Here is a 60,948-nt window from a genome sequence, read left to right as displayed (position 1 = left end):
CGGAGGATACTTTTCCAATCCCCGCCCCAAGGTGTTATCGGGGGAACTTTTCCCTCCAACCCCATCCCCACGGGGAAAAAAATCCCCAACTTCGGATCTCCGCACAGGGATCCCCCGATGCAATTGACATCCCTATAGATAAGAAATGTCCAAAATTTTAAAAAAATTGAAATGTGAGAGGCAATATTTGATGGGGGGATTTGTGATAAGTTGGTACTTTAAAAATCTCAATATTTGAAATTTATGCTAATATATTCGACTAAAAGTTAATGAATTTGCGAATCAACATTATTAATTTAAGTTTGATTTTATGATAATTGAAATATTTGTTCTCCAACAAATCAAAAACCAGTTTTTTATCCATGAATAAATTCATTAAAAGACAATAATACTATGTATGTTTAATGAATTGTGAGTGATAGTTTTATTTACTAAAAAAAATAATTAGCACTAATAACAATTAAATGATGGATTGCAATCAGCCAGTTATGAGAATCAAACATAGATTTAAGTTTCTGAACTATATTGTTGATCACCCTGAGTATTTGCAAATTCTGAGGACTAATTGGAATCATCATGCTGTTGGATCTCAAATGTCTCATTTTTGACAGAACTTACAAGGCCTGCAATACAAGTTAAAGGGGCTAACTTGGCAAATGACTGAGGGTGTCAGAAACCTCAAGGATAGTAGGTTGTAGCTGGATAAGGCTTAAACCTTGTTGGATAAGGATCAGCTTAATCAGACAGTGCCAAAATGTGAAATACTGGACAGATAAAGTTATAAAGAATATTGAATTGGAAGAAAGAATTTTGCAGCAGAAAGTAAAGGGTGATTGGATTGCTTTGGGAGATGGTAACAATGCATATTTTTATACCAATCTCAAAGCCAAAAATAAACATGTCCAAATCAAGGTTCTCTCTTTTACACTAAGTTGATTGGACAAACCTCTTATAGGAGGAGCCGTGTGGACATATGTGTGTTGAGAAGTGGAGCTCAATTGAACAGAGATCATCATGAGAGCCTCACCAAGCTTGTGACAGAGGAGGAAATTTGGCAGGCCATTCAAAGTATGGGAGATAGTAAAGCCCCGAGTGTGGATGGCTATAATGCTAAATTTTTCAAATCTAACTGAAAGGTAATTAAAAATGATGTGATTAATACTATGCAAGATTTCTTTGTGAATAATAGAATGTACAAGGCAGTGAACTGTGCTTTAGTGATACTTATCCCAAAAACCAAAGAAGCAAAAACTACGAAGAATATGCGAGTTATAGCTTGTTGTACAGCCCTCTATAAAATCATTTCCAAGGTCCTCATAAAATGGTTAAACATAGTAATAAACCAAGTTATAGGTGACAGCCAGACAACATTCTTACAAGGCAAAACAATTCACAATAATATTATCTTAGCCTTTGAACTGTTGAGAGGCTATAATAGGAAGAATATTTCCCCTAGGTGTGCTTTGAAGATTGACCTCCAAAAGGCATATGATACAGTGGAATGGGATGCCTTGGAGCAAATCATGCATGAGATGAGTTTTCCTGCTCAATTTATTAGATGGATTATGATTATGGTTACAGGTGTCTCATACAAATACTTGATTAATGGGAAAATGAGTAAAATCCTGCAAGCAACAAGGGGTTTGAGACAAAGAGACCCCATCTCCCCCTTATTGTTTATTCTAGTCATGGAATATCTCCACAAGAGCCTTGGAACTTTGAAGGAGATCCCTGATTTTAACTTCCATCCTAAATGTGCTAAGTTAGGAATAACAAATGTGTGTTTTGCAGATGACCTCTTGCTCTTTTCCAGAGGTGATGAGGTATCTATCAGGTTGATGATGCATAAATTTGGGCAATTCTCTGATGCTACTGGGCTTAAGGCTAATCCAGCAAAGTGTAAGATCTACTTTGGTGGAACAACTGAGCATATTCAGAAGACAATTGCTACTAAGATCAGATATGGAATTGGCACTCTTCCCTTCAAATATCTAGGGGTCCCTTTGTCTACTAGGAAGCTTATTATCAACCAATGTCATCCAATTATTGTTAGAATGTTAGAAAATATTCGGCATTGGACAACAATTTCCTGAGCTATGCAGGAAGGCGACAGCTTGTAAAAAGCACTCTAATGACCATTGTAGAATATTGGATGCAGGCTTTCCCTTTGCCTAAAGGGATTATTAGGAGGATTGACACTATCTGTAAGAATTTTATCTGGTCGGGTAAAGCAGTTGGCAGAAAAAATCTTGTAGCCTGAGAAAGTGTTTGTGAACCAAAGAATGTTGGGGGATTAAACCTTACTTATCTTACAGATTGGAACAAAGCCATGATCCTCAAAATGCTTTGGAATCTTCATATGAAGTCTGGTAAACTCTGGATTCGTTGGATTGGTGTTAACATCATGCAGTGACAAGTTAAAGGCTCGAGTTCTTGGATGATTAAAAGCATCATCAAGACTAAGGGGCTTATTCAGGATAGTGTCTATTGGGATAGTAGCATTCAACAACAAAAGTTTAGTACTAGTGCCATGTATAAAGATCTAAGAGGCAGCAGTACCATCATGAATTGGAGGAAGATCTTCTTCCAGAATTATGCAAGGCCACAAGCCTGTTTCATTTTGTGGCTTGCATTTCTGGGCCTCTCCCCACCAAAGATAGGCTGAGAAATATTAGCATCCATACGGATGGCTTATATGTATTCTGCAATCAAACTGAAACTCCTTAATTGGATAGGATACAACAAACATAACAAAGGTTGGGAAGAAGAAAAGACGTGGCTTATCATGGAGGCATCTAAAAAAGGTTGGAGAAGGAACCTCCTCAAATTGGTTGCTGCAAAAACTATATACCAATTGTGGAAAACACGAAATGAGAGGATTTCTAGGAACATACATCCGCCTAGTGATCTCCTAAAGAGGATTTAATATACTGTTAGCGTGCGAGCTAGGTCCAGGAAACTTCTAAGGAACCATGTGAATATGGTCACCATGGAGGTTAGTTGAGCTTAGTTTTATGAGTTTTCTTTTTGGTTTTTTTGATGTATTTTGCAGCCTGGATCATTTGTGATCGGTTTTGCTTTAACTGTTTTGGTAATAAAATTTTATTTTACTCCAAAACAATTAAATATTATTTCACCAAATGGTGTCGACTACATAGATCAAATTCTCTTATAATGTTCAATCTAAAATTATATTTTTACTCAATTAACTAATTTTGATATCTTTCTTAATTTCTCTTATACTTTTTTTTATATCTTTATCTACCTCTAGTAGTTTGGTTCATCTTTATCTTATATATTATTCTTACAACATAATCTACATATCTTCTCGCTCTATATATAATCAAACCGATGTAAATTTATTTTTTACAATATTTTCTACTATAGATATAGGAGCTACCTCAACACTATAATATTGTCATTTTTAATTTTATTTTGTCTAATCTTACAACACATTCAATACAACGTCTTTATATCCATTACACTGACTTTATTCTCATGTTGATAAATAACCACTAAATATTTTGTCATGTACAACATTGCATGTCTTATCATTGTCCAATAAAATTTTCCTTTCAACTTGAACGATACTTTTGTGTCACATAAATTTCCTGAGACCCTCCTTAGACCAACTAACTTCAAACACAATAAAGTGAATTTTGACATTTGAAAATTAAAACTGATTTGTTAAAATGCTTGATTTTAAAAATCATTTATGTTAGAATAAATAATTAAGCAGAGAAACAACAAAAAAAAATAGAAAGGATAAGAGGAAGAGAGATAAACAATGGAATAAAAAAATTGAAAATAAAATAGAAAGGGGGTAGAATGATCATATTAGAGAATGATATTGGTCAGACTTAAATAGGCATTGCAACAAAATCCAAACTCGCGGAGGGTACCCATTTGAACATTCCGAATTTAATGGGGGAAACTCCTCTTTGATTGAGTTTGGGTTTGAGTTTTCTCCAATTATAAAATATAAGGACGAGTCGGGTAATGGTGACACTAGTACCTACCTTCGAACCCACCCCAATTGTTTTATTATGTATTTTGTTATTTTGGATATTGGTTTGTTATATTTTGTTAGTAATTAATTGGTTTGTTATATTTTGTTAGTAATTATTTGGTTTGTGCGGACGCACTGATTTTTAAATAGTAATAAAATAAAATAACTTTAAAAAAGTTTATTAATATTTAAAAATCAGTGCGTCCGCACAAACCAATTAATTACTAACAAAATGTAACAAACCAATTAATTACTAACCAAATACAACGAATCAATATCCAAAATAACATTTTATACATGCATTATAAAAAATAATCATAATTAGTAATATAAAAACAAAATTTCTAATGAGTTAAATGAATCATAATTAATAGAATTGTAAGCATCAACTTCAGGTTGAGAATTGAATGTCATCAAACCAGAAAAAGAATAAATGGATGTTGAGACATTTGCATGCACATCAACCTCTTAGCAAAATTTGCAATATAGTATAACTAGTAAGAGACCCGTGCGGGCACGGGTCTATTAATTATAATATTGTATAAATTACTAAAAAAGATGTAATAATTTAGATTCTTCAAATAATAATCACGAAATATAAAAAATAACAAAATATTTGTTAATGTGATAACACGTAAATGAGTTTTAATGTCATAACACTTAGATAATATCAAATAAAAATGTAAAATTTTAGATATAAATTCAAAATTTTAAATGATTTATTTTTTTAAAATGAACAATAATCATATAGATTTTATGATAATAAATAATCATACACAAAGAAGAAGAAAATATAATTATAAGATGGAGAAAAAATTAATATTTAAAAATAAAGATTTTGTCTCTTAAATTAAAATAATTTAAAAATAAAGATTTTGTCTCTTAAATTAAAATAATGTGATTGATTAAAATAAATATTGTCTTGTTAGTGACCCGTAAGGTAAATTCTATTTTTAATATTATTTTATTTTTAATGTTATTAAAATTAAAAATAGAATTTTAATACATATAAAAATAGAATCCACAAGTATCTCTAGCAGATTACTTACAAAGAATTAAGCATAAAAATATAATTTTAAAATATTAGTATTAAGTTTTTGTGATTCATTAGTAAATGAATTTTGTTAGTGAATTGATTAAATGTAGTAGTTATTTTGCGAAAGTATGCAAAAGAATGTGTTACAGTAATTATGTTATCCGCATACATTTTGTAGTAAGTTTTTGCAACCATAGCACCAAGTCAAATTTGAATTGGTTTGGTTTTACCAAGGCAACACATTACTTTTGTGCAGCAGTAGGTTATTTCATGATGGTCAAACATGAAAGAAGTATGGAAAATGTGTCTGTTTATTTTCATGTTGTTGTAGCAGTTGTTTCTTTTTTATGTTTAACTAAAGTTTACACGTAAATGGAACAGTTAGATGTGGCAAAAGTTTTGAGAGCAAGGTTTGAAGCCCTTTATAAAGTAACCATATTCTTGGTAGTTGTAAAAATAAGAAGCTTGCATTTAAGTAGGAGCTGACCTTTGCCAGCCAATAATTTCTGATTTCACCACTTCATCTTCTTATTGTAACATATTATAATAAGATCTCATGTTTTACAAATTAAAGAGTATATGCTATTTAATTATCTATCATGTTTTACAAATTAAAGAGTACATGTTGTTTTACAAATCAAATATTAATAACAAATGATATTTAAAACATGATATTTGAAATAGGGTAGAAACCATAGAAAAAGGACACAGAGATGGAAATATCCTATGAACACTAATGATAATAGCATATGATATTTGAAATATCCTAGAAAAAATAGCAGAAAATACAGAGTTTGCTTGGGACACATGTACTCTCTGGAAATGATTAAATAATTCTCCTGCAAAACAGAATCATATACGTTTCCCTCCTTGCCTTCGAAACAGAAAAATATATGCCCCTCTCCCTTCCCTGTATATAAACAGCAAAAGCATTACAATATTATTATGCGAGCTTGAACTGATCAACTAAATTGAAAATAAACTAAATATTAAGCAAATGATAGTAAGAAGACTCACTATCTTCTAGAAGGGTACACAACAGCAGTTGGCCTATTTGAAGAAAAATTTAAGTATGATTTGCTTATTCATGTAAACTATAATCATCATAAGATCATAAAATAGCCAATGTCAAACCGAGTTTGCTTTTGAAGAAATAAAGTGTTAAATTAACCTCCCATTTGTTGGGCCTGAATTTTGGGCACTGATCATACTTGGTTTGTCAAGGCTTCCCCCGTTTCCAACAGATAATTGTGCAGAAGGCTGAACTGTGCTATTTGCAGAAGTCTTCCACCATTTCTTTAGAAATTCTTGTTCCAAAATGAACTACGGCACTGAGTCAGATAACATTAAGAGGTCCGTCCAGTTAGAAATCTAATATGCATCACAAAAAATGAGCTTTTGTTACAGCCATTGAACATATGACAAAGAAAGGACTTTAAAGAATGTACATTATCTCTTGAATAAAGCCTAAAGATGGTTTAATGCATGATGGATCTCCATGAAGTTATCTACAACATGAGGAGTTGCGGGATGAACAGAAATCGAAATAATGGATATATTTATTATTGCTCACATTTGTCAACTGCAACTTTAGAATGTTTTAAAAACTTAACAATATTTTTTGCAACAAGTAGTAAAAGTAACAAAGTATATATCATTTTCATAATAACCAAAAGGATCATACCATAGTTTGATCTAAACATTATGGTTCATAATAAAATTGAGAAGCAAACCTATGCCTACATTGAAAAACGTAAACACTCATAGCTAGCTTGCTGAAGTTGATAGGTGCTGAAAGTAGCCATCCCCTGCTGTACTTAAAAGAGATGAAAGATGTTTTTCTTGCTATAAAATAGAAATCCAGGACAAGTGAAATCTGTTGATGTGAGAGTGAACAGTAATAGTATTATCTGCAGAAGCAAAATTTATAAAACTCAATAAACTTAAGCAAGCAATAGATGTATGATAGGGTTAGAATTCTGCAGCTAAACCTATTAGGGTTTCACCATTGAACACACACAAGGAAAAGTAACGTAAAAACAAGAAAGAGAAATAAAAGTCTGATTTCATATATCTTTTCATAAGCCACTCTTACAATATAAATGCTAGGGTTAGAAGAAGACTAGACTAATGGGCCTAAGCCACTTGGAGGAATATAAAACTTAATGGGCCTAAGCCACTTGAAGAATAAAACTTAATTTAACTAACTAATGAATGTAGTCTTTTAGCCATGCTGACTTCTTCATGATTCGTTTGGGCCTAACACTACTTTCCGGCCCAGCAAAAACCTTGTCCACAAGGTTGTCTTCACGGTTAGGCCCATGTGTCTTCTCAAGATTAGGGTTTGATGGGGAATGTGAAGGAGCAGAGTTAATAGTGGGACCACGCGGTATTGGGAAACTGTTGGCTGGTAAAACAGGTGGGATACAGCTGGTGCGTGACGTGTTGGATGAGTAGGCAGAGAAAGGTGTCCGTTGCAAATCCAACGGTGTACAAGATGCATTGGGTTGCATGTACTTGTCTCGAGCCATGTGTACTTGAGTTCCCAAGGTACACGGTTTGTCATTAACCGATGCAGAAAGAGAGTTGTGTTTCATAAGTGTCTCCGTTGGAACTTTTCCTCTTCCTTCCTCAGAGTTCATTGCATTTTCCCCTTCCTTTCCATATACTTCCATTGTTTCTGTAGTATTTTTCTGTAGAACTTCGTCCTCTCTTTCGTCCAAAGCAACTCGGCTAGTTTGGTAAGGTGTTTGCTCTCTCTCTGTTGATGAAACGATTTGTTCCTCCTCAGATCTCTGATTTGTGATCGATTGTGCATGTGTTTCAGGAACTAAGTCAAGTGGAAGAGGAAGAAAATCGAGAGAAGGGTTCGATCCATGGTATCTGCGGAGCTGTGAGACATGGATTACCGGATGGATCTTGGACGACGGTGGGAGATCCAGCTTGTACGATACCATCCCGATTCGGCGCAACACCTTGAAGGGGCCGAAGTAACGAGGTGACAACTTCTGCGACGTGCGTTTCGTTACCGAGGTCTGTCGATACGGTTGTAAACGAAGCAAAACCAGTGTTCCCTCTTCAAAGGTACAGTGTACTCGTTTCTTGTTAGCTTGTTCCGTCATGATGGTTTTGCTTCTGTTTAAGTTAGCCTTCACAGTCTCTAAAATTTCTTGTCGAGTTGTTAACATTGAGTCAACTGAAGAGTGTTCTGACCATCCTTTTGTATAATCTATGAGAGTAGGTGGAGGTCTACCGTAAAGTGCTTCGAAAGGAGTCATGCCGATTGCTGAATGAAGCGATGAATTGTACCAGAACTCAGCAAGGTGAAGAAAGCTGAACCACTTTCGTGGTTGATCACTCGTAAAACAACGTAGGTAAGTCTCTAAGCTTCTATTGACCACTTCTGTTTGTCCATTGGTTTCCGGGTGGTAAGCAGTACTATGTTTCAGGATTGTTCCTTGTAAACGAAATAGTTCCTTCCAAAAAGCACTGAGGAACAGAGGGTCACGATCCGAAATGATTGTTTTTGGAAAACCGTGGAGCCTACAGATCTCAGAACAGAACCTGGATGCGAGATCTTTAGCAGTGAAATGGGTAGGCAACGCAATAAAGTGAACAAACTTGGACAGTCGATCACAAATGACCCAGATGGTCGTGTGACCAAAAGAAGACGGTAAGTGGGTTATAAAATCCATAGTTATGTCTTCCCACACTTGTTCTGGAACTGGAAGTGTTTGTAGTAAGCCTTGTTTTTTTTTTGGTAGGTACTTGTTCTTCTGGCAAATGGAACAACTCTGAACATACGTTTTAACATCCTTGTGCATACCAGGCCAATTGAATGATGATGCAATTCGAGAAAGAGTTGGTTTGAACCCTGAATGTCCAGCGACTGGAGTGGCGTGGAATTCTTGCAGGATTGCTTCTTTGATGTCTGGAATGTGTGGTAAGTAGATTTTATCTTTGTAGAATAGGATGTTGTTCTTAAAGCTGAATAGTGCTTGCATACTCGGATCTGAGTTGTATTTGGCTAATAGGTCGATACCATGTTTCTCTTTGGTGTAGTGCTGTTGAAGTCGTTCGAGTAACAAGGGCATAGGGGACGAGATGGAGAAAAATAAGGCTTCGTCTTCTGTGTGTTTGCGGCTGAGGGCATCGGCAACCTGATTGTGCTTGCCAGGTTTGTAGAAAATATCAAAACTGAAACCTTGTAATTTTGAAGCCCACTTTTGTTGTTCTGGAGTTTGTATTGTCTGGACCAATAAATTTTTCAAACTCTTTTGGTCAGTGAATATATGAAAATGTCGGCCGATTAAGTACTGACGCCATTTTTTAACAGCTTCCGTAATTGCATACATCTCCCGGACATAAACTGAAGAAGCTTGCATTCTGTTACACATTTTCTTACTGAAGAACGCCAAGGGATGGTTGTCTTGAGAAAGGACTGCTCCGATAGCCACTGCTGAAGCATCAGTTTCCAGAATGAAGGTCTTTGAGAAATCAGGAAGGACGAGCACGGGAGTTTCAGTCATTTTTTTCTTTAATGTTGTAAAAGTTGTATCTGCTGTTGTACTCCATGTAAATTTAGTGAAACGTAACAAATCGGTGAGTGGAGCGGCGTGAGAGGCGTAGTGACGAACAAATCGTCTATAAAAGCCGGTGAGGCCTAAAAAACCCCTGAGTGTCGTGAGAGAACGTGGCCTTGGCCAGTCCAAAACCGCTTGAATTTTCGATGGATCTGGGGTTACACCGTTAGCTGAGATAATATGACCTAAATACTCAACCTTTGAAACAGCAAACACACATTTTGACAGTTTAGCAAAAAATTGATTAGTAGAAAGTAAAGTTAAAATCAATGTCAAATGATGAACATGATCAGCTAGGCAGGAACTGTAAATTAGAATGTCGTCGAAAAAAACTAAAACAAACCGACGTAGGTAGGGGCGCAGTAGATCATTCATCGTCGCTTGAAAGGAACTAGGAGCATTAGTCAGCCCAAAGGGCATTACCAAAAACTCATAGTGCCCATCAAAGGTTCTAAATGCTGTCTTGTGTGTGTCTTCTGGTGTTACTCTAATTTGGTGATAGCCTGACCTGAGGTCAATCTTTGTAAACAAAGAAGCAGAACCTAACTCATCAAAGAGTTCATCGATGGTTGGTATGGGAAAACGGTCACGGATAGTTATGGCATTTAGGGCACGGTAATCGACGCAGAACCTCCATGTTCCATCTTTTTTTCTTACGAGTAAGACAGGGGAAGAGTATGGGCTATTGCTGGGTTTAATGATGCCGTCTCGTAACATGTCTGATATAATTGCGGTCATGGCTTCTTTTTGTGAGTGGGGATATCGGTATGGTTTTACATTAACTGGGGCGGAATTTGGTTTGAGTGGTATGTGGTGGTCGTGCATTCTGGAAGGGGGTAGGCCTTTGGGTGTTTGAAAAATAGCTGAATGGTTTTCTAGGACAGTTTGGATTTCATGAGGTAGAGTAGGTTGAGGGAAGTCTAGTGCAGAAGTGTGATTGGTAGTGAAATCGGGGTTGGAAGGGGAAACATTGTTAGGATGGTATAGTAAAAGGTGTATGGAAGCAATAGAGTCTGTATGGAGCAAGTGGCAGAATTGTTGGTAGGATGAGTGGGATGGGGTCGTTTTAGGTTCACCAGTAATGGTGACTTCCTTCTGGTTATATGTAAAAGAGATCTTAGGAATGGAAAAGTCAGCAAGGAGCGGCCCAAGAGTTCGCAGCCATTGCATACCCAAAACAACATCAGCGCCTTCTATAGGTAGTAAGTAGAAGGGGATAAAAAATAAATGTTGTTGCAAAGTAATAGGCACTTCAGGGCATATACCCGAGCAATTAAGTTGAGAACCATTACCCACCATGACCGAAAAGTTAGGAATAGGTTTTGTAGGAATTTTAAGATGTTGAGCAATGCGTGGTTGAAGGATGTTATGGGTGCTCCCCGTATCAATGAGGACAGTGACACTTAACCCATCCAAAATGCCTTTAAATTTCAAAGTCTTTGGGGAAAGTTGACCACTAATGGCTTGTGGGGAGAGCTGGAAGTATGTTTCTTCAGAATGGCTAACATCATCAACTGTTTCGGAACCTTCGTTGTCGTTCTCATTGTTACTAGGACTGTCCTCATCAATCATTAGTAAGAGGAATTTTCCAGCAGCACAGCGATGGCCCGGAATAAACTTCTCATCGCAATTAAAACAAAGTCCCTTAGCTCTACGCTCTTCGCGTTGTGCCGCTGTTATTCTGCGAATTGGGAAGCGATTTGTCGAATTGCTTCCATTTGTACTAGTTGGTGTAGAAGGGACAGGAGGGTTGAGAGGGTTGGTGGTGTTAGGTTTTGGAATTGTTTGTGAGGGTGGGTGGGGAAATGAAGGACCGCTGGGAGGATGTTTAATGAATTTTGTTTTCGAATCTTTGAGTTTGGCTTCTATTAGCTTTGCAAGCCCCACTGCCTGGGAAATGGAATATGGTTGATGTATTGCAATTTCATTCCTAATTTCTGGAATCAGCCCGGATATAAAACAATTCAGCATAGCTTCGGGTGGTAGTCCAATCACCCTGTTACCAATTCTTTCAAAGTTGGTTTGATATTCTGCCACCGAACCATGTTGCCGTAATTTAAAGAGTTGGGCCTGATGATTCTCGTAGGTCGATGGCCCAAAACGCAATTCGAGAGCTCTTGCGAAACTGTTCCAATCTGTTAATTGTTGGTTTTGGAACATGTATTTGTACCAGCCGAGGGCGTCTCCGCGCATATAGAAAGCAGCCATGGGTAGTCTATTTTCAATAGGAATGTTATAAAACCCAAAAAACTGTTCTGATTGGAACAGCCATTCCAAAGCATTAGAACCGTCAAACACGCTGAGTTCAATTTTAGGATGTCTAGCGGAATGTTGGGGTTGAGTAGGTTGTTGCAAAAATGGGGGAAAAAGGTGTGATTGTTGGGTTGGTTGGTTAGGTTGGTTAAGAAAAGGTGAGGTTTGATAGGTTGAAAAAGGAGGGCGTAAGGGTTGGACAGTGGGTTGTGTTTGGGGAAATGAGAGAGATGGCGGTGATGGTGGTGTGGAGAGTTGGTGGTTTGATGAACTGCCGTGATAAAGTGGTTGGCTAACAGGTAGTGGTACATGTAAGAGAGGAAAAGAGGTACTAATAACAACATTTTCAGAGCTGGCTGGTGTTAAAATGCTATTAGAAATACCTGTTGCTGTAGATCTAGGCGGCTGTGCAGCGGATGTAGGCGGCTGTGCAGCGGATGTCATAGTGGCAAAAAGTTGACTCACTTGCTGAGTCATGAGGGAGCTGAGTTCGGCAAAACTCGCTGTCAAACGAGATTCAAGATTGTTGTCCATCTGATCCAGCTGCTCCGTAATGGACTGGTTGTTTGATTCCATGGTTGATTCAAGAAATTTGTTGGAGAGGATGAGGTCATCCAAACGGAGGTTTGTGTGTTAGATAGACTCCTCAAGGTCTTTGGGGGTTGGGTTAGAGGGTTTAGGAGGCATTGAGGAAAGGGATGAAAGCACCAATGATAGGGTTAGAATTCTGCAGCTAAACCTATTAGGGTTTCACCATTGAACACACACAAGGAAAAGTAACGTAAAAACAAGAAAGAGAAATAAAAGTCTGATTTCATATATCTTTTCATAAGCCACTCTTACAATATAAATACTAGGGTTAGAAGAAGACTAGACTAATGGGCCTAAGCCACTTGGAGGAATATAAAACTTAATGGGCCTAAGCCACTTGAAGAATAAAACTTAATTTAACTAACTAATGAATGTAGTCTTTTAGCCATGCTGACTTCTTCATGATTCGTTTGGGCCTAACATGTATTTACATAATTATAATAATTACAAAATTGTGACTAACATTTTGGCTTAACATTTTATACTTTCAAATTATCCACCAATGTTCTTTCTCTTCAATTTGCAAATAAAATACACATAATCTCAGTGTTATGAATTTGCAATAGATAAAGTGTCATAGTGAGATAGTGTTATGAACTATATTGTATTTTTTACCTTAACACGTTGATATGATCTTCAAATATGGAAGTGACATTTGATCCAACCAAAGATGGATTCCTCAAAACACCTACTATCTTTCCTTTAAGCCCTTGTTTATTGAGGAATTGCTTATAACTACCTGAAGGTATAAACTTTCCAAGCACATGAACTGCATCTGAAACTGTCCTGCGCATTGGCCTGTAGTAAAAAATACATACATTTAACTTAATTTATAGTTAGAGCAGGTCATTTTATCTTTTTTTTTTTTTTTGTTTCAAATTAGTCATTTATATTAAAAATGTCTGCAAGGTTGTTGTAAACACACCAAAAGTTGCTGCACTTACCCATCCCTGCTAGTGAGTACAACAGTCGGCTTGATCCCGTCTACTGAGTTGTGATCAGCTAGAAAAATGATAGATCCATCTGTTTCTGTCCCCAAAGAATCTGCAACCATATTAGTTGCCACTGAAATTGCAGATCTAAAGCTACATACAGATGATTTCAAATTCAATATCAGAAGCGAATAGATAAAATTGCATTATGTGATTATTGAAGCATGGCTTAATATTAACGGCAAAAATGTTAAAATTGCAAGCCTAGGGGAGGGTGGTTCGTCAAAAGGAGAATGAGAGATGTTTGGTAGCCATGGAAACATGAAAACAAAGTGAAGAAAGGGGGACGGCGGCGGTCTAGGGTTTGGGGAAAAAGATGAGAGAACACGATAGAGAGAAAGGATAGGGAGAGAAGAGAGAGAAGAGAAAGTAGTACATGTGGCTGCTATGCTTTGGTTTTGTCCATTTTGCAAAATGTGAAGTGACCTTTGCAGAGGAACGGGGTATCAATCTTTTGGGAGGGAAACGAAATTTGCAAAAGAAGTCAAATGGTAGTACATCACTTTTTAGAATAGACCAATGAGAAGCATACAATTGGCATGGATCAATATTTATTTTGTTAATTACTTAGATAGCCTTTTTCCAGTGTAAGAAAATTTGGATGGAAGGGTAAGATAGTAAGTTTGGGCAACATTTTAGTATTGGATAGATAGTAGATTGGATAGATAGTAGATACACAATACCATAAGCAATAAGGGGATGTAGCTCAAATGGTAGAGCGCCCGCTTTGCATGCGGGAGGTACAGGGTTCGATCCCCTTCAGTCTTTCTATTTGCTGTCCTTTCGTCTCGCTTTCTACCATAACAATAACATCTCTTCATGTAACAAATCACGGACCGAAATCTACAATTTTATCAACACTGTATTGATAACTAGGTCTACATCCAAGCTGACATGAAAGAAACATGTCCTCCTGTTCTAATTGTATCTTCATTTTTGTTTTCACAACATGAAGCTTCTTCAAGCCTCCATTAAGTTCAACCTAAATAACCTCACTTACATGTAGTGAGTTAGATTTTCATTAAGTTCAGCCAAAATAACCTCATTTGCTTTTTCAGAGTTGCTATTAGCTTCCTCAAAAATATTAACTTCACTCAAATTTATGGTTTAGACCAAAGACAGTGTTTTCATAAGCTTAATAAACCGCTTTATCATTTTTCAAGTTATTTTTATTAGAAAATTTTCTCACAAAAAAATGTTATAAAATTAAATTTATATTAATTGCAAACTATTTTTTAAATGTCATTAGTTTATTATCATATAACATTCAATATGATGTATACTTCTTTTTTCAACTTTTGCATCATACACAAGTTGGTTTTGATCATTATATCAAATGAAATATGATACAACTTGTTGATTCAATAGTGAAAAACATTCTTGTCTATAGTGCGAAACTATTTTACTACTGCATAATTGACACTAGAGAGAAAGAAGACTTATGGACAAACTTCTCACTTTCTCAACTTTCTTGAGAAGAAATCGTTTAATGCATCAAACTATGTAATCCATTCAAACAAAGCTACCAACATTATTGTAATTTTAGAAAACAAACTTATGTCCTATGGCTTGTTTCCTTTCCTTATTTCCTAAAATGATTCAATAAGTTACACAAACACCAACAAAGTTTCACAATAACCAGCTACTTGACACATAACCAAAGCAAGCATAGAAAAACTAATAAAATGCGAAAATCACTTAGTAGAGTGCTTCCTCCTTGTGAGTGTGAATCACAGTGTCTGATTTCGGGTACGAAACACATGTGAGAAGATAACCCTTCTCGATTTGCTGGTCATCGAGAAAAGACTGATCAGATTGATCCACCGAACCCGAAACCAATTGGCCAGCACAAGTAGAGCATGCACCAGCTCTGCATGAGTAAGGTAGCTCCACTCCAGCCTCCTCAGCTGAATCCAGAATGTAAGCGTCGTCGGGGGCATCAAAGACGTTTTCTTTACCATCTGGTCCAATCAGTGTCACTTTGTATTTTGCCATTGCAGATACTCTAAATGAGGAAGATTTTAGTCCAAATGATTTGGACACATTCTTCACAGATCTCAAAGTTGATGGACTCTTTATAAGAGCACAAGATGCACGAGAGGGCGCTTTTCCGTACAATGAAGCTGTTGGAAGAGTCATGGTCGACATATTCACAACCGACATTTTAAAACCTGAATCAAAATTAGTATAGACAACATCTTTTTAGAATTAAAACCACATAAAAAAAACAACTATGTGAATCTTACAGCACCAAAGCTCACCAATATAAATAAGAAGAAAAAAAAAAGACAAACAACAATGTGAATCAAAGGCAATTTAAAAGTAAACCTTCACAATATGTCAAATTAGTCTTTGTATATGTAGGATGCTCTTAAATAGGTCTGCAAGTATGAATATTTCAAAAAGGTTTGACTCTAACAAATTTTACTCATTAATCAGAGTCGTCTTTGAGGTTGTGCAACATGGTCTACCGCAAAAGACCTCAAATTTATCACGAAAAAACTGTGACTAAATAGAACCTCATAATACATTTGTCACGGTTAAACCATACCTCCTCGTACTAGATTTGTCACTGCTATACCATGGCAAAATAGGACCCCTACTCCCCTAGTTGTTTTGTCTAGGTTAAATTTAAGACGGAGTGTACTAGAACAATAAAATATATAATCAAGGATAAATTTCACATTACTCTTTTGCAATTTCTTCCCCTCAAGTTTTCTTTGAAACTCTTAACCTAGTTATCAAAAATTGTATCTTATTAACTCTTAACCTAATGATCAAAAATTGTATCTTAGCCTAGTTATAAAGAAAAGTATATCTTATTCAGAATCACTGGAATCAGGATGGTACCAAATACGGTATAAAAATACAGTATCACTAAGGTATATATTAACAATAAAAAAAAAACACCAAACCATGGGGATACAAAACTAAAACCCTTACAAGGTGTAGATCACAAACAAACAATCAAAAACATCAACTAAATTGTGTGATCTATGATATTAGGGATCAAATAAACCGCATATAGAGAATAAATCGAAATCGAAAAGTATAGGAAAGAAATTGGGAGTAGAGACGCTTACGGTTTGTTGATGAAGTGAAAGAGAAAGAAGTGAGGGGAAGGAGTTATATTGGAGAGTGGAAAGTGACCTTTTGAGACTTCGGCGGGACACAACACAAAGGGAGAGAGTTTGTGTTTATATTGTCTTTCGCTTTCACCTGCCCTTTCCAGGGTTCAATGAACTACTAGTTTGTTTTTTTCAATAGTACCCTTTTTCCGGAAACAAATAAATCGAATATACTCTAGTTTGAAAATAAACTCCCCAAATATTGTATTTTTGGGCAATCAATTATTTAAATAGTATTTTATTCTTTAAATAATTGAAAAACAAAAAAATTAAAGATGCTTTAATTATTTTTAAATGTATAAAAGAGTTATGATCTGATAAAGTTAAATAAATAAAATTATATATCAAGTTATATTTAAATTAATTTGATTTAGGATTTATTTATGTGTTTTCTAAAATTAATTTGGTTTTATAATTTTTATTTTTTTATAATTAAAAAATAAAAAATTAAAGATTCATTAATTATTTTTAAATGTAGAAAAGAATTATGTCGTGATAAAGTTATATAAATAAATAAAATTTAAAAAAAATTAGAAAATAAAAAAATAAATATGTTGCTAGATATAAATTGTTTATTAAAAAATAAATAAAATTAGACATAAAGTTATATTTAAATTAATTTGATTTAGGATTTATGTGTTTTCTAAATTGATTTAATTCAATTTTGTATTTTTTAAAATAATTTTAAAGCCCACCAAACTATTTTGAAGTTCAGAAATATTTTGGCGAATGAAAGAACTCCAATGTAAATAGTGTTGGCCTACAATATTGACCATCTTTTTTATTGTCTTTCCAACATGTATGATCTCATCTTTCAAGCATTATTCTCTAAAAAGACACTATTCCACTTATTATCACCAACATCGATGAAAAAAATTATCAAAAGTCACAAAATTGTTGGTTAATGCGGTGAATAATGTTTGTAACATCTCATTAAGTCAGCTATCGGTTCTGTGAATGAAGGGTGATAAAGTAGACATCTCCATTGTCAAATGGGCTAGGCTTGTACACTCTTGAAATGTAAATCCTAATATTTTAAAATTATCACCTTGGAATAGGGATTTTGTCTTTTCAACCTTTAACGAAACCTTAGCCCAAGTATGGATTCACTTTTATGGTTTGTCCTAGGAATATTGGAGACCTAAGATCTTTTTTGTTATTGCAAGTGACATTGATACTCTAATACACTTGACCTCCAATTAACCTTCTTTTGGGAGGGCATTTAGACACTGTGTAAGAATGTTGGTTGGTCTGGACTTCATGAAAGAGCTCAAATACAAATTCTTGGTGGGAAAAGTTGAGCTAGAATACGAGATACTTCACGACTTCTACAACTTATGTAGTTGTATAGGCCATTTTTTGGAAAATTTTAATAGAAAAAAAGTGCAGGATCAGGACAAGTCAAAATCCAATTCGAAAAAGGAATTGAAAAAAGTATATATGGAAAAACAGAAAGTACCTTGCATTGAGGTAGTAAACTTGTCAAACAAGAAACAAGTAGGAGATAATATAGGGGGGCCTAGTAGTGTGGTCAAGCATATCATACCCCGTGACACCGAGGTATTAGATTCCTCTAGTAGTTCATATTTTGAATTTGTTGATGCCACACATCAAGATGAAAGAGTGTTAGAAACTCAGACGGAATTGAATTTTGTCATGGTTCAACGATTCTTAAAGATCTCTTGGGCCAATTTAAAAAATCCAGAAGAAGACCAAGAGAATGACAGTTTCAAAGTGGTGACTTCCAAGAAGAAAATAAACAAAAAATTCCCCCAAAGGTAAATCCATTACTATGTTATCACATAGTCCTGCCAACCCTTCCTCGTTAAGTGCATTTTTTGGAATATAAGAGGCATTTGTAAATTCATTTTCTAGACTTACCCATAAAAGACTTATTTTGTCAACAAACTTGATATTATTTTCCTTGATGAGCCTTGGATGAATTTAAATATATTTGCTAATAAATGGCTTAAGAATCTCAATCTCAAACTATCTGCAATGAATGAGAGAACTAACCTTCTTCCTAACCCGTGTGCTTTTGTAAAGAGGGTCTCAATCCAATTGTCTTGAATTATGATGATGAACAAGTTTTATTCGACTTCACTAGTCATAACATTATTTTTGCTTCTCTGATATATATGCCTATACCAATTACATTCATAGAAGAAATATGTGGGAAAATCTTGTTCTTGTCATCCTTGACATTCCTTGGTGCTTCATTGGTGACTTTAATGCAATCATTCGATCTAATGAATACCATGGTTCTCATTTTCCTATCAAAATTCCAATGGAGGAATTCTTCACTTGATATGATTCTAATCAATATGTAAACATGCCTAATTTAGGCAACAACTTCATTTGGACCAATGGTCGTAGATGTAAAGCTCTTATTAGGAAGAGACTTGATACAATTGTGTGAAATTTCAATTGGATTGATAAATGTTCTAATGTCTCATGTGATAATCTCACCAAATGTAAGTCTGGCCACTTTCCTATTATTTTAACTTTCATGGTGCATGGTATTCACTTTGTCTCTCAATTTAAATTCATGTAAATATAGACTTTGCATAAAGACTGTCATGACCTTATTGCTCAAACTTGGAATACAAAAATTATTGGTTGTCCCATGTACATCCTTGACAGAAAGTTAAAATTTTTAAAAATCAAAGTTAAAGGATGAAATAAAAATTAATCTGGGAATGTTTATGCTAATGCCAAGTCTGCAGAAGAGATCTTAGCCAAAATCCAAAGTAACTTTATAAAAATTAGACCATCTTCCAAGCTCATGTCGCATAACACCCGCTTTTAGAATTGAATGGGAAAGGATATCATGTAAGTGAAGAACCTCCCACTACATATATTCACAACGAGTGTTTAGGGGCGTAAATCTCTGCATAACCTTTCTCGGTCGCTTAAACGTAGCTTATCCCTGATAGGCAAGGTGTAGTTGTTCTTTCGCGAATGTTGGGAGCCTTTGACAATAAGACCACGCTCTTTTACGTCTTGAGCCTTCTTTTCAACATTATTTTCTTTGTCTTTTATGTAGCATTTTGCCCCCCTATGACCACCTAAACTAATGAAGATGTTGGCCTTTAGGTGAGGGACTCATTGAAGTGCCCTGTTTTGAGACCATTATGAAATTCTCCCATAAAAATTTATTGGTTCATGTGGACGACCCTTATGGTGGCTTCATTAAAAAAATAAGGTATTCCCTTAATGACTATGATGGGCCCTGTTTAATGTTAAATAGGCTAGTAGCAGACGTACTCATATGTCGACTAGTTACGAACTGGAGCACAACGGGGGACGCTTGAAGCCTTTGGAAGTAGGTGTTTCCTATATTTCATATAAAAGTGGATAGTGATCCAATATTTCTATCTCCTCTGTGGAGGTAGCCTCTTGTTAGCATTATTGTGGATATTGTCTTCTAGATTTTAATTATGACGGTGCAATTTGTCCGTTGGGGCGCGTATTTCCAATATGGTATTGGGATCAATGTTATCTCCAATATCCTCATGTGCGGGAGATTGTGCCCTCTTGGAAACCATGATTGCGAACGGTGAAAGCTATGAGTGGAGGCTTTAGTGAATGTATGAACGATGATGATAATGGAAGGTGTGACCAAGTCAGTTTTACCGGGGCCCACTATACTTGTGAAAAAAATACAGATGCATGACACCCTTATGCTAGTAGGGGAAGCTAGAGGCTTTAAGAATTTTTCATGCTTTAAGGCTTGCTCACGATGGTGAGAAACTATGTTCAATGGTGTCATTGGCTATAGAGAGAGAAAACTCATGTGAGGTGAGAAACTCTGTATTCTTAGGGTATTTTGTGTATATTCTAAGTTATCTCCTCAATCATAGAGTTGAGGTATTTATAGAGGATTATGGGCTTAAATTTACGGGACTCTTAAGAAATGGTAACCGCTCCACTTTGACTGGAAAGTTGTTGACTACCTATTTCTTATGAAATTGTGACTAAGACCTAATAAAGATGTAGTTACATATTATGCACATGTAATCCCCCATATTTTTCATCAGGAGGATATTTTAGTACTATATTCTTGGGCAATTGCCTCATGGGGGTTGATTTCGTACTACCTTGTCATGGGCCTTTACAAATATATAACTACACATTCCCTTAAACACGAGGGCTTATAAAGGACAAAGTGCTTTAGAATTATCATTATTTTTGATAAAACCCCTCAGTTAAGAGAGATTCCCTCAGTTAGAGGCGAGTCACACATGTTTCCATAAAACCTTAGCTAATTGCAGATGGTAAGGAAATCGTATATCTCCCCAATAATTTAACAATCATCACATCAATCCAAGAGTTTCTTAATTCATCCACCACTTGATCTTCAACCAAACAATGTGGTTCACCATCTTCAATTTTAATACGAAGAGTTGACCAATCAAATAAACAAGTTTCATTTAAAACAAAGACATGCTTTATCTAAAAAATTTGTCTTTGAACATTATCTTGTGATTGTCGAATCCACTTCCTCCACCATCATCAAATAATTTTAATGGTTATTGTCTGACCATATTTTTTATTTTTTTCACAAAACATTCTCTAAAAAAAACATACTTCATATACACTATAAATAAATCTCTATCATTAAGTCTTCACATCTCACCTTATTTAGCAAAAGTAGATATTGTTAAATTAGATGATATTATTAAGATTTGAATGATTCGCGGTTATGTATGTAAGTTTTTAATAATTATTTTTAATTTCTCTATTTATAAAAAATCTGAGAATCTCTAACCCCACCCTCTGAGTCTCTCATGCACCATGCGCGTTGCCAAAAATGCCTCTGCTTCCGTAGACGTACCTCCGGAAGCACCTTTTTTTTGTTTCAAAGTTGTTTTGTTCCGTAGGTGCATCTACGAAATTCTTCCAGCTATGCATCTACGGAACAATTTGATGTTAAACTCGTGCCAGACTCTTCTCCTCCATCATTCTTCCCATTCCAACTTCTACTTCTCAATCTCTCTAACCTCTAAAATCAAAGTTCCGCCAAACTTCATTGTTTTCTCACGAGTTCATCAGGGACCATCACCATAAACAATCAATAGACTCTGTCTCCTTCAAAACTCAATTTAATCGGTAAGTTTTTGACTTTTTGAGTTATTTTTGAATTTTCCCGTAATAGAGTTAGAATTCAATTTTGAGGTGTAGAAATGATTGAATAGTTATAGAAACATAGTTTAGAGACAATATATGTATTTTTGGATGTGTAAAACGGACGATCAAGCCGCCAAAATAGGGGTTTTAAGCCACTGGAACAGTGAGAGACACCATTGTTGTGTCCTTGGAGTTTTAGAACGTTCCGTAAGTGCATCAACGGAACAAATGAAACGTTAGGTGTTGAAATGGCAAGCAAAATGTATTAGGTTTATTATTACTGGGTGATATAGGTTATATCGTATCGTAGTCCACAAAGATTGGTAGAGAAAAACTGCCGTTCAACTATCTCACGTTCTAAATTTCATGATTGGGTTACGAAAAGTAAATGCGGGAAAAGTAAATAAATGCAAATAAACAATTTATTGTAGCTTCAGAGAATTCAATCAGGAATCGTATTTCTACTCAACCCGTCAAATACTTAAATCTGAAGAGCTTATCGCAACACACTCACCGGGCATCATGCTAAACGCCAGATCAATGTTCATTTATGCAACACCGACGAAAGCTCAACCGTACTATTAACATCAGCGGTTTCTCCACCGACACGAACAACACCGAGACATTAAACTCGATACCCATTACAATTATTAGCCTTAAATCTATGTTTAGAGTTTAGAAACTAACAAATATCATTCCTAATCAAGATCTATGATGTCCATTTCTGCAACAACACAAACCCGAAACATTTAAGCAAAAAGATCAAGAACAACACCAATAATGATTTGTAAAGAAAAAATATATATGATCCTAATATCAACAAATGTACATACAAGAGAGGAAAAATATACATACATACCCCACCATTGGAATGGGTCACAGGGAAGAAGAGGAACAAATGAAAACTTCTCGTGTTGTCGGCACAATCGGAGACCACCCGCACTCAATCGACATGATGAACCACCCAATAGTGTTGTTTGAACCTCTAACTACAAAGAATAGATCAGAGCTCAACTTTGTCAAAGAATATATGATAAAACCTAATAAAATCTGATTTTATCTATTTATACAAAAACTAAAATCGCAGAGCGTGCAACGTGCCCAAATAGCGTGCGATCCCTCTCACTAATGGACCAAACCACCCTAGCACGCGCGATGTGCCCTTAGTTCGCGCAACGCACCCTACAATCTGCCAGAATTTATTCTTTTTCTCCCAGGCCGCGTGATGAACCCTCTTTGGGCGCGACGCGCCCTACACTAGAACTTTATTCTTTATTCCAACTTTGCGCTTGCAGCAGTGTCTTCGACGCTTTATTCCTCAAGGCTCTGAATATGCAAAAATATACACAAAAAGATACAAAAACTATCAAACGGTATAAAAGTATATGAAAATACATTATTCACAAAGTATACGAATTTTATACGAAAACGGGGAATTATTCAATCAGTATTAACAAAAAGTATCGATAAGTGCTACTATTTACATACACAAAATAACTACATTTTGGCACTTATCAAACTCTCCCCAACTTGAATTTGTTTGTCCTCAAACAAGGCCAAACACTCAAATCGCAAAAGTAAAAATCCAACGAATCATGAATCAACAAGATTTGGAAAAACGAAACAATTATACGTATCAACAAAAACGTACGAACAAAGTAAATACTTAGCACAATCCTACAACGAAAACATGAAAATGAAACTAATCCTAAGTACAAAAATTATGCAAAACATTCTAAACACAAGAAGCTCAATCGTGAATCACGCCTAGCAAAGTTGTTTCAAAGTTGTTTTGTTTCGTAGGTGCATCTACGAAATTCTTCCAGTTATGCATCTACGGAACAATTTGATGTTAAACTCGTGCCAGACTCTTCTCCTCCATCATTCTTCCAACTTCTACTCTCTCAATCTCTCTAACCTCTAAAATCAAAGTTTCGCCAAACTTCGTTGTTTTCTCAAGAATTTGTCAGGGAACATCAACATCAACGATCAACAGACTTTGTATCCTTCAAAACTCAATTTAATCGGTAAGTGTTTTACTTTTTGAGTTATTTGCGAGTTTTCCCGTAATAGAGTTAGAATTCAATTTTTAGGTGTAGAAATGATTGGATAGTTTTAGAAACATAGTTTAGAGACAATGTGGGTATTTTTGGATGTGTAAAACAGACGATCAAGCCGCTAAAATGAGGGGTTTTAATCCACTGGAACAGTGAGAGACATCGTTGTTGCGTCCTTGGAGTTTAAAAATGTTCCATAGGTGTATCTACGGAACAAATGAAATGTTAGGTAGTTCCGTATATGCAACTACGGGATAAACCCAATTTTTTAAAATGTTAGCTTGTTCCATAGATACATCTACGAAAGAGTTCCGTATTTGCATCTACGAAAGTAAATTTTTTTCTTTTCTTTTCAATAATTAAATTGCATTTAACTCAATTTTATTATTATGGCCGACCATCCATACCGCATTATATTTGGGAGGACTGTACAACATGCCTCTGTGTGACGTGCACGAATGCAGATACTGTCATAGGTTACAGATGGATCCGCCATTCCAACAGATGCACCTGATACATCCGTTACAACAGATATACCTGTTACATCCGTCCCAGCTGAGGGGCCTTCCACATCTACTACCTCATCCCGAAAGCATCAGGATGATGGTGAGGGTTCCTCACAAACGCCCTCCGCCGCAGACGTCTTGCCTGAAGGACCTATGTTAGATTGCGTACCACACGATACATAATAGGATGTTGATGGCATTTGCAGAGAGGTGGCACACAGAGACTTCGTCATTCCATCTTCCACATGGTGAGATTACAATCACGCTTGACGACATCGCATGCCTCCTGCATATACTTATCAGGGGAACCCTTCTTGGTAATGGTAGGCTGACCAAGGAGGAAGCGAGGGAGGTTCATATTGTCGAGCTCAGGGATGATCATGTGGATGCGCTTGAGGAGGTAGAGAGGACCCGCAACGCGCACATGAGGTTTTCCTTCTTGACACAGCAGTACGAAGCCGAGTTCCTTGCGGTACAACAGACTGCTGATAACCCAATAGAGGATGACATACACAGACAGCGGGTGCTGAGATGTTACTTCTTATTTTTGTTAGGCACTCAGCTGTTCATGGACACCAGTTCCTCATACACAAATGTCGTTTACCTGAGCTACTTATCGGATGCCGCATGTATCCACGAGTACAACTAAGAAGCGGCTACACTGACGTACAACTACCATATACTGGGAGAGGACTACATGTGGAAGGCAAGGAATGTGGGTGGCAGTTGTTATCTCTTAGTGGTGACAATTTTATATCATTCTACTTTTTGTCAAAGTTGTTTATTATATGTTTGTGATAATGTTTGATCCCCGTGTTTATTTTCAGGGTTGAATAGTACAATAATTCCCCATGATCATTGGCTGGGGAGAGGTGTCTGGCTACAATAAGGCCATGCCCCGTGTTAGTGCCTTCAGAGGGAACCAGGTGTCGGATCCTTACAGGTACTCTCTTGAATGCATGGCTGTAAAGGACATCCAATACGACTACTATGCTGCTCACTGTGAGACGGTTATGAGGGATGACGTTGCCCTATATTCTGGATGGTTGAGTGCCAGTGCGACCATTACTATTCGTTATCTTCTAAAACGCGTCATGCGATAGTTCGACTACTATCAGACAGATAAACGGGGTCTTTGCAGTCTGGGAGCATCACATGGTTCCTGACGAGGCTCAGGTGACCAGATTAGAGAGAGACTTGAGTTGCACCGACATGTACATCACTTGGTACTTCACGATGTCACACCCCTACATGATCCCCACTACAGTGAGATACCACTCAAGCCAGCCTATAGGAGATCTTGCATATTCATTAGTCTCCGTTGGACCACACTGAGGACGTTCTTCCTCGCTGCCGTGAGATACTTGACATGGCACGGGCAGACATTGCCGATGGTTTATTCTCGGGGGGTATGATCACAGGCGTATACTAGATGATATCATTAAGGTGGCTGATGAAATATTTTTGTACCGCGACATCATGCCAAGACCGATGAGGCACTTGACGATAGAGGCAGAGTAGCCAACAGACGACGTGGTGGACGCAGAGGCAGAGCCAGAGGCAAGGTAGAGGAGGAGGATGTTGTCCGACACACACAATAGTGATGCTTGTGGTTTTATTGATGTTTGTATTTTGATTACATTTTTGCACTTTATTTTGATTATGTATTTGACACTATTAGGATGATTTTACAATGTACTCTCTTGTTGTACTAAATTCCATTGCCTTTAAATTTCACTACTTTGATGTACTATATAATTTGATGTTCCAATTTTCTTAAAAATATTGGAGTTTTGGAGTGAAATAACACTGATTTAAAATATAGAAGTAAGTTCCGTAAATACATCTACGAAACACTCCATTTTTAACATGTTCCGTATATACATCTACGGAAGATTTACTAAACTTAAATATTTTGAATTTTCTGAACGTTCACTATGTTTTTTAACGCTTCCGTAAACATACCTATAAAAAAAACTAAAATTTTTAAATAAGAATATCCTACACAATAGAAAAACATAATTGAAATTTTTAAATAAAAATATCCTTCCCGATGTATATCTACACAATAGAAAAACATAATTGAAATTTTGTTTGGTAATTAAGAAGTTTTAGGAATGGATTCAAATATTCTCAAAAATCTCAATCATTAATACATTATAATAATTTTTAATTTAAAAAAAAAAAGAGCTTAGGTTGTTTTCAAAGATGAATGTAATGTTGGATCTGACGTGTCTTTCACAATCTATGCATACAATTTACAAAGCACAATCATTCACGAGCACGCATCATCCCTTTCACCGAATCATTTTTTTAGATCCGTAAGCCAACAAAACTACAAACTCAAAAATACTAACAATTATAAATATTAAACATTACTCAGTTACGCACACACTTCACCAACTTCAACTGTCATCAACATCTTCTTCTCCGCCATGGCTGTCACCAATGCTTTCATCGCTTCTTCCTTCGCCGTACACGCAACCAAGGTTTCCGATCCGCTCTCCATTCCTCTGCCACCACCATCTCTCTCATTCACCCTCCGCTCCTCTTTCTCCCTCAGAAACAAGTCAGAAAATCCTCTTCCATACACTTCTTTTTATTTAATTTTCATTTATGTTTTCTTTTATTTAAGCATTATTTGAATAGATTCAATTTTGATAACTTGCAACTTCTTCAACTGTGGTAAGGTGTGGTGGAGAAATGTAATCTTCATTTCACTAGGGATTGAATTGGATCAGAGTAATATTTATCATCTTCAAGAAAATTAGCAGAAAAATAATATTAGTATTCATAGCTTTTTATTTTTTTATTTTTATTATTATAGACTAGTTGTACTTTTATCAGAACTTCATAATATTTTATTTTATTTTTTCAATTATTTCTGTGCGTGTTTCTGGATATTTGAGTTGATCCTTCAAAATGAAAAGTTGCAAGTTTCTTTCCAAGTGTTTGACCATTTATGATCTCAGTTATTCTTTGTGTTTCCCATTCACTATTTTTTTGGAAGAATTTGCTTGTTAGTTCCCCTTTTCAAAATCAATATTTGTGTTGAATCCCATGAGATTGAAAGTTTCAAGGTGACAGACTCATATTGTATTTATGGGGTACATAGTAAAAGGATTTGTTGCGCCGGAGTTTGGTTGATGCTATCCCTTTTTCATGGCATTGGAATATACTAAACAAATGGTGGTTTGGTTTGCTTGAGTCGATGTTATTAATTTTATTGCTTACCAGGGATGGAGGGAGGAGGTGGCCAAAGTCATGACTCATTTATCTCGTTCTTAGAAATTTCTAGGCTTGAAACTTCTACTTAGCACCCTCGCTATGGATAAATTGTTTAGCATTAAGCTTGTTATTCGGTTTTTCTATGTGTTTTCACCCCTAGTCATTCTTAATAACTTGGGATCTCCAATCCTAAAAACCTGTTATTTCTAGTTATTTGTGAACACCATTGGAACTTTAATCTTCTTTAGTATAGTCCATATGAGGTATTTATATTTCTTGTTCTTACTACTAAATGAAATGTTGTGCAGGAATATTATACATGCTTCTTCTTATGACTTGAATGCAGTCGATTCAGCTTCACCGGTCAGTGATGAGCTTCTTGCTCTTAGATCATTCATGATTGGTTATTCCTTACATGTACTATTTAGGTCATGAAAATGAAACCTTAAAGATTTGATTGGTTAATCCTTACTGCAGAAATCCAATAAAAATCTTGATAGTGTTCCAATGCCAATAGTTTTGATTGATCAAGACTCAGATTCTGAAGCAACAATTGTGCAGCTTAGCTTTGGTGATCGCCTTGGAGCTCTTCTTGACACGGTGATGTGACTATTGGGAACTTAATTATGCTTAATTTCTAAAAAAATCAATCTAGTTGAATCTGTCTAAATTTTATATCATTCATCGTTATATGACAGTTAGAGAAAATTTATTCCATTTACTAATAATTGATTTTCGCATGTTAATTTCAAAGCAGATGAAAGCATTAAAAGATTTGGGATTGGATGTTTCAAAGGGAACGGTCTCTACCGAGGGACCGGTGAAGCAAACCAAAATTTTTATTACACAATCGTAAGTTTTGTTTTTGTTTTCTCTTCATTTTTTGTTGGCATTGTTTTCTCTGGATGACTGAAAATATAAAACAAAAAAATAGGATTGTATGGTTATGTAAGGGTTATTTCATTCACTATCATATTATTTGTCACAGGCACCACTGATAGTATTTATGTTGATTATTACGAAGGTATATGTGTTATTTGGTTGGTTTTCCTCCTCCTACTACATTTAATTGGTTCTTCAATACCATTTTGGTACTTTTCAATGGTGTGCAAAATTAGAGGGACAATTTTATGTTACTTAAAAATATAATGTGAATGGAGTACCACTTTGAAGTCAGACTGACTCAGACATGTCTTTGGAAGACCAAAATGGATATTTGTTCTTTTATTTATTTATTTGGCTTTTAGTGATTTCTTTTTCCTTGTGTGTCACGGATATGAGACACTAACTTGTCAAGATTTAACTGTTACATCCATCTATAATTGCATTTATCAAGAATTAGTCTCCCCAAAGTTAACTAAAGACTCATGAATGATTTTCAACATTACATCTCAAACTCGCATTGAAATGTGGAAATGAGTCGGTTTCCACCTATCTAGTGTTAAAATTTACCAGTTTTCACAAAAGAATTTTTTTCTTTAATAGTAATTATTAGAGTATGTAAAGGAATGACGATGTCTCTTTTTATTAATTGTCTAGCATGTTTTCACTGCTTCATAGATACATCTAGTCTTCACAAATTTTGTTTGAAATTTTGTTTGGTTTGTATTCTATCAGAGATACTGGGCGTAAAGTCGAAAATCCTGATATGTTAGAGAGAATTCGACTTACCATTATCAACAATCTGTTGCAGTATCATCCTGTAAGTATGCTGTATGAATACTTTTTTCTGAGTTTTCTTATTTGGTTATTTTACATGAGAAGCTTCCTTGTATTTAGAAACATTTGTAATCAAGTTTTTGTTGTTACTATTAGCTGATATAGTGTTTAGCTTGCCCTTAATTTTCAGTTTTTCCTGCTCATGAGTATTATATAATTTGCCCAGGAGTCCAGTGAACAACTAGCGTTGGGTGAAGTGTTTGGCCTAAAGGATCCAGAAAAGAAGGTGAATAATACTCTACTCATTTTTCGTTCCTTTTTTTATTTCCTACAAAGAATATACATTACCTTTTTTAGGGAGGGGTATGCACCATTTTCCCCCTTTCTTCTAACCATTAACATGGCAAATATTTGTAAAAATCTTTTCATAGTTCATTGGCAGTCCAAAGTTTTGGTGTGCTTGAATGAATTTTTAGGCTTTAAACTTTGACATTGTATTTAATTTTGTTCATGACGAGAGTGTTACGTTGGATAATGATATGGTCTGAGTAGTGATTTTAAGCGGTGGATATCTCTTATCTTATAAATTAGTTTTATAAAGGATGAGTTAAGTCTAACCCAACTTCTTAGAGTTCATACTTCCTTTTCATCTTTTCAGTTTTGTTGCATAATGCCATTAGTTAGTTAGTTAGAAAGGGTCAGAGAGAAAAGGAGAGGGGGCTTGTCATTTGTATGAGAACTATGGCCTTTACAGTATGACTATGGAGCTTGCAGACTCTCAATGTTTGGTATTGTTCTTTAATCACGGGAGATTTGTTGCATTTCTTTGGGGACAAAAATACTGGTTCATGTCAAATGGTATTAGAGCTCCGATCTTGGAGTTGCAGGTATCACAATAAAACAGTGAAGATCAATATCATACAGTGAGAAGAGAATAGGGTGTATCGGTAAGACAGTAACCGTGGAAAGAGATCAGCTAGAATCGAGACACAAAAAGTAAGCATAGAAATGATTGTAGATGGATCTCAGTCTCAAGAATATAAAATCTATGTTGCCAGAAATTTTGATTGAGCTAATCTTGCGTTGGCAGCCTTCCTCTGTAAAATACTAATTATTTTTTATTTTATTTTTTGGGTAACTAGAAATGCCAACTTTTCTCATCTAATTATCTGATAATTTTGTGGCCAAATTATTACATTCGGACTTGTCACTGTATTTTGGCCGCGTACAAATTGAACCTCCACCGAATATCCTGTACTACTCAATGTGGGATTTGGGGATCCCGTAATACTGAAGTCCTTATTGCAGCACCACCCCTGTGCTAGAAGATGCTAGGTTCTTTTTTGAAATTGCAAAGGAATTAAAATAGCTTTATTATGTATTAATTACATGAAAATAATTAAATGTTTATACGTTTTATTTATTTTTTAGCTATTTGATTCCTTAATTCTGTGAAAAGCAAATGTTAACAGAATCCCTAAAAAGGCATGGTTCAACCAGATATTGCATGCTGCAGTTTTAGTCTTAGTCTCGCAAATATCTACTTTATTATTATTGTTTTGTGCAGCTTGATATTGAAATTGCAACTCATATTCAAGTTAAGGAAGATGGACCCAAGAGGAGGTTTGCATCTTTATAATATGTGAACATAATAATTATTCCCCTCTATATTTTTCATTTCTTTGGGTAGAATTTTTGAACCGTTTAGAAACTAAATTGTTTCGAGCCCAAAGAATTTGCATAACTTACAACCCAATATGCAATAGTTGCTTCATATCATACCATCTAACGCTTTTGAATTCAACATATTTCAGTTTGCTGTGCATTGAGACAGCAGATAGGCCGGGATTGCTAGTTGAAATAATCAAAGTCATTGCAGATGTGAACATTGATGTTGAGTCGGCCGAGATCGACACAGAAGTATCTTCCTTGCTGTCCTGTCTCTGTCCATCTCTATCTCAGTTTCCATTACTCAAAGTAACTTTACCTACCTGCTTTTTTGTTCTGCAGGGTTTGGTGGCCAAGGATAAATTTCATGTCAGTTATGGCGGGGCTGCATTAAACAGATCAATGTCTCAGGTAACAATTGCATTGACTTAAAACTAAAATGAACTTGTTTATCAGACACTCATTTTGTGGAAATTATTTATTTGCACAACAATCTCAGGTTTTAGTGAACTGTCTACGTTACTACCTCCGGAAGCCAGAAACCGATATAGATAGTTATTGAGGAAACACCATTTACTTGTATAATAATCCATCCAAATTCAAATGTGACTGTTGTTGTACCAAATTGTGAATGAGCTCCATATTATTATCACATGTGAGGCCTGCAAATCTCATTTTAAAATCTGGTAGCTTTACTGCTACCAGATTATGCAATGAAAATGTCATGAAATGAATGTATCTGTCTCTTTTTCTTTTCTTCTCCTTTGTTTGTTACTTTAGACATGTTTATAAAGCAATATATTTTTGTGACAAATAATTTAGATATGTTTATAAAGCAATACATTTTTTTTGACAAATAATTTAGATATGTTTATAAAGCAATACATTTTTTTGTTATAAAAACATTAATTAACTTCGCGTTTTTTTGTTACAACAACATTAATTAAATTCGTCAAATTCTTCAAATTTGTTCTTCCTTGCTTGTGGCGATCTTTTGACATTGTGACTCAACATCGAAGTTTTTCAAGCCATCTTCATCACATTGTGACTCAACATCGAAGTTTTTCAAGCCATCTTCATCACGGTAATGTTCCTCCTTCATCAATGAAACATACTCAACTGTTTTTCCGCCATAACATAAAGCCATAACCAAGTAGAACGACATAGCAAAAACAGTGACACCAATTAAGAACCAACTGAAATGAATATTAACCAACGAAACTGCACGACGAAGAGCCTCTTCATCACTGCATCTAACCACATATTGATCCCCTTCAAGTTTCATGAAACAACCTTTGGGTTGATAACCAGGTGTAAAAAGCATGAATCCCATAAAGATAAGCCACAGACCTTGAAAGATTATACCAACGGAACGCACAAAACACACCAAGAAACTCGTCGGATATCCAATTCCCATAAGGGTTGTCACAAAACAGATAAAAATCAAAACTTGCAATAAATAATGGTACTGTCCTTCTAACCCCATATGATCTCTTGAATGAAGATGAAAAAGAAGAAACTGTTGAGCAAATGCTATAGCTGCAAGCAAATGAGTAAGTTCATTTTGAGTTTTTCTAGCAATGGTTATTTTTTTATCAAGAATTATAGCAAATGTAGCATAGAATAAGAAAGACAAAGCCATGGAAGAGTGTTCAAAGTTGTGAAGACGGTTAGAGGGAATGGTTCCATCTACAGGGTCAAATGGTTGGTAGTGAAGAGAATAGACGAAAAGCTCACTGGCTATGAAGATTATGCCACTTGCAATAATTAAATAAAGCTCCATGTATCTACTTAATTTGGATGGAAACCATATGGTTGATGGGTAGGATTTGAAAGAAGAAAGAAAATGGAGTTTGATGTGATTGAAAAAGTGCCATAAACCAATTATAAAGAAACCAAACCCCAAAATTTCATGTCCCTCCATAGTGAGATTCAAATGTTCACTAATGGCAATGATAAGGAAAATTAGAAGTGCTTTTTTGTTTAAGGAAATTTCACGCTAATGGAATAGAATTGTAGGATACATATCTTTATTTGAAGATAAATCTAAAGAGTGCACTTTGTGTGTGTGTGTATATATATATATATATATATATATATATATATATATATATATATATATATATATATATGTCGGTTAGCGGGTGCAGGTCAAACGAGGAAAGAAAGAAGAGTTCCGGTACAACCAGACGTGTATATATATATATATATATATATATATATATATATATATATATATATATATATATATATATATATATATAAGAAAAATATCTTATAAAATATTTTTATATTGTGAATCAATCATGGACTTGTATCTCGTCACATTATATTTTTAATTTTAAAATACTGATATGACATGGTTGAATGTTATAAATTTATTAAATAATTATATAAAATTATTTTATATTAACATTGTATTATCTTTATTCTCATTATATATTACGTGTTTCATTTCATATTATAGTATAAAATATTCATTAATAAAAATGGTAGACTAAAGCTTGTCGCGCTGTCCCACGTTTGTTTTGGATATTCAACGCATTTATAAATTATAATGGGATACTCATACTCTAATGATATTAGTACAATAAATGTCAAATGACTTAGTTAAGTATTTTTTTAATGGCGATTAGGTATGAGTCATGGACTCATGTTAACGATTGTTTCGCAATCATTTTTAAAAATTTTGAATAAAAAATATTTATTTAAAAATTAATTATTTTAATTTTCATTGTATTAAATACAAGTACGAACAATTTATTTTTTAAAGTTTTTAAAAAATGTTTGTAGGACATTTGTTAGCATTTTTTAAAAATATTTATAAAATATTGTATTTTTTATTTAGATTTAGCAACACCCCACATTTTCAACCGTGTGATTTCAATTATTTAATGAATTAAACAATAATAATTTCTTAATTATTATAAAAATATTCATTCATTTTTTTTTTCTGTCTACAGAACACTACCACCACTAAGTACTAACCGACACCTATATAATCCTCACATAGTTTCTCTTCACCAGCTACTTCCTTACTCTTATAAATTTTTAATAATTAACATTTATAATTAATTAACAATTAATTACATTAAAAAAACAATTTGACTTATTTAAAACGAGCAAAACATTTGTACTTTTTATATTAAAGAGGAGCACTTTCAGGCATACAAATTTTTATTGGTGCTTAAAATTGAAATATATTGTCACATTGATTCCTAAGCATGCTAGAGCTAAAACAATCAAAGAATACAGACCTATAGTAGGGTGTACTACTTTCTACAAGATTATTTCCAAGATCATGACAATTAGATTGGGTAAGGTGCTTAAAGATGTTATCCATTGCAGCCAAGCAGCCTTCATTCCAGGTCAACAAATCCATCATCACATTCTCCTGGCCACTGAACTTATGAAAGGATATGGAAGGAAATATGGTCCCCCAAGTTGCATGATGCAGCTTGATCTACAGAAGGCCTATGACATGGTTGATTGGCACTCCCTTAAATGCATCCTCTATGAAATAGGTATGCCCAAGAAGTTTATTGAGTGGATCATGTTAGGAACTACTACTGTAACTTACAGATTTAATGTCAATGGTGAATATACTGAGATCTTGGAAGCTAAAAGGGGCTTAAGGCAAGGGGATCCAATCTCCCCTCTGCTGTTTGTCATCATCATGGATTATTTGCATAGGATTATGGACAAGATGACAAGTACCACTGCCTTCAAGTACCATAGTAAATGTGCAAAAATTGGCATTACCCATTTGGCCTTTGCTGATGATGTGCTTTTGTTTAGTAGAGGGGAAACTCAATCTGTGCAGATCATGATGAATACTTTTCAGCAATTCTCAGACTCTACCGGCCTCAGTGTGAATCCACAGAAGTGCCAAATTTTTTATAGTGGCATAGAGGAAGAGACCATTAACAAAGTCCATGAGATTACTGGTTATGGGAGAGGAACCCTCCCAGTCAGATACCTTGGAGTTCCTCTTGCTAGCAAAAGACTGAGTACTAATCACTACTTGCCACTGATTGAAAGAATACTAAGTAGAATAAGGCATTGGTCCTCGAATTTACTAAGTATTGCTGGCAGAATTCTTCTGGTGAAGAGCATTTTCCTGGCCATCACCCAATATTGGATGATGTGTTTTCCCATCCCCAAGACTGTAATTCACAAAATAGAAGCTATATGTCGTGCATTTGTCTGGACAGGTACTGATAAAAGTAGAAAAAGTCCCATTGCCTGGACCAGAGTCTGCAGTTCTATAAAGAATGGTGGCATGAACCTCATACATATGGAGACTTGGAATAGAGTAGCTATGTTGAGGTGCCTCTGGAGCCTTAGTTTGAAGGTAGACAGCCTTTGGGTGAAATGGGTACATGCATACTACATTAAACATGATTCTGTCTGGAATATAAATCTGCCGCAAAACGTTACTTGGATCCTTAAAGATATAATGGCCAGGAGGGAGGATGTTTCACAACACATGCAATTCTGGGAAGATATGCAGCGCAGAGGAAAGTTTGCGACGAAGAAACTCTATGATCAATTGACCAAGGATGACACAATTGTGCAATGGAGTCATGTTATCCAGCATAATGGCGCGCGTCCCAGGGCAATAGTATGTTTATGGTTAGTATGCCATAATAGGCTGGCTACGAAAAGTAGATTGAAAAGATTGGGTTTGCTTCAGGAGGAGACTTGTAGCCTTTGTATGGAGCAACAGGAGGACATAAATCATTTGATTATGATTGCAGGGTTACTAGGCATATATGGCTGGAAGTGTTGCAATGGCTTAGGCATATATGGCTGGAAGTGTTGCAATGGCTTGATCTACATCACCACCCAGTTCAATGGCAAGAGGAGATCGCATGGATCATTCAGCATACCAAAGGCAAGAGTTTCCACTCATATATGCTAAAAATTGCCATTGCCGAAACTGTTTACGGAATATGGAAATATCGCAATGAGAGGATCTTTGGTACTAATGTGAATAAAGATACAAACCTAGTTGTGTCCAATATTATTGATTCTATAGTGGTTAGAGGTTGGATTAAAGTCAAACATAGGAAAAGTATAGCTTTGCTCATGATGTAAAGTTTGTTGTATGGGCACTTGATAGAACTTGTACATAGCTTACTTTGAAATAATATATATTCTTTTATTTCAAAAAAAAAAATCGAAATATATTACTTTTTATTTTGATAAAATTTTATTGATAATTAAAATTGAAATATATTACTTTTAATTTTGATTATCAGGTTTGGAGGCTAATTTTTTTATATTGTTTATCAAATATGTTGTAGAATGCTTGTCTTTTTTTTCTTCTAAATTTTATGTTAGAATTTGTGCTGAAATGACTTATTTTAGTCTTAAAGAAAATGAATTACATTAAAAAAAAATAAAAACCCACATCCCATGTTTTTAAAAAACAATTAATTAAACAAACTTTTTAATTAAATAATAATTATTAATTAGTTAATTATTATAAAATCACTTGTTCAATTTTATTTTCTTCTCTATCTAACACTACTATCACTTAGAGCTGTCAAATAGGTCGGTCCGGCCAGCCCGCTTCGGCCCGGCGAGTCAATGTATTTAAATGGGTTAGTCCGATCCGGCCCAATTGTTTAATGGGCTACATAAAATGAGTCCGACTCATTTTTCAAAGGCCCGTGTGGTTCGATGGGGCAGTCCGGCCCGTATTTCAATGTTATAGTTTTAATTTTATAAAAAAGATGTAATGAATAAATGGAACATAACATAAGTAGAGAGTAATTATAAACGTATATAAGTGATGAACGTATATTAGTGATGTTTAAAATATTTATATATATATATATATATATATATATATATATATATATATATATATATATATATATATATATATATATATATATATATATGTATATATATATATATATATATATATATATATATATATATATATATATATATATATATATATATATATATATATATATATATATATAAGGAGCATATCAAGTGAGAGCATTTTATAATGAGAGATGAGATGAACAAATATCAACCATTGAATTCATCAAGAGAGAGAAATTAATAGCCACATTAATGCATTAACATTCTCTCTCTTGTTGAATCCAATGGTTGATATTTGTTCCTCTCATCTCTCATTATAAAATGCTCTCACTTGATATGCTCACTATATATATATATATATATATATATATATATATATATATATATATATATATATATATATATATATATATATATATATATATATATATATATACCACAAAAACATACAAAAACATACATGTAAAAGTACAAAGTAACTTAATACTATCACCTATACTTATCAAATTTTCTCTTCATCTCACAACCATTTCCTTGATCACATCATCTTAAAAACACATTTATATTTAATTTTTTTTATCACTTGAAAACACATTTATTCAATCATAAATAGTTGAATAAAATAATTTTAAAGCCATTTCCAAGAAAAGGAGGTTAAGGAAGCTATTTGGAGTTGTGGTAGTTCTAAGAGCCCGGGCCCGGACGGTTATTCTTTCTTGTTCCTAAAGAAGTGTTGGCACTTTCTTAAGGAGGACTTTATGAATTTCATTAATTATTTCTACTCCGGAGGAAGAATCTCTAAAGCTATTATCTCCTCTTTTTTGACTTTGGTGCCGAAATCCCTAAATCCGACCTCTTTGGATGATTATAGACCTATTTGCCTAGTGGGATGTATGTATAAAGTTATCTCGAAGATTTTAGCGGGAAGGTTGAAGTGTGTCCTTCACTCGATTATATCTAATTGTCAAAGTGCTTTTGTTCCGGATCGTTACCTTCTTGATGGGGTGTTGGTGGCAAATGAGTTGGTGGACTATGCGAGGAAAGAAGGTCATAGTTGTTTATTCTTCAAAGTGGATTTCGAAAAGGCCTATGATAATGTTTCTTGGAATTTTCTAAGATACATGCTTAACAGGATGGGGTTTGGTCCTAAGTGGAAAACATGGATGGAATTGTTGATTTTTAATAGTAGTATGTCGGTTTTAGTTAATGGGAGTCCGACAAAGGAGTTTGAGGTGGAGAAAGGCCTTCGACAAGGAGATCCTCTATCGCCTTTTCTCTTTGTTATCGTGGCCGAAGGTTTGGCGGGTCTCGTGAGGAAATCTAGTGAAATTGGAGCTTTTAGTGGGATGGGTATTAATGGTTGTAGGCCGGTGGATATTCTTCAATTCGCGGATGATACTTTGTTGGTGGGGGAGGGTTCGTGGAGGCAAGTTTGGGCTATCAAAGTGGTTTTAAAAGCTTTTGAGTTGGCTTCGGGCTTGGGGATCAATTATCATAAGAGCAAATTGATTGGTATTAATTTGACTAATAACTTTCTTGATGCCGCTTCTTATGTTCTTTCGTGTAGAGTGGAAGAAAGCAAATTTGTGTTTCTCGGGATTGTCATTGGGTGTAATCCTAGGAGTTTCTCTTCTTGGAAACATCTCTTGGCTAAGATGAAGAAACGTCTTTCGGGTTGGAAAAATCGGTTCCTATCGTTGGGAGGAAGGATCACTCTTTTGAAATCCATTCTTGGTTCTCTTTACATTTTCACCATGTATTTTTATAAAATGCCGGTATGTGTGGCAAAGGAGTTTACTAGAATGCAAAGTAATTTCCTTTGGGGAGGAGTGATGGATGACAACAAAAGGAGGATTCATTGGGTTAGTTGGAAGGACGTTTGTTTACCTCTTGACAAGGGTGGTCTCGGCATTAAAAATATTTTGACATTCAATGCGGCTCTTCTTAATAAGTGGAGGTGGAGGATCCTAGAAGGCCGAAATTCGGTGTGGTATAATATTTTGAAAGCTCGTTATGGCGACATCTCTATGAAGAGTTTTGGTGGAGGTATGTTTCCTAGTTCTTTACCATCTCCTTCGTCTTCTTCTTTTTCCATTTGGTGGAAGGATCTTATGTCGGTAGGGAAGGAAGAATATAACGACCCTATTGCGTCCTTGTGTCGTTTCAAGATTGGTAATGGTTTTTCAACCCCGTTTTGGGAGGCGAGATGGTGCGATGAGGTTTCTTTGAAAGACAAATTTCCGGTGTTATATTCGGTCTCTAGTTTGAAGATGGTTTCGGTGGCGGGTATGGGTGGTTGGATTAATGGTTGTTGGAAGTGGGGGGGGGGGGGTTGTGGAATTAATTCTCTTCTTCTTTCCGAACCTTCTTTTAGTTTGGTTTTCGATTCTTTTCGTAATTACATGGAGAAGTTTGTGGTAGATATTGAGAGGAAGGATGAAATTGGTTGGGATTTAACCGCGGATGGTTTTTTTTCGGTGGCATCTTGTTATAATTTTTATGCGGAAAATTTTATTCCTTTCGGTCCGCCTAATAGATTTGATAATGTTTTAGCCTTGATTTGGAAGATGGAGGTACCTTTCAAAATTAAGGCTTTTGGTTGGAGGCTTTTTATTAATAGGCTCCCAACCAAGGATCAATTAGTTCATAGAAAAATTGCTTTGTCTTTGGATAATTCTCTTTGTGGTTTTTGTGGAACTAATTCGGAAAGTAGAGACCATTCTTTTTTTGGGTGTAAATCGGTGGAGTTGGTGTGGAGGGAGGTGGCGGTTTGGATTGGAAAGGAGGTGGGAGATTTGGACGTTGATTGTTTTTCTAGTTTCTCGGATTGGTCCCTTTTTTGTAAAAAAAAGAAAGTGAAAGGAGGAAAAATAGGGGTTGTTTGGTTAGCAACGGTTTGGTCCCTTTGGCTAACAAGGAATGGTATTTGTTTTAGAAACGAGATTTGGAATGTGAATAATACGGTATGGGGTATTAAATCGTTGGTTTGGAAGTGGAGCTTTATAGGGGAGATTACGCATTCTATTTGTAGTTTTTACGAATTTATCAAGGAGCCCTTGCTATATCTTTCGTAATTCAAATAGATTTGTAATTTTCTCTTTTTTGTGGCTCTTGCCCATCCTTGTGTAAAAAGGCTTTGAGAACCCTTAGTTCTCTTTATATATTATCCTTGCTTACACAAAAAAAAAATTATCCCTGAATATTTTTTATTCTAAAACTTATTTTGCCTATAGTTATTCCCATGCTAAATAGCACCCAATATTTCAATAGGAATAAAGTTAAATTAATTCTAACTTCTCATTAAAACTCACATTTATTTTATTTTATAATTTTTAAATTAAATTTGAAAGCATTTCCAAATAATTCAATTTTTTGCAAAACACTTGCACAAGAATATTATTCTAGAAAATAATAATCCCTGCAAAGGACGACACTCAAGGAATATTGAGTTCGATTGTTGGTGAGAATAATGTTTGGCCAGTGTTCATATCTCAGTTCACAACTCTGAACTAATATGGCCCATTTCTCCTAGAAACCAGAGAACTATACAGCAAAAAAAATTGATTCCAAAAAATAATATTTCATAAATAAAAAACCTTTTTAAATAATCCAACACCTCACACTTCAACTCACGCTTTCAATTAAATAATACTTATTAATTACTTAATTATTGTAAAAATACTTTCATTCATTCTTTATTTTTTTCCTATCAAATATTACCACCACTAACTCCCATCGATAATCTCCATAAAGTTTCTCTTCACCAACAACTTCCACCGTTAGCTTAATTTTCTCCTATAAATTATGAAATATCATCAAAAGAGTACAAGAGATACTCAAAATCCATCAAAACAAAAGCAACAGAACAAATCACTTACGAAACACAATACCTTCCCTGACAACAATTTATCAGAGAGGTGAACCAGTCATAAAAACTAAAATTAACAACAATCCCCTTAGTCAACAAAACTCAAGATAGAACTTTGATAATGTTTCACTATTTTATACTCCTTCCGTCCCAAAATAATTGTCATATTTGGTCATTTTACACGGATTAAAAAAATTAAATGTGATAAATGAAAGAAAGAAAATCATATTTTTAACAAACTATCCTTGTTTCTTATTGGTGTATTCGAATTGTCATAAATGCAAACTCAGAGAATAATAAATTGAGAGTATTAATTGGAGGGTAGAATTGAAAGATAAAAGTAGAATTTATCATATGGGACACTTATTTTGGAACGGAGGAAGCACACATTTAGAATAACATCTTATTTGTCAATTTGCAACATTATTTTGTTTCCTTATAGTTAAGTTTCTTTCTATCAATTTTTATCATTATTTTGTTTTTCTTAAACTTTGCTTGATTTTTGCAAAATAGATTGAGCCAACACCTTTCAAGTTGTTATTTCCATACTTATTTGAGTCAATTCAAAATTTCATGCTTAAGGTTGAAGACGTAGTGCAATGGATCATTAGTGAGTGGGTATGGAGTATTACAAGCTTTGACGGTCTGAATAAGGGAAGAAAGAGGAGTTTTGAGTGGGATGAGCTTGAAAACATTCGCTTACACACTAGTCTTGATCCAGAATCATCTGATTCCTTTGTTTGGTGGCACGATTGGTTAGGATTCTCTATAAAATCTGTGTATACTATCTTATCGAATGTTGTTGGTGTTGGATCCCCTTGTGATGCAGGCAAAGTTAAGGCATTCAAGCTATTATGGGCCTCAAATGTACCCGCCAATATTGAAGTGTTTGCATGGAGGTTGTTTTAAAGTAGGCTTCAAACCAAAGACGAGCTTTGCGAAGTATGGAGTGCTGGAAGCAAGTCATAACCTTTTATGTCATCTCTGCTAAGGTCCAAAAGAAACTCATATCCATCTCTTTATTTCTTGCTCAGTGGTTGCAGTAGTTTTAAAACAAATTCTTATCTAGCTAGGTTTGTGCAAGTTGCGTTATTATGGCTTTCTTTCTGACCATTTGCTGGCTTTTGATGGTAGTTTAAAAAGAGGAGAAAAGAAGAAATGACATGTTTGGTCCACTATCTACTTTTAATATATAAAAAAAAAATTACTACCAAAATTACCGATTACCCTTAATTAAACCAATTTAGAAAGAAATTTTCATAATCCTAATTGTAATCTTCCATTCATAATTATTGTATTCCTACGTATTAATGCTAACTGTCACAATTTCTTATTCCAACGCTAATCTTCTTTACAATTCGCACAACTTGAACGACAAACTTGCATTCGAAACACTGAATCAACCTTTGGACTCCCTAATCATTTCCTTCATTCCTTAATTTGCCAATTTATTTATTTCGACCCGAACCATCTGCTTTCAATCATCTTTGTCTTCCATTTGTTGGCTCTTCATTCCCTATTCCTCCATTCTTCACATCCTCTGCAAAAAAAAGGTTTGTTGCTTTTTCACTGCTTTAGTATTCAATATGTCTTTTCTGTTAATAACATTATTCGTTTTCATTGTTGTTTGGTTCATATGTTCATCCAAATATTATCAGTGATGGGTTTTCAATTTTCATTTTTATGTTCTATTGAAAATGGGTTTGACGTATTCAAAACTAAGTTGCTTTAAAAGTTCATCTTCTACAGTAAGTGTCAGTGAATTTTTTGTCTACATGGTTTGAGTTTTTGAAAACTGCATTTTATTAAATGGGTTACCCGGTTTGATAAAATACATTTTACGTTTTCATAATAATCTTTCTTTTGATGTTACATCGTTTATGTTCCCTAACTGTATTTTTGTCGCAGTGACAATGAGTCGAAAATTTGATTGCATAAAAGGCATCTACGACTCAAAAGAAACATGTTGTCTTGCAGTTCGAATCATTGATGCATGATGCGTAATGAACAATAAGGGAATTGAGCATATTGAGATGTTTTTAATGGATGCAACGATATAAAATTTCAATATTATGTTCTCAATTATATTTTTGCAGTTAGAAAATTGTTGATAATATTACACTAAGGTGACAAATTCTTTTATCTTATATCCCCATATTTTTCTATTAGCAAGTATATGTTTTTCTATTAAGTTTTTCATTTGTTTTTTATTCATCTAGATTCTTTTATCTCATATCTGCAGATTTTTAACTTTGGGAAGAAACTAAAAAATTCTACATATCAACTTCTTCTTTCTCATTCAAATCTGGACAAGTTCCTTAATTTTTAATCTTTTCATTATTAATTTTAACTAAATAATATGAAAGTCAAATATTATGAAAGTTAATGTTTATATCACTTTCTTCGTTCATATATGAATTAGAACTTTATATTTATAATAGTATTGGAGTATATGTTACATAATTAAACCTCAAAATTTGAAGTGAATATGAATATTATATTTATACTATTTATACAAATTTTCGTCCATTGAATCATATTATTTATATTATTTTTAAGTTTTATGAACTAATTTTTTTCATGACAACTAATTTTCTGAACTAAATGACTATAGTAGTATAATTGCTCTGTATTAGAGTTTAAAGAGTGCAGAGAGAGAATAAGTTTTATTCTGCATAATATTTTCAACACTATCACACTGTTACATTGAGTACCTCTATTTATACAACAAACAAAACTATGTATGCTAACTACATTTACACAATGCACATACTTTACACAATTTTGGCTAGCTCACTTAATATGATGAAATTAATATATCTCTAACACTCCCCCTCAAGATCAAGGAGGTAACACTTTAAGCTTGCACTTGAGGTCCTGAAAGGATGATGTACCAAGAGGCTTTATTAGTGTGTCTTCCAGTTGTGAAAATGCAGGAACGTGTTGAATTACCAGTTTCATATCCACCCCGCGTTCTTTGAAGAAATGAATATCAAGTTCGACGTGCTTTGTCTAAGCATGAAGAACACGGTTGTGAGATAACATGACTGCACTCAAGTCATCACACAACAGCGTGGGAGGATGAAAGGGAATTTGCAACTCAGTTAATAATGACTCTATCCAAATCAGTTTGGCAGAGTGAGGGCCCTGTATTCCGCTTCTATGCTCGATCTAGCAACAAGAGACTATTTCTTGGAGCTCCAAGCTACCAAGTTAGAGCCAAAGAACATACACGAGCCAGATGTAGACCTTCGATCATCTGAATCACTTGCCCAATCCGAGTCACTATAGGCCCGTAGGGAGAACTTCTGATTCGAGAAAGATGGAGAAAATACAATACCATGAGATATGGTGCCACTTAGGTACCTTAGAATCATGCGAACAACAACCCAATGGGTGTCAAGAGGAGCTGACATAAATTGGCAAGATTTATTAACATTGTAGGAGATATCTGGCTTGGTAAGAGTTACATACTGTAGTGCTCGAACAATTGACTTGTACAAATGAGGCTCAGAGAAGGCCTGGGAACCATGTTTACTGAGTTTGTAGATGTTGAGCATGGGGATTGGTACACCATTTTCTTGAGGAATTTTTTATCGATCGTGTAAATCTTTAATATACTTCCCTTGAGTCAGAAGAAAGGAGTCATTTTTCTGAGGGACAAATTCTATACCCAAGAAATATTCTGGTGTGCCAAGTCTTTTTAGAGAAAAAGCTTTATGGAGCTTATTGATGAGGTTATGTACCAGTGTTGCTGATGAGCTAGTTAGAAGAATATCATCAATATAAACCAAGGCATAGAGTATAGTATCTTGTTTGGAATATACATATAGAGAATGATCACATTTTGAATGTGTGAAGCTAAACTTCATGAGAGCTTGAGTTAGTTTGTCATACCTAGCCCTGGGGGCTCGTTTAAGCCCATAGAGAGCTTTATGAAGCTTGCATGCCAGATCTTTGTTCTGCTGAGTAAACCCTGGGGTTGCACCATGTATACTTCCTCTTGGAAAGTGCCATTCAAGAAGGAATTATTGATGTCAATTTGTTGTATGTCTCATCTGTATGTGAGAGCTAAACTCAGGATAACTCTGATTTTGGTAGGCTTTACCATTGGAGAGAATGTTTCTTTGAAGTCAAAGCCTGGTTGTTAATGAAAGCCTTTGGCTACTAACCTAGCTTTGTAACTGTTAATACTGCCATCAAGGTTCTCTTTCACTTTGAATACCCATTTACACCCCACAGCCTCTTGTGATGCAGAATATATTGCAAGATTCTATGTAACTTGTCCAACCATTTGGATCAAACAAGTGCTTACAGAGTAACATGTCCAAGTTAGAAAAACATTTGTTCTGGAACTTGACAACATGTCAACTATCAACCTAGCAAGGAATCCATTTTTACATGGCAGAAGCAACTTAGCAAGATAAATTTGAGAGATTTTTTATCCTTAGACAAAAGATAGAAGTTGTGCAATTTGATAGTTAGATTATCTGATGTTTATTGTAATACATAAATTAGATTATAAGGGGGTATGTTGTGATATAATCAAACTATGTTTGCTATAATTAGATTTTGGTGGTTGGTTTGTTTTGACGTTTACTTGATACACACGTAATTAACTTGTTGTTCATATATGTTCATTATTTGATAGTGTTGAATAATTAAATCAAGAAGGTTGTGGAAATATAGGACAATATTCTTCATGATTAAGAAATATTAATGCTGGACAACTAATTAAGGAGGTGGCATATTCTTAGTTAGTAAGAAATGAATTTAGACTACAGCTAGCAATTTTACACCGCACATCACCGCCATTTACTTTCTTAACTTATAAGTTTTGTAGCCTATATAAATGGATCTAGCTATGATGTAATTTAAATCACATTTTGAATAAAATTGAGTATCAGTAAAAGATCTCTCTTCCTCTCCTTTTAATTTTGTTATTTTTAGTTTCATTTTATATGTCCCATTAGATAAAAAATTGGTATCAGAGCAGGTTAGGTCCTGCTAGTGTGAGTGTCAAAAATATTTTTGAGTGTGTGAGGAACAAAAGAGTTCTCATTGTGTCAAAAATTATTGTGAGTATTTTGTTAAGAAAGATATGGCAAACAATTACAATTTTGTCTGGTCCGGTCCAAAATTAACTGCAGAGTTAGACTTCAGTTACTGGGAATTATTGATGACAACACATCTAAAAGCTCACAATGTTTGGAGCTTTATGGATCCTGGTTTACAACAAGGAACTGATGATGTCGCTCGTAGAAGGGACCAATTGGCACTTTCACAAATTCATCAAGGCATTGATTATTCAATATCTGGCAAAATAGCAAATGCCAAAACTGCTAAAGAAGCGTGGGACATATTGAAGCTGTCACATAAAGGAGTAGAGAAAGCTCAGAAGTCCAAATTACAATCGTTGCGTAGAGAATATGAAAGGTACGAAATGTAAAATTCAGAAACAGTAGAACAATATTTTTCTCGTGTTTTAAATCTCGTCAACAAGATGCGAGTATATGGATAAGATATTCCAGATAGCAAAGTGGTAGAAAAAATTCTACGTACGATGCCGATGAAGTTTGACCATGTGGTGACCACAATAATTGAGTCCCACGATACAGATACTCTGTCTGTAGCATAATTACAGGGAAGCATTGAAAGTCATGTCAACAAAATATTAGAAAAGACCAAAAAAATGGTAAATGAAGAAGCTCTAAAGAGTCAGGTGAATTTCAACAACACTTCTGAGTCAAGTCATATTGTAGAAGAAAGAGGTCAAAATACTTTCAACAGAGGAAGAGGAAATTATAGAGGCAGAGGCCGAGGAAATTATGGAGGAAGAGGATGTGGCAACTTTAACCAATAGAGAGACAATAATTTCAATCCATCCAATCAAGGAAGAGGTGGAAATAATTTTGGATACAACAATCGTGGTCGAGGAAACAATTTTGGATTCAACAATCGTGGTCTAGGAAGAGGTATTTACAACCAAGAAAGGACGAATTATAGTTGTTATCATTGTGGAAAGTTTGGACACAGAGCAACTGATTGCAGATACAAATATCAGGCAAATGTGGCAGAAAGTTCGTATCAAAATACAGGTGAGTACTTTGAAAATCCACAAAATTTATTTTTGGCCAGTAATACGTTTTCTGAGGAAGAGGATATTTGGTATCTGGATACTGGATGTAGTAATCATATGTGTGGGAAAAAGGAATTATTTTCTTCTCTAAACGAAACGGTAAAATCTACCGTGAAGTTTGGAAACAATTCAAATATTCCGATTTTGGGGAAAGGCCGAATTGCTATCAGGTTGAAAGATGGAACTCAAAACTTTATTGGTGATGTTTTCTATGCTCCTGGTCTTCATCACAATCTCCTAAGTATGGGACAACTGTCAGAGAAAGGTTACAACATGCAGATTCACAATGGTTTTTGCACGTTGATTGACAGAAATGGAAGATTTATCACAAAGCTAAGAATGACACTAAACCGCTTATTTCCTTTGAAAATTCAACATGAAAAATTTCCTTGCTTGAGTTCTATCATTACAAATGATGATTGGTTATGGCACATAAGATTTGGTCACTTTCATTTTTCTGGCTTGAATTACTTGTCGAGAAAAGAATATGTTTCTGGATTGCCTGTTGCGAATATTCCAAATGGAGCGTGTGAGACTTGTCAGATTGGAAAGAAGCATAGAGATTCATTTCCAACTGGAATGTCTTGGCGAGCGAAGAAGCTACTGGAGATAATTCATTCAGCTTTGTGTTTAGTGGAAATACCAACACCTGGTGGCTGTAAGTACTTTATTACTTTTATTGATGATTTTAGTAGAAAGACTTGGGTGTATTTCTTGAAACAAAAATCAGAAGCATGTGATGCCTTCAAGACATTCAAGGCATTTGTAGAAAAACAAAGTGGTTGTAGAATCAAAGCATTGAGAACAGACAGAGGCCAAGAATACCTCGCTGGTACAAGTTTCTTTGAGCAACATGGTATCGAGCATCAATTAACAACAAGGTACACACCTCAACAGAATGGCGTTGCTGAAAGAAAGAATAGAACGATCATGGATATGGTGAGATGCATGTTGAAGGCTAAACAAATGCCTAAGGAATTTTGGGCAGAAGCTGTTGCTACTGCAGTTTATATTTTAAACAGGTGTCCAACAAAAAGTGTTCAACAGAAGACTCCCGAAGAAGCTTGGAGTGGAAGAAGACCTTCAATCCGACACCTCAGAGTTTTTGGATGTATTGCATATGCGCATGTACCAGATCAACTGAGAAAGAAGTTAGATGACAAAGGAGAAAGATGTATCTTTGTTGGTTATAATTCAAACTCAAAGGCATATAAGCTCTACAATCCAGAGACAAAGAAGGTGATTATTAGTCGAGATGTGACTTTTGATGAAGGAGGAATGTGGGATTGGTCCTCAAAGTCACAAAAAGATCCAATAGTGACTTCAAATGATTACGAAGATGTGGATGAATATAATCTAACACCTGATGAGCCAGAGACATCCAGCAGACAACAAACATCACCTCATGAGCCAGAAACATCCAACAGACAACAAAGGCCACGTAGATTACCAGCCAGATTGCAAGATTGTGTTTTGGGTAATGATAATGACCCATCTGATGAGGAGATTATCATCTTTGCTTTATTTGCAGATTGTGAGCCATTTACTTTTGAAGAAGCAACTGATGATGAAAATTGGAGAAAATCCATGAATGAAGAAATCAATGCAATAGAGAAGAATAAAACATGGGAGCTGACAGCGTTACCAGCAAACAAGAAAGCTATGGGAGTGAAGTGGGTGTACAAGACAAAGTACAAACCCAATAGTGAGATTGATCGGTATAAAGCAAGGTTGGTGGCAAAAGGATGCAAATAAAAACCAGGTATTGATTACTTTGAGGTATTTGCTCCTGTTGCAAGGTTAGATACAATTAGAATGCTAATTTTAATATCAGCTCAAAATAGTTGGAAAATACATCAAATAGATGTTAAGTCTGCATTTCTTAATGGTAATTTGGAAGAAGAAGTGTATGTTGAGCAGCCTGCAGGATATGTAGTAAAAGGAAAGGAAGATAAAGTCTATAGATTGAAGAAAGCACTATATGGTTTGAAGCAGGCGCCAAGAGCTTGGTATAACAAGATTGATTCTTATTTTGTGAAGAATGGTTTTCAGAGATGTCCTCACGAGCACACGTTATATATCAAATACATTGATCCTGGTGATGTCCTTATTGTTTGCCTATATGTTGATGACCTGATTTTCACTGGAAATAATTCAGAGATGATTACAAAATTCAGGGAGGCTATGATTCGACATTTTGAAATGACAGATTTGGGCCTAATGTCCTATTTCCTTGGCATTGAGGTCGTCCAACAAGATGATGGAATTTTCATTTCTCAAAAGAAGTATGCAAGTGATATTCTGAAGAAGTTCAAGATGGAGCATTCAAAGCCAGTTTACACACCTGTTGAAGAAAAATTGAAGTTGACAAGAGAAAATGATGGAAAGAGGGTAGACTCAACCCAATATAAAAGTTTGATCGGAAGCCTGAGATATCTGACTGCGACCAGACCAGATATAGTATATGGAGTTGGATTGCTCAGCAGATTCATGGAAGAACCATGTGTTAGCCATTTACAAGGAGCTAAGAGGATTCTTCGATATATCAAAGGTACACTGACTGATGGAATTTTTTATGCTAGTAATAATGATATAGAATTTGTTGGATACACGGATAGTGATTGGGCAGGAGATATAGAAACAAGAAAAAGCACGTCAGGGTACGCATTTCATTTGGGCACATGTGCAATTTCATGGTCTTCAAAGAAACAACCAGTTGTTGCACTTTCTACTGCTGAAGCTGAATATATTGCAGCAACCAGTTGTGCTACTCAAACAGTATGGATGAGAAGAATTTTAGAAGTGATACATCAGAAACAGAATAGTCCTACAAAGATATATTGCGACAATAAGTCTGCAATTGCACTGAGTAAGAATCCAATTTTTCATGGACGTTCCAAGCATATTGATATTCGGTTCCATAAGATAAGAGAGTTGATAGCTGAGAAAGAAGTGGTGATCGAGTACTGTCCCACTGAAGAACAAATTGCTGATATATTTACAAAACCTCTGAAGATTGAGTTATTTTACAAGTTGAAGAAAATGCTTGGAATGATTAAAGCTTGATTTAAGGGAGGCAATGTTGAATAATTAAATCAAGAAGGTTGTGAAAATATAGGACAATATTCTTCATGATTAAGAAATATTAATGCTGGACAACTAATTAAGGAGGTGGCATATTCTTAGTTAGTAAGAAATGAATTTAGAATACAGCTAGCAATTTTACACCGCACAGCCATTTACTTTCTTAACTTATAAGTTTTGTAGCCTATATAAATGGATCTAGTGATGTAATTTATATCACATTTTGAATAAAATTGAGTATCAGTAAAAGATCTCTCTTCCTCTCTTTTTTATTTTGTTAGTTTTAGTTTCATATAATATGTCCCATTAGATAACAGATAGTCTTATCAACTCTACTCAATAATACATTCAGTGGACTTTTTCTCACTCAATAAGCTCTTCCTTCGATCCAAATGCAGTTGTGCTTGCACTAACAAGGCCTACGCCTACTTATACATTAGTAATTGGAGTTTCACAAACAATATATTATCTATAGATCTATGATATGTATCAAAATACAATTCAATTTTATTTTAATAAGAATAAATAAAAGGTGAACATTCTGGTACCCTTCAATTTAGTTGGTACTGATACCCTTAGTCAATCAAATAGGATAATTCAATGTCATGTCATTTTCTTATTTTTATTTATTTTAAAATAAATTAATATTTAAAAATAATTTACACTTACGATATCGGTATCCAATTACTTATAAGAATTTGCCTAAATAAAAATACTAAACTTAAATATGTTTATAAGTTTAAAATTAATCTCGATCCTCTATTCAATTCCTATTTCTTAATAGTTCTTTTCTTCATCGTGATCTCTAGTTATTCTCATCACATTTCACTTATATGGAGATTTATATGGAGATGCGGATCTAGGGTTTGGGCTGGATTGCTTAGCATGCTTGAAATACTGACAAATAATTTATATATATTTTTATAAAGCAATACATTTTTCTTTTTTGTCATTAGTACAACATTAGTTAATTTTCCCAAGATCTTCAAGTTTGCTCTTCCTTGCTTGCGGCAATCTTTTGACATTGTGACTCAATATCAAAAATTTTCAAGCCATCTTCATCGCGGTAATGTTCCTCCTTAATCAACGAAACATACTCCACTGTGTTTCCACCATAACACATAGCCATAACCAAGTAGAACGACACTGCAAAAACAGTGACACCAATCAAGAACCAACTGAAATAAATATTCACCAACGAAACCGCACGATGAAGAGCCTCTTGATCACTGCACCTAACCACATATTGATCCCCTTCAAGTTTCATGAAACAGCCTTTGGGTTGATAGCCAGGTGTAAAAAGCATGAATCCCATGAACATAAGCCACAAACCTTGAAAGATTATCCCAACAGACCGCACAAAACACACCAAGAAACTCGTCGGATATCGAATTCCCATAAGGGTCGTTGCGAAACAAATAAAAATCAAAACTTGCACTAAGTAATGGTACTGTCCTTCTAACCCCATATGATCTCTTGAATGGAAATGAATAAGAAGAAACTCTTGAGCGAATGCTATAGCTGCAAGCAAATGAGTAAGTTCGTTTTGAGTTTTTTTAGCAACGGTTATTTTTCTATCGAGAATTATAGCAAATGTGGCGTAGAGTAGGAAAGACAAAGCCATGGAAGAGTGTTCAAAGTTGTGAAGATGGTTAGAGGGGATGCTTCCATCTTTAGGGTCAAATGGTTGGTGATGAAGAGGTGAGATGAAAAGTTCCATGGCTATGAAGATTGTGCAACTTGCAATAATGAAATGAAGCTCTATGTATCTGCTTAGTTTGGTTGGAAACCATAGGGTTGATGGGTGGGATTTGAGAGAAGAAGAAGAGAGAAAATGGAGTTTGATGTGGTTGAAAAAGTGCCATAAACCAATTATAAAGAAACCAAAACCCAGAATCTCATGTCCCTCCATAATGTGCCTAAAAATGAATTTGAGATGTTTAGTAATGGGAATAATAAGGAAACTTTAAGATGATTTTGGTTGAGATTTGAGGATATGTGTAATATTTATGTAAGTATTATATGATAGAATATAAGTGTTCTTGTTTGAGAGACTAGAAGAGACAAGGGGTGAACATTCCTTCCATAAGGGAAAAGGTTGTTACTTGTTGGGGTAGGTGACATACAAGGTACAAGGTTTGAAATTTTACGCTAAGGAACAATAGAAAAAAGTTGAAATTAGAAGGTGCTTTTTTGTGAAGGAAATTTCAGGCCAATGGATATATATGGAGTAGAATTGTGGGACACATGTCTTTGTTTGAGATAAATATAAAGAACACCGCTTTGTTATAGAAGAATATTTAACTACAATAAATCTGAATTGAGACATAAGCTTGTGCCTTCTCCACAAGATGTGTAGTATCCAACACATTTATAATGTTTGTATGACACATGAATAGATAAGTTATATATTTTTTTTGAATTTGTTTTGTATCAATGTTTAATACTATAAATGTCAAATTACTTAGATAAATATGGTATTTTATAATGATAAATAAATATTGTATTTTATTGTTTAAACAATCTTATTCAACCACTAGATATATCAACAATAATTAAAGATGTGACAAAACGTAATTGATTGGAGTTAAAGACTTTAAATTTAATTAAAATATTTTTTTTTTTACAGTAAATGGATAAATAGACTGTTTAATCTAGATGAACCATGAATATAATTTAACTTTCAATTTTTTTATAAGTAAAATTAATATCTTATTTAATTATAACAAATTAATTAATATATATTTAATCGTGTCACAAATCACAATACATCACTGTGTCGTCGGCACTTATATAAATTATTTTTTTAAATGCATAACAAATAAAAAATTACAAAGGGAGGTAACAACATGTGTTTATTTACCCCTAACCCTAAAAATTATGCATTATTGGAGGGGGTAAATTCTACACTTCCTTGTTGATAGTTGTCCATCCCAGTTTTTGGGTTATTATGGTGTAAATAATCGCTGATTGTGTGAACTAGTGTAACGTTGCATCTGTAAATTAATTTTTTATGGAATGATTAAAGCAAGAGCATCAAGCTGAATATTTAAATTATAAATGTGCTATTTACTTAATCACGGCACAAATGAAATGATTGCTCTTTTGCATTTTCTTTGAAGACAAAATAGCAACGCATTAACGATTTGCAAGAATACTCGAAACAAATGGAAATTTCTTAGAAGTTTCGCATGGTGTGAGCCATATTATTTTCACCTGTAGAAATTTTTCAAAAATAAAATTTAATATTATAAGGTACTCCCACCTAAATTATTTAACATTTTATAATACAAATAATAATATAAGTACTTTATTTACGCATTTTTTTTTAAAGTGATACAATAGTTAAACCTAACAAAATAAATTATATCATATTAAATCCAAGTCCTTGATTTGTCTTTTACTCTATTTCTACAAACAAATAAAAACAATTTCTTCCTTATTAAGATATCTAGTTTAATATATTTAATTTTTATACTCATAAAAATATTGTATCAAAAAGTGTCATTCATGAGAAGTTGACTGTGAGAATAAAAAAATAACTAAAAAACATGATTTATTTATAATTTATTATAACTATTTTGCCCTGTCATTTCATCATTTATTCAACATTTCATACAAAATTGTTCCTTTTCTCTTTATTTTCATATTTCAGTTCAACTTTAATGTTGCACCGTTTCTTAATTTTGTTAATACATTTTCAATTTTAATTGCACCGTTTTTTATTTTTATTATTGCATTTTTTAATTTCACTTACCATAAATCCGAATATTAATGCATGCTTGACACATGCCATTCAAATTGAAAACGCCATTAATTTGATAAGGTAGTTAAAGACTTAAGATATGATTGGATATTATAAATCAAACGGAGCAGAATGAAGTGGGACGGAATATAATAAAATAAAGTGAAACAAAATAAAATAAAAATATCATTATAATATTTGCTTATTTTATTATGAAATAGAGAGATTTTGACATTTTGTCCGAACTGAAAGAAGTGATGAAATGAGATGGAATGTATTTTATCCGGTTCCACCCCATTTTATCTGTTTCAAGCAATCAAAATAAATTTATATTATTTTGTTTCATTCTATTTCACTCTCTTCCATCAATTCAAACATACCTAAGGGTATATTTCAATTGGTGGTATGGGATGAGATGAAATAAAATAAAGTGATAATTAATGAGATTTCATTGTTTGGATTAACTAATAATGGATAGAATGGAATGAAACATGATGAAATACATTTCATCTCATTCCCCCATTTTCTGTTTCATCTGATTTAGGATGTATGTGATGGAATGTGACATTTTTAATAAAATAATCAAACAACAGAGTGAGATACATATTTTATTTCGCTCGATTACATTCATTTCGTTCTGTTATGTTCTATCAATCCAAACATACCTTAGAGCATTTTGTGTGTTACATAAATGCCAAAGTAAAATAACAAAATAAACATCTACAAATTGTACAAACTATTTTGTTGAAACTTGATTAGGTATTATAATTTTTTAAATTAATTATAGAGGTAAGTCTCATTTTAGTCCCTCACAAAAGCTGTAGAGGTCAGATTAGTCCCTGAGAAATAAAAAGTTTATATGAAATCTCTTACAAAATTTAACCGAGCCATGTTAGTCCTTATACTAATATTTTTTTCAAACCGATTTTTTTTTACTTTTGAACCGTGACTGGACCACCAGTGAAGATCCATTTTAGTCCCTCACAAAAAAGGGAAAGTCCAAATTAGCCTCTGAGGAAAAAAAATGTCTCTATTTAATCTCTTACAAAATTTAACTGAGTCATGTTAGTCCCTCCTTTAATATTTTTTCAAACGAGTTTTTTTCGTATTTTTAAACTATGACTACACTTGACAAGATAGGCCTACTTTCATAAATTGAGTACGGGTCAGAGGTTGAGTTCCTTTGCACATGGTCTTCAGAGTCTAAGTTTTCATAAAAAACCGGGTTCCCTATATGTGAGACATTAAAATCTTATCATTCAAAATTTGAGTCATCATATTCTGATCTTTCAGAATCTGAGTCTCAAGCTTCTCTTCAATGTTCCAATCAGAGTCAGAGTCCGGTAAATTCTTTGACTAATGATCCTGCACACTTGAATATTTGTTAGTGCACCTAATTGTTCATTTAATACTTTGTATCATCAAAACCTAAGTGATATGGTATAAACCAGTTTTCTTCCAACATACCATGTGTATTATTTTTGCCACAAGTATTATTTACAAAAGAAAGAAATTATCCTAAATCACCTTATTAACAAAACTAAATCTTCCTAAAAGATCATTAACAACTAAAATAATAACGACGCCTAATACATAAGAATACATAACAACAAAAACCATAATCACCCACCCATAAGCCTGATAATAAATCAAACAAAGAAAAGAACGCCGTGATATCGCGATGATTTATCTACAATCCCTTCATAAATAATTTCAATTCAACAAGTCGTAAAATATGAGTCTAGTCACAATTTAAAAAAAAAATTGATTTGAAAAAAAATACTACAAGAGGGAGTAACATAGCTTGATTAAATTTTGTAAGGGATTAAATATAGACTTATTTTCTTAGGGACTAATTTGAACTCTTCTTTTTTTGTGAGGGACTAAAATGAGTTTTATTAGCCGTCCAGTCACGGTTCAAAAGTAAGAAAAAAACCGATTTTAAAAAATATTAGTTGAGGGACTAACATGGCTCGGTTAAATTTTGTAAGGGATCGATTTAATAGAGATTTTTTTTCTCAGGAACTAATCTGACCTCTACAGTTTTTGTAAGAGACTAAAATGAGTCTTCCCTCTTAATTATATTAATATATAAGAATTTAATTGAAATACATTTAACATGTAAAAATATTTTAAACGATTGGTTAATCATAACCGTTAAATTTTTAAATATGTTTGATTTTTCCTTAATCACATTTAAAGTACCACCAATAAATAATTGTGATGCATCGATGGGATAAAAAAATTATATTAATAATACATACTAATTAATCTCAATATATAAATATAAATAATGTTTGATATAAATTAACTGGACAAACAACTTATCTTCATCAATTTAGTTATTTCAGAAATTAACTGGACAAACAACTTATCTTCATCAATTTAGTTATTTCAGTCGTCCCTTCAAGCATTATAAGAAGTTAATATCATTTAGTATATTTCTTATGTTAATTTGCTTTAGTAATGTATATTACACATTTTGCTTTACTGAAAATAATTTGATAAGCTGTTATATATAATTACATATATTGATTTTCTATATGCTCCATCCAAATAGATATAACTTTTTCCACTGTGTTTTTATACATAGTTGCTTGCTGAATTTCTATAAGCAAGTAGTTGCTTACTCTTGTTCTCAAAGTTGCTTACTCTTGTTCCCAAAGAAAATATATAATATAACATCTTATTTAATTTTTGCTGTTGCAATCTTAACCTTGAACTTTAATTATTTCAATATTAAAGAAATGAGGCGTAATTAAAAGACAGTCCTTTTAGAAATGTCCTAAGGGTGATCTCAGTACAATATTTTATAATACATGTATTTGTTAATATGTGACATGCGGAAGCATATGAAAGGAAGAAATACTGAAAAATATTATTATTCACATTGAAGGTAATTGATTACAAGAGGTGCCTATTAATAGAATATAATATAGTCGTTGGCAACTAACTAGCAGATAAAATAGGAAAGGAGTTACAAATAGGTGAAAATGGGCTTAGAGTTAAGTGTTAATGGGCTTATCTATTTCAACGGTACTTGTAAATAAATATATGTATCAACTATAACTGCATTGTGTTTAGTGATTACAATAACTTAAATATTATTCATAAAATCAAATTTAAATCACTCATATCTTCTGGTCAACATATTTTATGTGAGATTATTTCACTAAGATAATAATTAATATGGTTCAATCTAGTTTATATTAATTGAGAGATATTTTACTAAGATTGACATCAATAAATAATAAATAATACTGCGTGTAGTTAAAATTGAAATGCTTGTTTAATATACTACATGTGAAGAATATAGCCCTTGCATAATATATCAAAATAAAAATACCAAGTCTAATATCAAACTTACTTTTAGAGTACAAATATATCTTAATATAAAGCACTTCCCTTTAAATTCAATCTTAAATAATTTAATTTTACAAAACCAAGTGATAGGATGTGGCTTCCTACCAAAGTTCTAGACTAGGGTTTAAACTAGGAAAGGGGAAGAACAATAAAATTGACTAAATAAAATAAAGGAAAATAAAAGACTTTTTCATTGATTCTTGATACCTAATGTCTCAATGAGACTACAATATATAATACTCTTAATGGATAATAAACTTAAAGGCCTGAATACTAATAAAAGCCCAATTCAACAACATTCAAAATAAAATACAACTAACATAATTATAATACTAATTAAAATATCTATTTGCACCTCCTATCATTACTCACCCCTTAAAGAACAACCTTGTCCTCAAGGTTGTAAGAAAATAATTGTTGGGAGGAATGCTTCTAGATACCATCAATTTTTTTATTTTTATTTTTATTTTTTTGAAAAAAGGAAAACTAAGCAAATTCTCACAAATGAAGGAGTGGTTGGGATGAAGAGTTGGAGAGTTTTGGAATATTGTGAGAAAAAATGAGAAAAGATGATGGCCGTACAGAGAAACACGTGACACAATTTTTTTCTTCAAAATTTGTTATACGGTATTGAAAAAACCATGAGCATGTAAAGTTGAAAGGGATTAGTGGTAGTAGGTCTAAAGAAGTTAGCAGACTAGTGGGAGGTACTTTTGGAATAAATGAATCCATGTGTCAATATCTAATTAGATAATTAAACAAGACATGGATTGTGCTTCTTGCATGATAATCCAATGGTGGATATTAAATTAGAAATATGAATGTGTTTCTTTTGAAGGGCTATGATTCTCTCCATAAAAGATGCTGATAAAATATTCTGATTCTTCAAAATATTTTTCTTTTTCCCTTTCTTTTAATCCTTTCACGATTTTTTTTCTGTACTGTTTTCTCTTTCCTTTCTTTCTTTCTCTTCCAAAATCTTCTCACTTTCTTATTTTTGTGTAACCAAATAAAATAAAAACCATAAAAGTAATCTGAAAATGGTGGTGGTTCCGGTGGTGGCCGTTGCAAAATTGATGGTTTCTCCGATAGCTTGTGTTTCACCGAAGAAAATAACCGCAGAGACACTGTTGGAAAGGAAGTCGAAGACATCTCCAAAAATGTTACAAGAGATTTCGTCGGAATTTTTAACAGAGATTCTGCTGTAGTTGTTTCCAGACGCAATGTTCGAGATATCACCCGCAAAGCTACAAGAGATGTAGTCGAAAGTAGAGTCGGAGATGATGTCAGAAATTTCGACGGAAAAGACGTCGGAAATCTCGCCGGAAACGCTGCCGGAGCTATTTTAGGAGTTTCTGTCGGGAGTGACGTCGGAGATTCTGCCGGAGATGAGTTTTGTGAATAAGATACTTTCCACGACAACGTCACCAGAGATGCTATTTGTTCTTCTTTTTCTAAAAGTTTTTCTGTAGTTTTCAGCCTAACATATTTCTCTTTCCATTCTGTTTGTGTTTTTTTGAATGAATCAGAAAGATTTTGAATTTGTTTTTTCAAATCCTCTCTAGATGTATTGGAGATTTCATGAGTTTCAGTTATATATTGCTTTAGAATTTCTAGTTGGTGAAGTGTTTTTGGTTGTGTGAAGAAATTTTGAGGTTGAGGTGGAGCAGAATCTATGTGTTGTGGTTGGTGTGGAGTGAAAGTTGAAAATGGAGAATTTGAGTAAGAATAGTAATATGGAGGGTATGAGTATATGGGTGGTGGAAATGGGGGTGTGAAGTTGGAATACTCCATTGGAGAGCTTGAGTGCAATGATGAGAGCACCAATTGATAGGAAGCTATCCTACCAAAACTATGAAATTAGGGTTCAACAACAAAAGAGAAAAGACATTAAATTTGACTAAATAAAATGAAGGAAAATAAAAGACTTTTTCATTGATTCTTGATACCTAATGTCTCAATGAGACTACAATATATAATACTCTTAATGGATAATAAACTTAAAGGCCTGAATACTAATAAAAGCCCAATTCAACAACATTCAAAACAAAATACAACTAACATAATTATAATACTAATTAAAATATCTATTTGCACCTCCTATCACCAAGTCCAACAAAAATGACAAATTTGTCAAACATTCACTCACATGCTAAAACCTAGGATTTCACCAACAAAAATCAGAACCCAGATGACTCAACTAATGAGGAGTATGATGCATTTTCATCCAAGTATTCAGGCTTTTTAGTGCTGGTTTTCGTCGTTGTTTCGTCATTATTTTTGTCAGATGGCCCGACCTCCAAACCAACCAACTCACAGAATTCTATTCTTTGATGTTTTGTTAAATTCATTTCTTCATCCCAGCAAGTCTCAGAAATAATTTCAAGTGCTTTCTCAATCTTGTCTTCAGCCACAAGATTCCCATTTTGCAGAAGGACTAGGTAGACTTGTTCAGCTGAGGCTTCTCGAATCTGTTTGCAAAGTGATTGCTTTATCTGCTTGGCAGAAAGAGTAAACTGGTAGCAAGACTCTATCTGCTTGGCAAGTGATTGCTTTTAAGCAAATAAAACTGTGTGCTAAATTGTAATTCTATGAATATTTGAAAATCACCTTAGGGTAAGGATGACTAAGAAAAGTAAGGAGTTCAGAAAAGGCCCTCGTATGGATTGGTTCTGGTACTGAAGCTATATAACCAAATATTGCAATACCAACATACTGTAAAAAAACTGACTGCTACTTTTAGACACTTTTAACACTATACTTCCACTGGTGGAAGACTTGCTTTAAAACTGCACAGGACACTTTTTACACTATACTTCCACTGGTGGATATCTTACTTTAAAACTGCACTTTTTTACTTTCTTGCTGAAAATGAAAATACAAACAAGTCTTTATATAGACCTAAAAGACTTCTGCTATACTAGGAAATTAAAGACAAATAAATACTCTTAATATGCCACTATCTCTTGGCTTTTCCACTACAAGAACTCTTGGCCTTTCAACTACAAGAGACTCTTTATTTTTCCACTAACTTATCAATAAAAGCACACTTAATAACATTAAAGTTTATTCAACAAATTGCCCTGTAAACTTAAATGTTTCTTCTATCCATCATGCCTATCAACTTCTTGCCTATGTCGAAAATTTCTTTCGATAATGGTTTTGTGAAAATATTTGCTGCTTGATCCTTGCTTGCTACATGCCTCAATTCGACACTTCCTTCCTTCACATGTTCTCGAATGAAGTGGAAGCGAACATCGATGTGTTTGCTCCTTGCTCGTGGTGCTTGCTTCAACCCATAAAGCGCCTTCTTCAATTTTAGCATTTTTTCTTCTTTTCCAACTTTCATGTATCCGGGTGGTTGTTCGATGTAAACTTCTTCTTCGAGCTCACCATTTAAAAATGTTGTATTGACATCCATTTGAAATATCGGCCATTTGAATTGAGGAGCTTGTGAGATAAGTAATCGAATTGTCTCCATTCTTGCAACAGGAGCAAATACTTCGTCATAATCAATTCCAGCTTTTTGTTTGTGGATACTTCGTTCATGGCGCTTTTGTTTGTGTCTCCATTCTTGCAAAATGAATTGATTATGGCGATGTGTTTGCTCCTTTTGGTAATTCTGCTAGTTCCCATGTGTTGTTGCGTTCAATGGCCTTGATCTCTTCGTTCATGGCAGTTTTCCATTTTTTGTCTCGCATCGCCTCTTCGAGGCTAATGTTTTCAGTATCTGCCAAAAGACATACAAGATGCACCTCTTCTGTTGTATCATACAAATCCTGCAGACTTTACATTCTGGGTTGTACAGGTTCATCTTCATTGTCAGAATCTTCAAGGTCAGATGAAGTGCTTGTCGGTACAGTGACTGATGTTTCTCCAACTTCGGCGATAACTTCTGTCGAATTGTTATAGTCCCACTTGCTCATTTCGTTTACTCGAACATCTCTACTCACTATCACCTTCTTGCTTATGGGATCAAACAGCCTGTACCCTTTTGTCTTCTCATCATATCCAATGAATACGTACTTCTGACTTTTATCTTCAAGCTTTGTTCTTCATTGATCC

The 60,948-nt window shown here is 34.3% G+C and overlaps 6 protein-coding genes across 6 annotated transcripts; 2 read left to right on the top strand and 4 right to left on the bottom strand.

The window, feature by feature from the left end:
* Positions 1-6,758: 6,758 nt before the first annotated feature.
* On the bottom strand, positions 6,759-13,834 carry LOC131609709 (probable amidase At4g34880). Its single transcript, XM_058881499.1, has 3 exons — positions 13,417-13,834; positions 13,088-13,270; positions 6,759-6,955 (listed from the first exon to the last, which is right to left on the bottom strand). Exons 1-3 carry the CDS (start codon positions 13,524-13,526, stop codon positions 6,952-6,954), a joined length of 297 nt encoding a protein of 98 aa, XP_058737482.1. The 5' UTR covers positions 13,527-13,834; the 3' UTR covers positions 6,759-6,951.
* Positions 13,835-14,903: 1,069 nt separating this feature from the next.
* On the bottom strand, positions 14,904-16,702 carry LOC131609700 (ferredoxin, root R-B1-like). Its single transcript, XM_058881487.1, has 2 exons — positions 16,548-16,702; positions 14,904-15,635 (listed from the first exon to the last, which is right to left on the bottom strand). Exon 2 carries the CDS (start codon positions 15,625-15,627, stop codon positions 15,163-15,165), a length of 465 nt encoding a protein of 154 aa, XP_058737470.1. The 5' UTR covers positions 15,628-15,635; positions 16,548-16,702; the 3' UTR covers positions 14,904-15,162.
* Positions 16,703-24,478: 7,776 nt separating this feature from the next.
* LOC131646033 (protein MAIN-LIKE 1-like) lies at positions 24,479-24,934 on the top strand. The gene has a single exon (XM_058916208.1). It carries the CDS (start codon positions 24,479-24,481, stop codon positions 24,932-24,934), a length of 456 nt encoding a protein of 151 aa, XP_058772191.1.
* A 1,640-nt stretch (positions 24,935-26,574) lies between these two features.
* LOC131642349 (ACT domain-containing protein ACR12) lies at positions 26,575-31,574 on the top strand. Its single transcript, XM_058912611.1, has 10 exons — positions 26,575-26,854; positions 27,822-27,876; positions 27,991-28,113; positions 28,271-28,365; positions 29,131-29,215; positions 29,399-29,458; positions 30,740-30,795; positions 30,987-31,092; positions 31,183-31,251; positions 31,340-31,574. The coding sequence occupies exons 1-10, from the start codon at positions 26,721-26,723 to the stop codon at positions 31,400-31,402; spliced, it is 846 nt and encodes a 281-aa protein (XP_058768594.1). The 5' UTR covers positions 26,575-26,720; the 3' UTR covers positions 31,403-31,574.
* Positions 31,575-31,801: 227 nt separating this feature from the next.
* LOC131646024 (uncharacterized) lies at positions 31,802-32,863 on the bottom strand. Its single transcript, XM_058916201.1, has one exon. It carries the CDS (start codon positions 32,762-32,764, stop codon positions 31,802-31,804), a length of 963 nt encoding a protein of 320 aa, XP_058772184.1. The 5' UTR covers positions 32,765-32,863.
* A 17,781-nt stretch (positions 32,864-50,644) lies between these two features.
* LOC131609683 (uncharacterized) lies at positions 50,645-51,947 on the bottom strand. The gene has a single exon (XM_058881465.1). The coding sequence runs from the start codon at positions 51,685-51,687 to the stop codon at positions 50,761-50,763; it is 927 nt and encodes a 308-aa protein (XP_058737448.1). The 5' UTR covers positions 51,688-51,947; the 3' UTR covers positions 50,645-50,760.
* Positions 51,948-60,948: the final 9,001 nt, after the last annotated feature.

Source organism: Vicia villosa, linkage group LG1 (assembly GCF_029867415.1).
Source record: "Vicia villosa cultivar HV-30 ecotype Madison, WI linkage group LG1, Vvil1.0, whole genome shotgun sequence".
NCBI lineage: Eukaryota > Viridiplantae > Streptophyta > Magnoliopsida > Fabales > Fabaceae > Vicia > Vicia villosa.
Note: the sequence above shows the minus strand (reverse complement) of the source record. Positions and strands in the feature narration are given on the sequence as shown.

Bases quoted from the DNA above. Each gene is read 5' to 3' on its own strand.
- LOC131646033 (XM_058916208.1), top strand. From the start codon at position 24,479: ATGGCATTTGCAGAGAGGTGGCACACAGAGACTTCGTCATTCCATCTT.
- LOC131642349 (XM_058912611.1), top strand. From the start codon at position 26,721: ATGGCTGTCACCAATGCTTTCATCGCTTCTTCCTTCGCCGTACACGCA. The intron at 28,114-28,270 runs GTGATGTGACTA...ATTTCAAAGCAG, and splicing joins TTGGAGCTCTTCTTGACACG to ATGAAAGCATTAAAAGATTT. The intron at 29,459-30,739 runs GTGAATAATACT...TGTTTTGTGCAG, and splicing joins TAAAGGATCCAGAAAAGAAG to CTTGATATTGAAATTGCAAC.
- LOC131609683 (XM_058881465.1), bottom strand. From the start codon at position 51,687: ATGGAGGGACATGAGATTCTGGGTTTTGGTTTCTTTATAATTGGTTTA.
- LOC131609709 (XM_058881499.1), bottom strand. From the start codon at position 13,526: ATGGTTGCAGATTCTTTGGGGACAGAAACAGATGGATCTATCATTTTT. The intron at 13,271-13,416 runs GTAAGTGCAGCA...TTTTTACTACAG, and splicing joins GTACTCACTAGCAGGGATGG to GCCAATGCGCAGGACAGTTT.
- LOC131609700 (XM_058881487.1), bottom strand. From the start codon at position 15,627: ATGTCGGTTGTGAATATGTCGACCATGACTCTTCCAACAGCTTCATTG.
- LOC131646024 (XM_058916201.1), bottom strand. From the start codon at position 32,764: ATGGAGGGACATGAAATTTTGGGGTTTGGTTTCTTTATAATTGGTTTA.